Source organism: Nannobrachium achirus (genome assembly GCF_963921795.1).
Source record: "Nannobrachium achirus genome assembly, chromosome: 4".
NCBI classification, from domain to species: Eukaryota; Metazoa; Chordata; class Actinopteri; order Myctophiformes; family Myctophidae; genus Nannobrachium; species Nannobrachium achirus.
The window spans coordinates 28,363,644-28,431,143 of record NC_137813.1 but is presented as its reverse complement, the minus strand read 5'-3'; the positions used below and the strand labels follow the sequence as shown (position 1 = coordinate 28,431,143).

At 42.2% G+C, this 67,500-nt stretch overlaps 4 protein-coding genes across 5 annotated transcripts in view; 3 read left to right on the top strand and 1 right to left on the bottom strand.

Moving 5' to 3' along the window:
* Positions 1-16,176: 16,176 nt before the first annotated feature.
* LOC308282807 (large ribosomal subunit protein mL46-like) lies at positions 16,177-17,244 on the top strand (the record flags this gene model as incomplete). Its single annotated transcript, XM_080723194.1, has 2 exons — positions 16,177-16,204; positions 16,481-17,244. 2 exons carry the CDS (start codon positions 16,177-16,179, stop codon positions 17,242-17,244), a joined length of 792 nt encoding a protein of 263 aa, XP_080579320.1.
* Positions 17,245-34,813: 17,569 nt separating this feature from the next.
* On the bottom strand, positions 34,814-43,329 carry LOC308282806 (cytosolic phospholipase A2 gamma-like; the record flags this gene model as incomplete). The annotated part of the gene is made up of 11 exons (XM_080723193.1): positions 34,814-34,835; positions 35,106-35,265; positions 35,987-36,158; positions 36,275-36,333; positions 36,885-37,019; positions 38,030-38,179; positions 40,064-40,195; positions 40,977-41,152; positions 41,492-41,634; positions 41,806-41,919; positions 43,105-43,329. The coding sequence occupies 11 exons, from the start codon at positions 43,327-43,329 to the stop codon at positions 34,814-34,816; spliced, it is 1,488 nt and encodes a 495-aa protein (XP_080579319.1).
* A 3,051-nt stretch (positions 43,330-46,380) lies between these two features.
* On the top strand, positions 46,381-56,181 carry LOC308283668 (cytosolic phospholipase A2 gamma-like). 2 transcript variants are annotated; one of them, XM_080724136.1, is made up of 14 exons: positions 46,381-46,480; positions 47,216-47,326; positions 48,366-48,508; positions 49,991-50,177; positions 50,391-50,496; positions 50,817-50,957; positions 51,201-51,266; positions 52,033-52,179; positions 52,675-52,821; positions 52,963-53,046; positions 53,800-53,954; positions 54,253-54,424; positions 55,156-55,324; positions 55,520-56,181. In XM_080724136.1, exons 1-14 carry the CDS (start codon positions 46,400-46,402, stop codon positions 55,527-55,529), a joined length of 1,719 nt encoding a protein of 572 aa, XP_080580262.1. In that variant the 5' UTR covers positions 46,381-46,399; the 3' UTR covers positions 55,530-56,181. The 2 variants fall into 2 exon arrangements, with proteins under 2 accessions (XP_080580262.1, XP_080580263.1); XM_080724137.1 differs by having other exon boundaries at positions 55,156-55,335; positions 55,530-56,181.
* A 7,191-nt stretch (positions 56,182-63,372) lies between these two features.
* The window catches only part of LOC308283334 (carbonic anhydrase-related protein 10-like), a gene marked incomplete at both ends in the record, with an annotated part of 123,282 nt that continues 119,154 nt past the window's right edge, over positions 63,373-67,500 (top strand). Inside the window, 2 exons of the mRNA XM_080723751.1 lie at positions 63,373-63,433; positions 63,984-64,064. Coding sequence (XP_080579877.1) covers positions 63,373-63,433; positions 63,984-64,064 — 142 coding nt within the window. The remainder of the gene's footprint in view (positions 63,434-63,983; positions 64,065-67,500) is intronic.

Here is a 67,500-nt window from a genome sequence, read left to right as displayed (position 1 = left end):
AGCAGCACCAGGGTTGGAGCTTGGAGGACGGTAGTGTGTGTGTGTGTGTGTTAGAGGATGACACAGGAGTGGATTTTCACTCCTGTCACGTCCCACTCCCGCAGAATAAATCCTGTCCCATCCCAATCCTGGGCCAGAGTAAAAAAATTAATCCTGTCCTGTCCCACTCCTGTAGATTTTTTCCTGTTCCCATCCCGCTCCTGGTCAAAATCACTCCCGTTCACCTGCCGCTCCCGAAAAAAAAGAAAAAAGAAATGTGCAGGTGTTTTTCCATTTTGATCCATATTATATTTGATATCATGTTTATTATTATATAATGTATAATTTTATAATGTTCGCAGTTCAAAGACCTCACTTTCTTGTGCTTTTTTCCTCCCAAACTGCTAATAAAGTATAGCCTATTATTATGTTTATTTCTGCGGTTTGATGAACTGGTCTGGGATGATTCCCGCTCCTGATCACTCCTGTTGATTTTCATTCCTGTCCCGTCCCGATCACGGCATTAATACAAATTTCACTCCTGTCCTGCGGGAATCCCACGGGACCCACGGGAATTCCTGTCAAATGTCATCCTCTAGTGTGTGTGTGTGTGTGTGTGTGTGTCGCTGTCACGTTTTAGCCCTGTGTACGTATGCATGTGCAGTCTGTATATGCACATCTTCTCTTTCTCCCTATTTGTTTCTCTCTCTGTCCTCCTTTTGGCTTTTACCTACTGTATGTTGTATAGGACCTAACCCTGTTTATATTGCACTATGCTAAATCTTAAATTATTGAATGACTCAGTGAGCACAGTCTTTTGATTGATAAATGGAACACAACCAATACTAATCATTGTATATATCCCTGCACTGTCTGCACGTACTGTAACCTTGATACATGAAAACTGTTTCACTCACTTCAATTGTACATATTCTTTGTTTTGATTGTATTGTATTGTATTATGTACACTTCTGCTTTGGCAAATGTGTTTCATGCCAATAAAGCCCTTTGAATTTAATTGAATTGAGAGAGAGAGAGAGAGAGAGAGAGAGAGAGAGAGAGAGAGAGAGAGAGACACACACACACACACACACACACACACACACACACACACACACACACACACACACACACACACACACACACACACACACACACACACACACAGAGAGAGAGATCGGTGGAGAGATTGAATGGGAAGGGGGGGGGGGGGGGTTCTTCTAGTAAGCTGAACTGAACTTTTACACAACACTTCACCATCACATCAGAGCAAGAGAGGCAGGTTACACAACAGATATTGTACATGTTTCCTGATGGGGCCTGCGAGCTAAACGCTAATGACAGTGACTCTAATGGAGCTAGCCTAGCTGAGGTCATTGTCATGCCATGGTCTGAATGCAGGGACACTGGCAGAGAGAGAGAGAGAGAGAGAGAGAGAGAGAGAGAGAGATTGTGCATGAAAAAAGACGCCTCCAAGACAAAGATTAATCATTTTAAGGATATGAATTTAAGAGAGCGTAAGAGATGAAGGGAAGATGGGATGAATTAATGACAGGGATGGAGGAGAGAGAGACACATCAGAGAAGTTATACAGTAGGTGTTTCTCCGGGGACAGTGACCCACTTCTCTGGATCCATCCATCCCTCTATCCATCCCTCCCTCCATCCATTCATCCATCCCTCCATCCCTCCTTCCATCCATCCATCCATCCATCCCTCCCTCCATCCATCCATGCACCCACCCACCCACCCCTCTGCCTAACGACAGTGACATCATCACTGTTGTGACTCTCACAACACAGACAGAGAGTGAGGGAGGGAGAGAGAGATAGAGAGACATAGAGAAAGAAATTAATATACTAAACGGAGCAGAGTAAAAGGGGTGAAAGAAAGAGTCAAAGAGAAAAACTGAAAATGGAAAGAGAGAGAGAGAGAGAGAGCGAGAGAGAGAGAGAGAGAGAGAGAGAGAGAGAGAGAGAGAGGGTGGGGGGTAATTATCCCTTCATCTAACTCGGCCTGGACCAGCCTAGACTAAAGCTTCACTCACGGAATAGAAAAATACATTAATTTAACATACAAATTACACGATTGCATCAACAGTAACTCACATGCAATCAAAAACAATTATGTATACTATAAATGTTTGATTTGAATTGATTTATTTACCACACATTTTAAAAACAATACAAAAACAGTACACAATATGGAGGGAAAAGTGCCAGGAGTAAAAAATAAAAACACAATAAACATTAGTAGGACATGATTTGCAAACAGTAATTAGCCAACAAAGTTGGCAAGCATGATTGTATAGAATTACAATTTACATGATTCCATCTTAAAAAAATTAGAGATCTCCATACCGGCGTATATGGCCATTCATTAATTAGTTAATATATTTCCCCCTTTGACTTGGATGGGGAATTTTGAAATGGTAAGACGGAATTCATTTGCAAGTGTGACTCCCATCACTTGCAATCATTTATCATGAATGTTTATGCAAGTGTGTCAATGTTTATTTGTATAGGTGAACTAATTATTTGAGTGTGATAGGCTGCAAGTGAATATCCGACAGGATACTGGTGGATATCCAACAGGATACTGGTGAATATCTGGCTTTGTGAAATGGGATTAGATATGAATCAGCAGCTATACGTATGTCGTCAGCAGCCATATGCCTCCACCGGAAGAATCAAAGATCATTAACATGCTTCTAGGAATTTAAAAATGAGCTTTGGCATAAGGGCTTTATGATGTCCTGTAGTATCCTGTTTGGATGCAGAGGGGGGGTTGTGTGTGTGTGTGTGTGTGTGTGTGTGTGTGTGTGTGTGTGTGTGTGTGTGTGTGTGTGTGTGTGTGTGTGTGTGTGTGTGTGTGTGCGTGTGTGCGTGTGTGCGTGTGTGTGTGTGTGAGTGCGCGTGCATGCGTGCGCGTGCGTCTTACGGTGTCCCAGTACACATAGACCCAGATCATAGTGATTACTCAGTCCAGTGTGACTCAGTGGACAAAGGATTGGTTATATTACGCCCTCTGGCATTGTATAAATAAACACACACACACACACACACACACACACACACACACACACACACACACACACACACACACACACACACACACACACACACACAGTGCCATGGTTGTGCATAGGGTTATGCAATCTGATCGTTGCCCCTGAGGGTCCCACAGACACAGAGAGAGATAGGGAGCGAGAGAGAGAGATATGACCTGTATTTGCCCCTATAGATGTAGCAAATGTATGAGATAAAGACGGGGAGGTGAAGAGAGAAAGGGAGAGAATGAGTAAAGAACTGATAGTATGTGCATTAGTTTGATATTTGACATTTTAACAACACAATCGTCAAGCCATGTTATTTTCCCTTTCCATTTGAATTCTCAGTAAATAAAGTGGATATTATTTTGAGGATTATGTGTACACATGCACATACACACGCACACACAGACGTACACACACACACACACACACACACACACACACACACACACACACACACACACACACACACACAGCGAAATTAACCCGAGGCCTTTGAGGTTTATATAACATGAAAATGTCTGTCTCACGGTATTTAAGTCTAATCTCACCCTGAACTACAAGCTCATTACAATGGGCCTCATTCACCAATAAGTTCTTAACTTTCTTCTTAACCTGTTCTTAAATTTCTTCCTAAGTGAATTCCTAAGTGAAGTTGAGTCCGATTCATGAAACGTTCTTAGGAAGGCAAAATTGTTCTTAACTATGTTCTTTTCATGATGAATGCCAGGGGCGTTGCACTTTCAATATTAAGCTGGGTGCTCGTTTTTGACCCCCCCGCCCCCCCCCCCCCCCCCCACCGCTTCCCCCCCCCCCCCCCCACCGCTCCCCCCGCCCCCCCCCCCCCCCCCCCCCGCTCTCTCGGCCAGCCGCTTAGACAAAATGATAATAATGACCATTGCTATGTTTGGCCACTAGAGGGCACTGAAAACCCACAACGCTAATATGTTCCCCATTTTCAGCAGTTTTGTGACACTTTGGTATCATGCCAATAAAGCTCCTTTGAATTTAATTGAAAACCAATGAAACAGAGCAGCCTGAATTCAAAATGCAGACAGGCCTATACTTGAGTAACTGTAAATGTACAAAAGTTTTATTTAGTATCACTTTAGTTAGTATCACTACAATATAGAAATACTCTGTTACAAATATAAGTCCTGAATTAAAAATGCTGGCATGCTTACTTGAGTAAAAGTCCAAAAGTATTGGTATAACATAAAAAGCCTACAAAAAGGAAAAGCTAGGCTTTAGGCTACATCAATTATATTTAATTCAAAGGAGCTTTACTGGCATGATAAAATACTATAATGCCTCATTCACATAGGGAGCAGCAAAGCTAAAGTTTAGCTTGCTTGGTCAATGTTATGTTATCTCAATGGAAACCAGCTTTAAAGCTTCCAAAGCTTTGTTCTGTGTATCTCCTGTATCTTTAAAGCTGGTTTCCATTGAGATAACATTGACCAAGCAAGCAAAACTTTAGCTTTGCTGCTCCCTATGTGAATGAGGCATAACAACAGTTCAGAAGAGGTAGCCTACAAAAAGGAAAGGCATTATCATTATTGTCTTGGTGCAGACGCCTATGTATAGACCTACTGTATATTTGTGTATATATATATTTTTTGGCACTGTGTTGATAAGTAGTTCCTAATGTTTGGATGAATGGACCATTGTAAGTTCTTTGAGTTTGCAATATGCTTAGAAAAGTCACTTAAAATTGCAATCCATTATAGAAACGTTAAGCACTACTATTCTTTGTTGTGTTGTGTTTTTTTTTTCAAACTGTTCTCGACACTCGGCTGTACACAACAGTCCTTTTTATTTTTCTTACTCTCCTGTAACCTTAACTGGGTGACTTAATTTCCCCTTCCCCTTCTTTGTATATACTTACTGTTTGTTTAGACTTACTGTTTTCTCTTTTATTATATATTTTTTTCTCTCTCATTTTCTTTTCTTTACATATCTACTGCATAGTACTGTGTTCTATTCGTCTGTCATTCAATGTTATATGAGATACTTTAATGGTTTCCTGTTGAAATAAGCTTAGTCTTTTCAGGATCTCCTTTTAGTAGACCTTGTACCAGTGAACTGTACCGTCATGAAACTGTACATTTTCCTATGCAAACTTCTAATAAAGCCTTCAATCAATCAAATAGGCTTTAGGCTACATCAATTATATTTAATTCAAAGGAGCTTTACTGGCATGATAAAATACTATAAGAACAGTTCAGTTGAGATGTTTTTTTATTATTTTGGAGGTGGGGGTAGAATACTGTAGGCTACAGTAGAGCTACATAGCCTACATCACACAGAGTAGACATACAGCCAGGATGTGGAGGCGGGCTATGACGCTGGGTGACGCCCTGCTAACATTGAAAGGGACAAAGCCGACGTGTGATATCGGCCGAGTGCCAGGAATGCAGTTTGGCCAGTTTGGGACGAACGACTGAGTGCTAGGAATTGTCGGCGAAAAATCAATGGGCTCTCATAACAGTACGCTCAAGCACTCACGCGCCCCCTATGTTCCCGCCCCTGATGAATGCCAATCCTCGTAACTTGAAGGGGTGTGCCAGCTAATACTAATTATCATAGGTAGACGCCCCACATATCCTAATTTGCATCCCTATTACCATAGGGAGCCACCCACAAATCCCCATATAAGGCACAACTTCTACACTCTCTGCAGTCACACCTGTGTTTGATTGCTGTACACAGAAATCACAAGAAATCACTCACATAAAGTTGAGAGAATGAAGTCAAGAATCCCTAAAGTGTAAAGATGGTGGAACACTAGACTCCAAACATTAAAAAGATATATATCAATACTTCTGTGGAGGTACTTCTGAAGTGAACAGCTAATTATTTGTATTTAATGGATGAATGTATTTTATTATTTCACTATAGACATCAAGGTAAATTTGCTGAAATTAGAATGTTATCCATATTTCATGTTTGGAAATCGTATTATTAGTAGATATAAAACATTGTATTACTGAAAGCTGGTGGGTGGGTATAGAGAGGCTTTAAGTTAGCAGCTGCTTGGTATGTAATGGGGTGAAGTAGGGTAGGGGTGTGGTTGGGATATGGTGCAAGGGGGGCTTTCAGGTAGGAAGGGGACAGGAAAATGGGCGTGTGGCAGCTGTTGGGATATGGGGGTGAGGGTGTAGGCCAGGGAGTTGGGTTATGGGGGGCGGGGGGGGTGAAGGGTTTGGGGGGGGGGGGGGGCATTTTGGGTTGGGATGCAATTTCAGACCTGTTGAAAACTAGTCTAAAGCAGTGGTTCTAAACATTTTCATGTCAAGGACCACCACATTCTGCAGACCCCCACCTGAAAATATTTTCTGCCTGGGAAGATTTTTCAAGATTTATCATAGTGTTTAAAAAATATCCGATCTACAAGCTCAAAATGGGCTGTAATGCTTGGTGATCTTGTAGATCGGCTATTTTCAAACAAAGTTTAAAACTGGGTTAAAATGGTAAAACTCTTCCTCGTTTTACAGTGGACCCCCTGGAACTTGCTAAAGGATCCCTGGGGTCCCCAAACCACACTTTGAGAACCACTGCTCTAAAGATATGATACAAATATTTTGGTGATTTAAATCATATTATTATACAACTGTAGAATTGAAAAAACTTAAAGAATAAATTATTTTTGCACAACATCACACTTAAGAACTAAAAGGCTGCCCTAAGAGTGCTCTACAGTATGCGTAGATTTCTTCTTAACATAAGAACAAATCACAGCTAAGAAAACATTGGTGTATGCCAAATCTTCTTAAAAAACTTCTTAAAAGGGTCTAAGAAGAAATTTCTTCGTAAGAACGTTCGTAAGTAGGTTGGTGAATCGGGCCCAATCTTTAGTATTTACATACCTTACTGACATAACTGTTCTATTTTCAGCACGGCTATAGGTTAAGAAACGGTGTCTTAATCTGTGTCTTAGTCGTTCAATAACAGTCCACGTGAATAGAATGACAGGCAAAGCACTCTGGACTGTTTTCTGGACAGAACGATCAAAAAATTGCCTTTTGTAGTAGTTCTGACCTCTCAAATGCACTTGACAAATGTGCTTGACATTCACCATTCTCTCACATTCACTCACACTTACACCAGAAGTGTTACACAGTCACACACTGACATTGGTGGAAACCTTATCTTCCTGCTTGAGATATTATGACCAACGAAAAAGGAAATGCTCATGGCTATACTGTACATTAACCTATATTCAAACGTAACTTCTACATTTGTTACATTTTACAGGCAGAAAAGAAAAGCTCCTTTGAGAGTAAGGTTCCCTTTAAGCCGCTCAGTTATTTCTCCTGCTGCACTGTGTGTTGCAGCGCAGTTTCATAATGCACAGATTAATGTTACATCTGACCTGAAAGGAAAGCTGATGCAAGAATATTAAATGGTGGAGTATGAGAATCACTGGTGAAAATGCTGGTGTTATAGAAGAAAGCATGTGTGTGGTTATATATAATATAATAAAGATTCAAATAATATACAATAGGTTTTCTACAGAAAGAGAATGCAATAAACATTTGATAAAAACAGATTCAGATGGTATCCTTGTTTCTAACACCACAACTGTTGGATGCTTCTATCTCTCCTCTCTGATAGGAATGTTAATATAACAAGACACTAGGGATGGGACGATAATCGATATTATCGTTTATCGTGATAAAAAACACTCGTATCGTATCGTGGAGATTTAACATATCGTGATATCGTCCTCCGTCAGGCACTGGGATCAATTCACCTTTTATTTGCAGAGCTGCATATCCGGTACCACTTAAACCCTCTATAATTGGTAAAGGGTACTTAGTCTTAGAGTATACATACTTGATACAGTCTTTTTTCACTCTCTATCAAATGTCTTTGCCAAAAAATAGGATAATGGATTTTGATTATCGCGATAATATCGTAAATCGCGATTTCTTTTGCCACAATAATCGTGATATGACATTTTCATATCGTCCCATCCCTACAAGACACTATACATCATGTTTACATCCAGGAGACACAGAAGATGTATAACACAATCAGTCTAATCTCAGGGGCCCCGGCATTTATGCTAATAGGTTTCCAATTAGTGTTTTCTGATTCCATTAGGGAGGAGGCTCCATGGTATGCTGCTCTGTATATAATATTTACTTTCCCAAAGCTTACTGTTTATACGGAGTCTATGGGAATAAAATCAAGTATTCATGGCTTTCGAGAGGAGGGGAGAGGAGTGGAAAGGAGAGGGGAGAGATGAGAAGAGGAGGGGAGAAATAGTCATTAGGTCTATATTAGTCCCCTGAGCTTTTTCTCAAAGGCTCCATTTATAAATGATTAATAACACAGCTATATTGTACTGTATCTCTCTTCGATTTCTCTCCATGCGTGCCGCAAGTGCGCGTGCGCACACACACACACACACACACACACACACACACACACACACACACACACACACACACACACACACACACACACACACACACTTACACACAGTAGTACAGGGAAACAAACACAGAGAGAGAGAGAGAGAGAGCATAATGAGAGAATGAGAAAGAGAGTGGGGAAACAGACTCATTCTACTGATCCTAACAAGGTTTGGCTAAGGTGATTAATGAAGTAATTCATGTTCTCTGGAGTTGATTATGAATTCCATTTAACAGAGGCCAGGCCTGAAGGCGAAGCTTTAATTACAGAAAGAAAGAGACATTTTCTAAAGAGACATTTGCGGTTCAGGAGGTACTGTACGTAGGCACTTCCGTACTAATGAAATACCCAAAACTGTGGTGGCATTAACTGTTGTATGAGGAGAGGAGAGGAGAGGAGAGGAGAGGAGAGGAGAGGAGAGGAGAGGAGACATTACAGCTGAGCTAACTGGATAATGAGTGAAAAAAATATCAGTGTAGAGAGGTTCAATGACATAGAGAACAGTGAGACAATAGTATTGGTGTTGCTGAGGGGGCCATCAGAATAATGAACAATAAAAGATAACACAGTCTGCCATCTGTACTCGCACTTAAAGTATTGTGTGCACACACATGCGCACGCACGCACGCGAGCACACACACACACACACACACACACACACACACACACACACACACACCCACACACACACAAACACACACACACACACACACACACACACACACACACACACACACACACACACACACACACACACACACACACACACACACACACACACACACACGTGTTGTGAGCTTGTAGATCAGATATTTGAATAAAACATGATATATTTTTTATACTATAGCAGCAGTAGTTTCTGTGGCCTTTTGGCTTACAGTGGTTATAAACATTACCAACATATTTGTAAAATAAATTAAACCAGTGTAGGGTGCTTTATGTGCTAAAAACACAAGATGTTTGCATACAATATCCGGAATCAGAGGGATCAGAATATGGATTCAGAAGGTCCACGGTTCACCCACAGGTTCCACCCAGTCTATGTCATGTGTACCTGAGCAAGACCCACACAGAGAGCACATCATGTCATTCCCATCTACAGGGCTGCACTGGAAACTGAGCAGCTTCAGGTCCCACATCTTAGATGGTGGTGGGGGCTTTCTATAGGACCAGGCCAAACTTATTCTCCACATTTAGTTCCAGAGACATAAAGCAGACGAATCCCAGATGACCTGAGAGGTCTGGATTCTTCATGATATTGCACAAGATCAGGACTGTATTTTGGACCTAAAAGCATTCAATGCTTACCAACAGTAATATTATGAAATCACATTACTGTACACTGTACTGTGTGCAAAGTACACCTCCCATGGAGCTTTGGTGGCTCAGAGGGAGGAAGACAATATGTACTGTACTCCCAGCTTCACTGGTTTGAATTCCCCATCATCTCATGTCATTCACATGTACACCACGAAAAACAGAAGAAAAGGTATCCGCTCCTCCCCTTTCCTGTAGCCCCCCGTCTCCCCCTCCACCCCCTGTAAGTTTAATGCTGTAACATAAAAGACATGTGTCCCCCAGCTGTTTGCTCCACTGGGGCTCCTGTGAATAGAAATGAACTAATTACTCTCTACAACATTTACACGGTTGTGGCCCCTGGGCTTCCTAAACTTCTCTCGCATGTAATACATTCAGACTTGGCTCGGGGCCCGGGCTCATTAAAATGTGTTAAAATGGGGGCACTGTGGGGGTTGAGTTGGCATACTGTGAGTTTTCCCTGTTGAGGATTGAGGTCATGTCAGATCTTGATGCTTACCTTTCACGTTGAGAGGGATGGTTTGGCTTAGTGGTCACACTCACTGGAGTGAATCATTTTAGGATGATGTGGCTGCACTGCAGGCAATGTGAGGTGAGGTGCTGTGAAGAGATCCCTCGATTTGAACATTCCCAAGTGAGAATCGGCTGCGTGGCATTATTGCTGACAGCAAGTGCCAGTTGAATATTTCACTAGTCAGGTAGGTTGTATCCTTTAGGGATAAAGTGGCCTTAGTCTGCCTACACATTATAAGTCTACTCGCTGTCATAGATTCGAATGACCAATCATTAAATATTTGGTGTCAGTTGGAGGCTTTTTTTTTCTTCATAATGAACAGTCAATCATATTTTTGAGAAGCTGAGGCCAGAAATACCGGTACGTTATTTGTCACTTTGGATGAGACTACGCCATGTATAAATCTTCATATTCTTATGAGTTTATCCGTTGTGCGAAGCTATAATAAGAGCTGTGTTGTACCCTGGCGACTAAGGACAATCCATTTGGATAATTACCCAAATGTTATGCAGTGTTTTACATCTGGTAACATTCATTGTAGATATACTGTATAGACAGATATACCTTATTGATCACCATTCACCATGGGGAAATTTAGTCAGTGTCAAAGTACCACCGAACAGATGCTGGCAAGAGTCCAGAGATGCTAAGAGATGAACTACATACTGCATGCACTTGTGTTGTGTATGCTTTCCCCTCCCTCTACTGTTTTCTCGCTCTTGAAATCGTTCCATCATCCCTCAACTCCGCCTCAACATCCCATTGGTCCTCTAATCATCAGTCCACCAATCATCTCCTATCACCTAGTCTGGGATCACTTCACTTTTCGGGGTTGTAACCGGACTGAAGTGGAAACCACCACACGTCATGTTGTAGTACTCAAAGGACTACAATTTGCCGGAAAGATCAAACCGGATTCAGTTTTAACCCAAAATATTCCCCTGCGCTCAAGGACATACTTTTAGGGCCTACCTAATAAACTCCTTGATGCGGAGTAGTTTTGCTTTTAAAATAATCGTTTGGTATACATCTTTTAGTCCAACTGTTAGCGTCTGGCAAGACTACACTAGGGTACTCGAGCATTTTAATAGGGATTGGGGAAACAAACGGGGGGAACCAAATCAAAGCGACGCCGCTTCTTCTATCGGTTTCCGCGCTTTAGGCGGAAACCAAACGGCCTGTAGTGAACGAACACCAGGCTTTCCCCCAGAAAGCCTGGTAGGCAAGGTTACCTATCACCACCTGCAATAATTCACCTGTACTCCTGCAATCAGCAGCTGTTTTTTTGTGTTTGTGTTCAGACCTTCAGTTTCTTGTGTCAAATTCAGGCCTGTTAGTTTGTCAGCATTCTGTTCAGTGTTTTCTGTTTCATCAGGGAAACAATAGGTAGGATTTGGGATACCCTCTACATTTTCATCACGTAGGTTATTTTCTGTTCAACACAATAGGTGTGAGTGCCACCCCTTGTGTTTTTGGTTGATTGTTAGTGTAGTAGGGTTTTGTTTCAGAGAAGTGGGTTTGTTCGTTTTATGGTATTTTGATATGGCACTCACCAGTCCTTTTCCCTATTTGTTTTGTTCAGACACCTCACACTGAATTCATTTTATATTTCTCTCTTTTCAATGGATACCGTGTTATTGTCCCTTACATACCTTATACCGCCAGAATAGACGTAACATAACTAAAATAAAATAAAAAGAATAGAAGAGTATTAAGATGAATAGAAAATAGAAGACAAGCACCAGATAGATACTCATCCAACAGACTGGTTGTCGCTCCTGTAGTCTCAGAACAGATGCAAGGGGTTTCACTCAGACACAAGACAACCATTTCTGGCATCCAAAGTTACATAGTTTAAGAAAGTTTTTGTGCTTCCGTCACGGCTCATTACCCTGCCAAACTGCTCCTGAACTTCACTGGGAGATGATGCAGTGCTTTTGATGGTTTCTTTGACAGAGATATCAACTACTGAGCACCATGCAGGGCTAAAGTCTTTCTCATCTGGTGACGTTTCCTTTGGGTCCTGTTGAGTGAGTAATATTGAGTTAACGCTAATTGTCTCTGCCAGGACTATGTGTGCAATGTGTAATTTCAGGGCTCTTCAACATTTTCAGGCCAAGGACTCCTTAGTTGAGAAAGAGAAGTTTTTGTAGATTCCATAGTTTTTCATCGTTTGACAGCACAATCATCAGTGTATTTTGGATTCATGTCAATTTGTGTTTTCAGATATTTAAGCATTTGGACCGTCAACACTTAATAAACTTGACCTATCACTCTGTACTTAGTGTGCTCTTTTTTCCCCTCTACACCAAACCTATTTGCTGAAAATAGCCGATCTACAAGCTCACAACGCCTCGCGCATCTGCTATTTTTGGCTAAAGTTCTCAGAATATGGACGCTAGTGTTCAATTGGTTAATATAAAAAAAGGTTTCTGTCACACAAAGATTTGGAGGACCCCCTGTAGTAACTCTGATGACCCCCTAGGGGTTCTGGACCCCTGTTGAAGACCCCTGGTGTAATGCAATGTCTGTTCAGAAGGAAAAAGAGGCCTTTTGGTGGACCTCTCTCTCTCTCAGTAGTCAGAAGATCAGAGATCTCCGCCTACTGATACATACAGTATGGGTAAATCTAAATTCAACGTAGGGGCTGGAAGAACAGCAGAGAAAACCAAGTAGGCAAGATCTCTGAACGTCAGGCTACGCAAGACTAAACTTTAAATGACCATGCCAATGGTCAGTCATGTTTAGTCTATTCTCTATTGCATACAACTCTCAGCATTCTTGACAGTACGACCAACTATTTTTCAAAATATAGATTTGTTTCATTGGATTAAATTATTCTCAGTTCAGTACGAAAATCAGCTTGCAGAGACCTGAAACTTTCTTGTAGTTCTACACAAAATAGCATTGCATGGGATTGATTGATTGATTGATTGAAGAATTTATTAGAAGTTTGCAATAGAAAAAAGTACAGTTTCATGACAGTACAAATCACTGGTACAAGGTCAACTAAAAGGAGATCCTAGAAAGCCGAGGCTTATTTCCACAGGAACCACACTTTAAGTATCTCATATAACATTGAAAGACAGACGGATAGAACATAGTACTTTATCTAGGATAATATCAGTTTCAAAAGCATAACATCAAATACAAAAGGCAGAATACAAAGAAAAAGGGGGGGGGGAGCATGGGGGCTTAGTCTATTTACAAGTCACGGGTAGCTGCTGTCTGAAGGTGACTTTTCATACCAATTTTGAAGGAGGCTAGGGATTTGCTCTCCTTTAGGGCTTGTGGAAGGGCGTTCCACATGTTGATGGTATAGCAGGAGAACGAGTTAGCGCCTTGTTTAGTGTTAAATCTACGCTGATGATGATTAGTGGAGCTGCCTCTGGTGTTATGATCGTGAACATCCTTGACCTTTAAGAAGTAGTTTGTCAGGTACATGGGAATCTTGGAGGTGTAGTGTATCTTGTACACCAGGCCCATTGCAAGATGCTGTACTCTGTCAGCTACTTTGAGCCACCCCACGCTTTCGTGGTGATGCTCGGTAAGGTGGGTCAGAGGAGGGAGACCAAGCACAACCCTAATTAGTTTGTTTTGGGCTGTTTGGAGCTTTAGCTTTAAGGCAGCTGGGGCGTCGCGATACCAGACAAGGACTCCGTCAATGGGAACTTTTTGTCAATGTTTGTTCAAGCCGCCATATTTCACGAGTTCCAATGGGATGAGTTGGGGTGAGAATGTGATGCCTCAGGCATAATACCATGTAAACTCAGCTCTAAGACCACCGCGAACCAATCATTGTGACTCTCGGGGCCCAGCCTCATTGTCAAGCTGGTGAAAGGGTATCCATAGGATTCAGCATCAGAATCGGATGCCAAAGGCACCTGCAAGTGGCAAAATGTGCGACTTGGGATTGTATCTTGTCACACATCTAACTTAACCATATCAGGTCACCTGTCCTCTTCTGTAAATCAGCCAATAACGTTGGATTGCAATGAAAACCCCCTCTTAAAGTTATACCATGTAACTTTTTTTATAAAACAAATCATAAAATTGTCCTAACTGTTAAATCGCTAAAGTTTTAGAACACCAACTCCGTTAATTTCATCCCCTAAAGCCTTCTGTAAATATGTTTTCTATGATTCTGACCGGGGACCGGATTTCGCGGCAAAATTACGTCATCACACTACCGGCCAATCACAGCGAGGGTTATACACTGCCGGCCAATCACAGCGCATCTTGAAGTGGGGTCGCTATGGCGGCCATATTTATAGTCGCCCGTGTGTCTCTATACTCAAAAGATAATCTCGCCTACCAGGCAGGGTGAAGGAGTCCGTTTCTCCGGAATGCCTGAACGCACAGGAACCAGGGACCCCTCTAAAGATAGCTCTCGGCGAGGTGGAGGCAGACGTGGGGGTGTGAAGGTACGAAAAACGGCCGAAAGACGCGAACGCGGTTTGCTATAGGGCTACTGACCACTAGTTGAGCATCTTACACAGTATAGCTTTAAATCTTAACTCAGCTCGCTGTTCACACATTGCAACGTGTTGTGATCTATAGATGTATTTTTTGTGAAAATGTCCACCTATCATGACCTGCCCAAAATAGGGAAAAACCGTGGTTATAGACACACAGTAACCAACTATAAATTAAGGGAACAGGACCGCAGGAGTGAGAGCGCTTTGTCTTGTCATTTATTTTCGGTGTCCGCAACAAAATAACCAGCCAACACTGCCGTAAAAATAACTTGTGAGGGTTTTGGACATGCTTCTGTGGCGTTTCGCCACATGGCCCTTGAAGTAAGTTTAGTTTGAAAATTCAGCGGAAAACGTTGAAGGACATTTGTGTTGTAGTCGAGCAGTAGACCTTGAAGTGAGGCTTTCAGATCGAGTTTGTAAAATGAAAGGATTTCATAAAACCACTCTGAACCACGGTGAACTCCTCCCACACAAGCACGCACGCACGCACGCACGCACACACACACACACACACACACACACACACACACACACACACACACACACACACACACACACACACACACACACACACACGCACACACACTGTTTCCTCCCTCTTTTCTCTCATTCCTAGTGTATTTGTCCTCTGTCCTTCACTCAGTTCTCTTTTTCTCTCTCGTTCTCACTCTCTCTCTCTCCCCATCTCTTATAATACATATCTTGAAACACGTGCACAGCAGAACGCCCACTCCACCATCGGTAGATGCCCCTCTTGCAGGCGTGCTGGTAGAAGTGGGTCAGGACAGTGGGAAGTATGTCAGAGAGCGCAAGCGTGGGTTGCTCACAGCAAAACACCCTTCACATATACCGTATGATTCTGCTGTAGTAGGTGGGTGTGTGTGCGTGTGTCCCCTCTAACTTTTCCTCACAGCTCTATTCACTGTCCATGTAAGTACTATAGAGATTGCTGTCAGTCCTTGTCCCTTTTATGAAGACACGAAAAGAAGAAGACCATTTATGGGTATAGTGGCATATATGTGGCTCTGGACAACCAGATCTCTGTATCTGTCAGTCCTTTTATGTCCATATATGAAGATCGCTGATGTCATCAGTATATGCCCATATATGGAGCTGACTGATTTGTTTGCGGCTGATGCCATGACGACACATTGATGTTAGACAACACACTCCATACTTGGGTGTAGCTATACTGGGAACTCCTTGGTTATGGTTATTGTTGAGTCAGAGCAAGTCCCCAGAACCGCTAGAATATGGTTGACGGTGGCTACATCTGCATTTGGGAAATTGGGACGCTACTGAGCATGCTTCTATTGACTGAAACACTAATGTTCCTGCTCGTAGACATACTTCCATGTGCTTCATGCGCTTGTGAGCAACATTCATTGAAATGAAAACTCTATGTGAGTGAGTATGACCTCAGAGATCCACTCACCTGCCGGTGAGACTGCATCATATTGATGTCATATTGATGATGTCAGAGTGGAACTATTTGGGAAAAACAGTCTAGGTTTAGGGTTTGGGGCTAAGGTAGGCTATAGTCTAGGGCTAAGGTAGGAGAGGAACAGTAGGAGAACTAAGATGGCTGCACCCTGTGGCAGGGTGGCGAGTAGGTGTTTGCATTCTGTCAATTATTTTGGGAGAACAAGGATCAGTAATACAACACTGACGTTACGCCGGGTTTCAGTATGTTCTGTGTGCCGTGTTTCGTTGAAAGCTAAAGCTAAAATTGAAAGTGTTGCGTCGCAGTGGAAGTTAATGGGTTCGGTTTGCCTCCAGAGACTCCCTGTCATCTCCCAGGACAAGACTCCCATAGAGGAACAGTTTGCACAGCTCATGTATCAGACGGAGCTGGAGAAGAGCCTACTGTCTGACCATGAGCTGCGTCTCCTGGAGGACGCAGAGAGGTTGAGGCGTAAACAATCAGGTGATTACGACTCGGATGAGGAAGAGGAAGATCGCCATGGCGACGACGACATTGTGTTGGCTCAGGACCTGGAGGATGCCTGGGAACAGAAACTCAAGCAGTTTCTGCCCACTGAACCCAGGACCGGAGATAAATCAGATCAGATGTCTTCATTGGAGCGCTGCTTGGCTGACTCCCTGGTTCTGTTGGTGGAGCAAAAGGTTGGAGACCAGAAATATTGGCTGCTTCCTCAGATCGGCTGGGAGATAGGAGAGACCCTGAGACAGACTGCTGAGAGAGCTCTGGCTTCTAGTCTACCAGGGGCTGCCTTGCATGCCACATTCCTGGGCAATACCCCCTGTGGCATCTATAAGCACAAAGTACCCAGAGGCATGCACACTGAGAACTTCGCTGGAGCCAAGATCTTCTTTTTCAAAGCCATCCTGTCCGACAGTGCCAGTCTCTCCCCATCTTCCGAAACTCCTCCTTTTGTGTGGGTGAAAAAGAGTGAACTGCAGGACTACCTCAAACCAGCATACCTGGAGAAGGTCAGCCGCTTTGTCCTCAACCTGTGACTAAGAAACAGAGAGAACCTACTTGAAGTATCCCCCTATCAGAGTCGGTACCACGGTGAAGAGCTATCCACCACGGTGTAGTCTTTTTGAGTCATAAAACTACAACGTTATGTAATTACTCGCGGTGAAGAGCTTTCCACCGCGAGTCCCAACACATCTCTCTGTTTTTACTATCAGACAGATCGGCCCTTCACCCCGTTCACTGATTGGTCGATCTAGACCAGTCAGTCACAGTTATATGACTTCACCGTGGCTGACTATGATGGCTTCCACTTAATTTCTGACTTGAGGTGGAAAGCTTTCCACCTAAAATTTGCGGTGAATAGCTCTTCACCTTGGACTCTGATAGAGGCTTTAGACTGCACCGTGGAATCCCCTGTGTTCGAATTGACCACATGAATCTTAATGTCCCTAATCTGGAGAAAACATTCTTTGAATGTTTTCTTTTCTTCATTGTATTCACAATGATGACATAATTGCCCAAATATGGAGTTCTATGTCAGCCCAAGTCATTTGTGTGTTGATAGAGCTCTCACCTTTGGACCACAAGGTCATGGGTTAAGCATAATGAGTAGCATGGTTTGGGTGCGTCAAGCCAAGCGGTAAGTACTGGGAGCTGATGGTAGCTGTGGCTCTCCACCTCAGCACTCCATCTCCCAGGGGTCTAGCGCATTGAAACACGTTTTCGGCTGCCACTGACAAAAATCCCTGCAGCCTACTTATTAACAAGTGGAAGTGGACAAATATAAAGGACTTTGGATAAAGGCGCTATAATAAATGAACCATTTACCATTTATGCCCCATTTATGAAGAGCCTAACCTCTAATCTGACCTCATATGAGGATTTGCTGATTTATCTATATTTATTCACACCATATGCACCGTACTCCCCCGGATCTCCCCCGGATCCTCAGCAATACACATGCCGAGTTTGAAGTTGATCAGTCAGGTTCTAAAGATACGTGAAGGACTGTATAGCTTTGCATAATTTATTGAAGGATGTGTATTGATTAATATGATTTGGATAAAATCTGTAGGAGTAGCTAAAAAATCAAACCTCGGTTCGAAGTGAAGCGGTGAATTTTCATTCCAAGTGTTCTAGAGCTATGAAATCTGTGTTCTAGATCTATACATTCTGTGTTCTAGATCTATACTTTCTATGTGTTTTAGTTCTATATTTTTATGAATTCTTAAAGGTGATACACCATGCATTTAAAAAATATTTATGTCATATTGTTTATGTCCCAAAAACGTTTTTCAAAAGGTTTGAGGCTAAATTACCACTCCTGAAGAGAGAGCCTCTCTCATTTTTGAATGGCTCTCAGAGCATTTCAGCTGCAGTACCACCTTTGGCCTGAACTGCGCAACCCCCCACGTCACAATCGGCAGCAAATCTGGATAGCCTGTTTTGAGAACCCGTGGGATACTTTTAACCTTCGCCTTCTCAAAACCAGAGAAAGACACAACGGTCAGAAATGGGACTTTGTGAGGATAGAAGGTGCTAGTGGGACCCCAAAAAAAGGTTTTAAAATAGGAAAAGTGAAATTTCATGGTGTATCACCTTTAATTGTGGGCTCGCCTGTAAGGCGAGCACACTTTAGATATTGTCATTGTGTGCTTGCCTGTAAGGCGAGCACACTTTAGATATTGTCATTATTGTGGGCTTGCTGTAAGGCGAGCACACTTTAGATATTGTCATTATTGTGGGCTCGCCTGAAAGGCGAGCACACTTTAGATATTGTCATTATTTATCTATCATACCAAGTTCTCCTCAAAAACGTTGGTATCGTACTATCGTTCGGAAACCCGCACCGGGTGTGTGCTCAGTGTAGTGAGTGCAGTGGGTGTGACGTTGGAGAGTGCGTTCAGTGTGGCTTGTTCACGAAGGACCAGTTAAGAGGCAGCTGTGCGCTTTTTCACTCTGAACTCTGAAGGTAAACTTTCTGAAAAGCAGCAGTTGCTAACATAACGTTGATATTGAAAGGAGATGTAATTCATAACATTGGTAAACCTGCTGTTAGTTTACACGTTGATGCGTGTGAAAGTGAAACTATCAAGCCCAAACGACCAACGAAGCAGCAAATGCTGCATTTTGCGGTCATTTCCTCCATTGTTCACAGCTGAGAAGCACTCGAGACATGGCCATGAAAACGAACCAATCAAAACACCGCACTGACGCACCACACCGTCAAACCCCATCTTCTGAGTAGGGTCGCTCAGTGCGTGCACTCAGCACACCGGTGCGCCGCGCACTGGATTTCCGAACGACAACGCACCAAGTGCACTGAATAAACGAACGACAACATGGCACACCAGTGCGTTGAGTGCGCTTTTCCGAACGCACTATGTTGTAACCAACATACATAGAACTTTTGAGGTCCAACCACCTTCACTTAACCGAAGTGGTGTCGCTGTCACAATTGTTGGCGTGAATTTTTAGGCGCTGTGTCTCTATAAAGCCACAGGGGGCCGTCACAGAGCATATTATGTTAATACAATAATTGCAGCTTTTAATATGCACTAAAGACATTACCTAGCCTACAGTACCTATTAGCCTACCTAATAAGATATAGGCCTACTGTATAGCCTATAGTTAAACTTAAATCACCCTTACCGTGCTGTGTGTGCAGCATAACTTGTTGAGATCTGCCATGGCTTCAGGCTGTTTCTACTAAAATGAAACGTACACATCAACCTTTCTGAATATTTTATATATTAAATCATTATTTCAAGTAGCCTAACAGCACCAACAGGCGATTACAAGTAGTCTTACCTGTGGTGGTTTGCCAAATAGAACCAGCAGGAATCAAATAAATGGTGCATTTACAGTATATTTCATGAAGCCTTTATTATTACGCATTCACCCATTCATGCACCGATGGTGGAGGAAACTATGCAAGGCACCAACCTGCTTATTGGGAGCAACTGGGAGCAACAAGGGGTTCAGATTCTTGCTCAAGGACACTTCGACACTAAGCCTGGGGGAGCCCGGGACCGAACTGGGAACCCTTCCAGAACCCTCTGTGTTCAGAGCCTCTGCTGCCCCAAATGTCATTCAAAGTTAAAGGAGGAATAACTGAAATTCAAAAGTGAAAGTAAAATGTTGGTGGGTGTTTTCAAGCAGTGACAATCACGCACAGACAGGGGTACTGTAGGCCTTCAAAGTTACAACCACCCTGTCCTGTTTAGAGACAGTCAGACAGTGTGTGTACAGTAGCCTACTACTGTCATCTGTCAACATGTCCAGTAGAACTCTCCTTGTGGAGGGTCTGCCTGACCAACTGGACAAAAAAAGTCTGGAGAGAAAAAAAAAATAGAACTCTACTTCAACAACAAAAGGCATTCTGGTGGCGAGATGTCAGAATTAAACTTGCTGCTCACACACTAATGTATCCCCGTGCAGACCTATTCAACCTTTCTGTCTACCTGCTCATTTCCATCAATATGGAAATGTGGTAGAGTTACTCCCATTTTTAAAAATGGAGACCCATCCATCCCAATAACTATCTTTCCATTTCTATAATCTAAAATCTAACTAATCTTAAATCAGTTCTCACAGTATTTGAGTCTCTTCAACATCTTATCCCCAGTCCAATCAGGTTTTAGACAACATTTTCCACCACCACAGCCTTATTAAAATTCACCAATGATGAATGAATGAATGATATCCTCTGGCAAAGGCCTTCTCACTGGAGCAATTTGTATAGACTTGTCCAAGGCCTTTGATGTAGTTGACCACTACCTACTCCTTGATAAGCTCCATTCCATTGAAATTCCCTTCTCTGGTTCAATGCCTACCTTCAGAATAGGTGTGTTGCCTTGCACGGTACTCCGTCTGACTACCTGGTTGTCAAGAAACGTGTCCCACAATTGGTTCCACCTTGGGTCCACTCCTTTTTTCTATATTTATTAACCCATTTACACCCAGTGCCAATTGCCTATGTAATCCTGGGCTCCGCCCTCCCTCTGCCGCGCCTGGGGAGACGACTGACCTCATGCTTCCTTCCCTGCATGAGTAGGACAAGTTGCTTCTTTTCACCTGACAGTGGGGATTTCCCCGGTTTTGACATAGCGTGGGAAGGAACACGTTATTCCAACCAGTTCCTTTCCCCTCCATCAGGCATCCCGGCTGGCCAGGGGGAGGTATTATAGAGACCAGGATTACTGCATGTTTTTTGTGAGGGTATCTCTCTAGGAGACACGGGGAGAACATGCAAACTCCACACAGAAAGGCCCTATCGACAACCCCACCTAGGTGGGCGCTGAGGGAACAGGCCTCCAGCGCCCACAGCGTCGATCGAACCCAGGCAGAAGCCTTTTTTTAAGTGAAATATCCCTTCAACTGGGACTAAACTGACTTTACCTGTATGGATTTACACAATGATGTATTTGTATTGTGCCCCTATCTCCCTTCTATCAGCTGATGGTGGGGTGGTTGGTGGGGTGGGTGGGAGAGGGTGAGCAAGCTATCTGTGTATGAATGTATCTGTATTCTTGTCTTGTACGTATTTGTCTAATGTTCATGTTCTTTTGTTTTTCATGTTTTTATGGGTCCCTCTTGAAAATGAGATGCTGCATCTCAAGAGGCTATTCCTTCAATAAAAATCTGAAAATCTGAAATCTGCCTGACATGCATTATGCTGACACTCAGCTTAGCTTTGACCGTTCATTGACTGAACACTCGGCTGTTACAGATGTAAGGATGGAAGACATAATTGCATTCTTGTTTCATTCGTCAATTTAAGGGACTAGGGAACTACAGCACATGTGACAAAACGTTTTGTTTTATATGATCGTGGGACCCAGGTGGGGGTGTGATGCATGCAGCGTTGGGTTAGCAAAAAGCAATTTCCACCTGCCCACAAGTTGTATTTACATGCCACTGGCAGCCAGTGTCAACCCCCATATAAAACAGCTTTAATAATTGATTATGTCACATTGCTGTATAGATTCAGAATTGTGCATGGCTGAATCGCGATGCATCAGTTTACAGTTTACAGTTTAGGCATTTAGCAGACGCTTTTAATCCAAAGCGACTTACAATAAGCAGATAAAAAACATCACAATAATAAACAAGATAATATGTCAGTACATTAATAGCAATATAACAATGTAAATGGATATCTATCTAGAGAAAAAAACAATATAATCAAAGTTCTAAAAAACCTAAAAAACAAAAAACAAATGCTAACTAGCTTCATGTATGGTCATTGATTTTACTGTAGTGCTAAGGGTTTAGGTGGAGTCTGAAAAGGTGAGTCTTCAGTCCACGGCGAAAGCTAGCGAGTGAGTCCGTTGTTCTAAGTGCGACAGGGAGTTTATTCCACAACTTGGGAGCCAGGAGGGCAAACTGTCTCGGACGAGTGGATTTTTGCCCTGGAGTTTTTAACGAGGGTTCTGTCAGCATCCCTGTGTTGGCTGATCTAAGTGAACGGGTGGGGGTGTAGGGGTTCATCAGGTTTTGGAGGTATGGAGGAGCCATACTTTTGGTTGCTTTGAAGGTCAGCATCAGTGTTTTGTATTCGGTGCGGGCCGCAACCGGGAGCCAGTGGAGGCTGCGGAGAAGGGGAGAGACATGTGAGAACTTAGGCTGGTTGAAGACCAGTCGTGCCGCGGCATTTTGGATCAGTTGGAGAGGTTTAAGTGCACATGCCGGGAGACCAGTGAGGAGAGAGTTACAATAGTCAAGTTTTGATATGACAGATGTCTGAATGAGGAGCTGCGTTGCCTCCTGGGTGAGGAACGGTCGGATTTTACGGATGTTGTAGAGTGTGAACCTACAGGACCGGGTGACTGATGCAATGTGTGCCTTGAATGATAGCTGGCTGTCCAGGACCACACCAAGGTTTCTAGCAGTAGGAACTGAAGTCACCAATGCATTATCTACGGAAATAGTGAGATCTTGCATGGTTGAATCGATTATTGTTGACACCATGAGTGCACAATGTGCAAGTTGGCTCCTTGACAGAGTGCAGTCTAGTTCATTATTTTGTTTATTCATTCATTTATATTTTGAACATGGTGTGTTCATCAAGGACACGTTTGGTCAGCAGTCACATGTGATAAATGTCCATCTCATACATCCTCCATTTTGTCACCTGCAGACTTCAGTGTTCCTCCATTTTGATGCATATGTGCTCCTCTGTCGTATGTAGGGCAGGTTGTGGTTTCCTGTCATCAAGAACACTGGGACTTTCCAGCGAAACCATGTGATGATCCACATATAGGCCTATGGCTACACGTGCACAAGACACAAGTTGGCACCTCGACAGAGTGCAGTCTAGTTCAATATTTCATTTATTCATTCATTTATATTTTGATTGTGGTATGCTCATCAGCAGTCATTTGGTGTGATAAACGTCCATCTCACACATCCTCCATTTTGTCACCTGCCTATATGTGCTCCTCTGTCGTATGTAGGGCAGGTTGTGGTTCAGCTTCCTGTCATCAAGAACGCTGCAACTTTCCAGCGAAACCATGTGATGATCAGATAAGGAGAGCAGACATGTCACACATAAAGACACTGATGACAGCGAGCCTCGATCAGTGCTGTTCAGGACATCAAGTGTTGATCAGCGCAGTTCAGTTCAGGACATCAAGTGTTGATCAGCGCAGTTCAGTTCAGGACATCAAGTGTTGATCAGTTCAGTTCCAGTTGAGAATCCAGTGTGAGTGAATCCAGACATGGATAAAACAGGGATAATATTCCTGCTGTTCTGGAGTTCAGGTAAGACTCTGTTTTCATGACACTTGTTGGTTGATGATGTGAAACACACTGAGGAAGACGAGCCAAGACAGGCGCTTATAGCTTTATTCCAACGTTCGATAGTACAACGTTCCATTGGTCCGATGCTGGTGAATGCTAACCTGGTGAAATGCTAACCTGCCAGCGTTGGTGAATGCTAACCTGATGAATGCTACTATGCCTAAACCTAACCCTAAAACCTAACCCTAACCTTAAACCTTAGACGGACTAATGGGATGTCGAAATATCGAGATTCTCCCAGCCAAGACAACCATGATGCTTAAACACAGCGCCGATGGATGCTTTTACTGTGTGTGTGTGTGTGTGTGTGTGTGTGTGTGTGTGTGTGTGTGTGTGTGTGTGTGTGTGTGTGTGTGTGTGTGTGTGTGTGTGTGTGTGTGTGTGTGTGTGTTGAAAACCAGGACAGTGTGCACATTTCAGACAGGAGGTCCCCGACCACAGAAAACAGTTTGAGCCATAACCGTTACGGTGTAACTTTTTGTCACAGGCATGACTGTTAAGGCCCTCAAAAGATTCAGATGAAACAACCTGTCCTAGCTACTCTGTCCACTCATTATATGTGAACTGATGCTCACCACTAAAAACTATATGAATTGTGAGTTTTAAGGTAACAGCCGTGTGGAATTCAGATACTCACAGAGGGCTTCTTACTTTAAAGAAAACCTAATCTATTTATCGTTACAGCAATATTTCAGAAAATGAGGCGTTGTTTGAAAAGCTCACCTTTATTTTGCTCTGTTCATAGTGGGATTACAAATATGTATTTAACAATACAAATGCAAATACAAGAAGAATAGAAATAAAATCCATTAAGATTTACCAATGCTTTAATTTAGGCTATAGTTCTAAAATAATTATTCAAAACCCCAAACGGAAACATTCTTTTTAAATAATTCAATGAATATTGCAGTTTTATGCAAATTATTCTTCTGCCTCTAAAACAAAGGCCCAAGAACATGTGGCACCCTTTTCACATTGGCCTATTATAGCACCACCAGGAGGGCAAAACAAATAACCTACCTGTCCTGCCGGAGCCCTGTTCTCTGAAGAACAATGCTTATAGTTTTTCTTTGATTTCTTTTCCCACTTTTCTTGCTTTTCCTGCTTTTTTCCTTTCCTACTGTTTCCTGGCATGGCCACTTTAGCGCTGCTTGCAGCAATTTTTTAATTTTTTATTTAATTGTCCATACCGTTAAGTTCATGTAATTACACTGCTTGTCTGCATTGTAGTTCTATTACCACTTTATGTCAGTAACGTCAAAGAGAGCATTGCCTACGATCTTGACATTTTGTACTTTTATAGCCATTGTTTTTTGGCTTGAAGCGAGCCCACAATTGTTTCGAAGGAACAATATTTTCTAGTAGATATTGTCATTATTGTGGGCTCGCCTGTAAGGCGAGCACACTTTAGATATCATATTGTCATTATTAGTGTGGTTGCCCTAACAGGGCAACACACTAATAGTTCTAGGGAGACTTTATTGTGGGCTCGCCTGTAAGGCGAGCACACTTTAGATATTGTCAATATTTATCTATCAGTCAGACATATCAAGTTCTCCTCAAAACTTCGGTTCCTTTCTACTCCTACATACTCAGACAGAAAATGAAAATAAAAACATCAATGTGTTACAGCTTACAGTGGCGAAGTGTGCTATTATTTTTTACAGCAATCGGCCAAATGGTGGCGCTGTAGGAAGCCTTCGAAAGTGCGAACTTTGAACAGGTAGAGCTCATGCTCTGTTTGAGGTACAGCCATGAAACCCATATACACGTATGCGTCTCCTCATGCCGAACAACTTTTACGCTCTGACTTTTAACCTTTGACCTTTAGATCCCCCAGAATTTTGAATTATATGAAAAACAGTAAAAATCTATCTCCTTCTTCGGCCTCTAAATCATACATGCAAAGTTACACGTTCATGGCATTTGGCAAAGATGTAGAGGGTTAGTCAAAATATCACTGAAATCAATCTTATTCCAACCGGCCAAAGGGAGGCACTATACAAAGCGTTTGAAAATTCAAACTTCAAACGGAGCTTAAGTCATGACTCGTTTCGTTTTAAGACATGCAACTTGCTTACACGCGTGCTTTGACTCGAGCGGAAGACATCTGTGTCATTGTTATGTAAGCTCCGCCCTTAGAGATTTTCCGCCATTTTGAGCAGTTTGTAAAACGCTTAAACCCGCTTTTATTCTGGAATTTTCGCGTTACGTGCACAATTGTTTCGAAGGAACAATATTTTCTAGTGAATGAATGATTTTGTCTGGAGGGCCCCAATCCTCAATACTGCATGCACGGGACATGACACGGACACAGGACTCCTTGGAAGCCTTTGGGACAGACTGTACGGGACAGACAAAGCCACTCCTTGGAAGCGGCTTTCACTGCTTCAAAAATAGTGAGTTTTGAAGAAAATGATAAATGTGGATAAGGTGGAAATGGGCATAGCCTACAGTATGGGGGAGCTATAGTAGGTCATCATGGTTGATAGTCAGTGATGGTATTGAAAAAGAGATGCATTCTTCCTCTCAGATGTGTGTGGATTATTTCTGGACATTGTAGTCATCTTTCAATTGCTTGCTGGCAAAGATCAGCCTTTGCTGGTCATGGTGGAAGGTGGAAGATTGTATGACACATGTTTCAACAGTTAAAACATGAAGCAGACTGATGTAGTGCCACCATGAGACCAATTTGGGGTGGGGTGGTCTTCTGGCTGCGTGCACGAAAAGTTTGACACTGATCGATCCAAAGATTAGCTGCACACAGCAGACAGAAAGACAGACAGACGAGAAAAATGGAAGTGAGACGAGAAGAGAGTTCTACTCCATTAGGCACACAAATGGCACCAGCATCATGTTTACTGAGAGCACAGACACACACACACACACACACACACACACACACACACACACACACACACACACACACACACACACACACACACACACACACACACACACACACACACACACACACACACACACACACACACACACACAAACACACACACTCACACGCACGCACACACACACACACAACTGTGGGAGGAGTAGCACGTACGGCAAACAAAAGTGTATCCGGAAAGATGGAAAGAATAAAGTTGGACAAGTAGTCTGGTTGCCAATCACAGTATTCAAATAACTGCTGATAGGATAGGATAGGTTAGGATGCACCTTTATTGATCTCACGAGGGAAAGTCAGTCACCATGGCAATTCCAGCAACAAAAACTAAAAACTAAAACAGACAATACATACAGTACATAGCAAATAGGAAAGATAGCCAGCCAGATAAAACAGATAAAAGGAGAATGATAAGGAGAGCAAAAGAAAAACAAGGCACAAAAGAAGAGAAATAATTCATAGCGTGAGCAAGAGTCACATAGATCATTAGTCACAACACATATTGTTTTGTGATAATAGAGCACAGCGTAACTTTATGGACAGTATTCAGTATGGCAGATTTGTCAGGTTTCCAGGCAGACAGTGCAGTATAGGTCAGAAACTCTATGCTCTTTTCATACCGTACCTCAATAAATGTTTCTATTGTTGAAGTTTTCCAGTACCAAGCCCAGCTGATAGGGAATAGGGATGTGCATGTCCTTTGTCATCGTTTTGACGCCCTTTTCACATTGAAAAGCAAGACATCAGAAAAAATGTGTGATATGTTTTCGTTTTTTACTTCTTCATTATTTAACAAAGGTCACAATCTGATACAGTACCTTATGCCAAGGTACAGATCTCATCTATCTGTCTGTCTGTCTGTCTGTCTGTCTGTCTGTCTGTCTGTCTGTCTGTCTACAGTATCTATCTATACACACACACACACACACACACACACACACACACACACACACACACACACACACACACACACGCGCGCGCGCGCGTAAGCACATGCGCACACATATTTACATCTGTGCTGAAATGCCTGAAAACTTTGTTCAAGGCCTTGTAGGAAACTAGAGACTATTCATTGAATAATTGATGTGCTTCATTCCTTAGTGAATCGACAAACACACACAAACGCACATGCGCGTGCGCACGCACGCACACACACACACACACACACACACACACACACACACACACACACACACACACACACACACACACACACACATGCACGCAAGTACACTTAACAGCGACAAAATGATTTCATTGTTTTCTTGATGACCTCAGTCATTTACCGGTGCCTAATAGTCTGTGTCATATGTTCTATTCCAGTGCATGTGTCCAGTTCATCGACCTAGCACACACACACACACACACACACATACACACACACACACACACACACACACACACACACACACACACACACACACACACACACACACACACACACACACACACATGTACTGTACAGGCGTGCATACAGCGCGCGCACACTCACAATCAATCTGGGAACCCATTCGGTTAAAAAAAAATCTTTTTTGAGAACATACACTCTCACCTGAGCATTAAATCACATATGCACAATTATATTGGTGTACTGTTCAACATGTAGACACATTGACACAAATTTAAATTTGTAAGGGCATATAAATATACGGTAGGGCACACTTACACGCGTGTGCACACACACACACACACACACACACACACACACACACACACACACGCAGTCCTAGGAGCAAGTTGCTGGTTAATGATTTCCACTCAGCAGGAGTCTGTGTGCGTGTGTGCGTTACAGAAGTAACACAACAAAAAAAGTAGGGCGCCTAGTATATACCCCTGGGGAACACCGGTCAAGGAAACACAGTGGTTTAAATGGTTATACTACCAATAGGATGTGGATAATTAGAAATGTAATTTTCCAGTTTATGTTGTGATGCTCTAGTGTAGCTTATTAATAAACACAAGACAGAAGACTCATCGTCATATTGATTGAGGCCTGTGGCCGCGCATGCTCAGTAACTCTGCAGAAATCACAAAAACGCTAATAAACAACGTATATTTTGGGAAAGTGAAAAACACGCGTTGTGGTTGTGTGCATAATATGCAATTGGTCATGAGGAGAAGCATGCAGGACAGAGAGTGTGACAGCGCCTTTATCCAAAGTCCTTTATATTTGGCCACTTCCACTTTCCGTCTGTAAGTAATCATCCTGCCTGGACTCCCATTATGAGATTATCAGCATCTCAGGAGATTTTCCACTTCCTTTTTGTCAAACCTTTTTTTCCCCTTCTCTATAAACTCCTATCCATCTTGGACCCTCCAATGACCTCAGATTGGAGGCTGGAGAAGTGTGTGTGCATGTGCGTGCGTGTGCGCGCTTGTGTGTGTGTGTGTGTGTGTGTGTGTGTGTGTGTGTGTGTGTTGTGTGTGTGTGTGTGTGTGTGTGTGTGTGTGTGTGTGTGTGCGTGCGTGCGTGCGTGCGTGCGTGCGTGCGTGCGTGCGTGCGTGCGTGCGTGCGTGCGTGCGTGCGTGCGTGCGTGCGTGAGAGAGAGAGAGCGTGTGCGTGCATATGCATGTTTTGGGGAAGAGAGTGCATTGTATCAACCACATTACATCACCACTACCGCTGTTGGAGCTGAAAGCTGATGTCATCATTATGAGACCCAGCTGTGGTTAAAACCCTACTGTGATTACCTCTGAGCCAATCAAGTTAATAACTGCATAATCAATAGCAGGTCATATTGGATGACAACATCTTTTTACAAAACACTGGTACCTGTTATTTCACAAAGCTCATTGCAGTTGACCTTTTACAAAAACTGTATTTTGACTGTAAAATCACTGCTTTTTCCATTTCAGAATCAGCTTTATTGTCACAGATTTACAGAAGTAAAGAAGTGGGCGAAATTAGTTTTTGTGCATCCTTCCCACTAGATCATTATTTTCCATAGAAGAAAGAAAGGGAGGAAAGGAGATCAAACAAGAAAAGCTAAATACAAAATATACAATATATATCTACACATTTACATACCTGAGATAAGATAAAAGCATAGCAGCAGATGTATACCAGTAAGACTCCCTAATCGGGAGATAAGCGACCGTAGGTCACTTATCTCCACAAATAGGGCAACATTTTGTTTTTCCAGGATCTTCCTGATCCATGTTGATGACATGAGTGTAGACATACTGTGTAGTGATTTTTGTGATTTTAGGGCAAAATCTGTAGGAGCAGTGTCCAAAAATGTGTTTTTAAAAATCAGCCTGAAGGTGGCGCTATATGGGACAGATTCATGTTGATGGGATGAGTGTAGACATACTGTGTAGCGATTTGCGTGATTTTAGGGCAAAAACTGTAGGAGCAGTGTCCAAAAATGTGTTTTAAAAATCGGCCTGAAGGTGGCGCTAGAAGAGGGCCATGTGAGAATTGATTGGTGGGGTCTCCGCGTTGCCTTGGCGGACGAATAGGTACCGGCCCCGGCTCTCCCGGACGCTCCTAGCCCGAGTTACGGCATTTTATGTGAGCTGCAGTGGAGGGGGTCCTCCACTGGGGGCGCCGCCACTTTTGCATCCGTTCTGGAGCACCAGGAGTGGGTGGTCCCCAGGAATTCCCCGTGAGCAGCCCCGTTGGGGTGGTCATTTGGTCATTTTTGCACATTTGGTCATTTTTTACACCTGGGGGTCCCCCAGGGACCTGGGGGTCCCTGAAGCTCCGGGGGTCCTTGGAGGTTGTAGTTTGGCAGGTAAGGAGTGTGTGTGCAAAATTTGGCATGGATGGGGGCAACGGTTGTGGAGATATGAGCAGGGCAAAAGTGTGACGTGTGACGTGTGGCGTGTGACGGAGAGACAGACAGACAGACAGACAGACAGACAGACAGACAGCCGGTGGAGGTTTTGGTGGTAAATGCGACCTACGGTCGCAACTAACAGAATCCATATATGACCAAGACAGATGGCCAAGACAGCCCATATCTGTGTGGCTGGTTCTACAGACAGGGATCTCCATATATGGGCATAAAAGGGATTGTATGATCAGATGTCATATACATCATAGGACTTTAACATAACGAATAACTGAGTAAGCATGTTTGGGATCTCATAGCATATCTCCATATACATGGATCTCCATATATGGGTATCAGGGGTCTCCATTTATGGGTAACAGGTCCGATATACATCACTGGCCAGATGGCAAATACATGGCGCTTTTCGACCTTAGGCTTCTTACTGGTATAAATGAAACTACGGTATATAACGTATCTCTTAGCAAAATGCATGTCTCGATGAAGCCGGTCGATTTGACCACACTAATTATCATTATAAATATTTCCTTACAGACCTTGAGAATATAAAGCAGCATCTGGCATCCCTTTCAGTGTTCCCCCTGGGCTCTAACCATGGCCCCTTTTCCACTCTACACCACATCTCTTTACCACAAATAGCCAGTCTTCAAGCTCAATAGACCGTTTGTCAGCCTTCTGATTGGTCCCTGAGACTCCCTGACTGGCCAACCAGAAAAAAACATTCACTTTTTGCTATCGGGGGTGGAGTTTGTGCAGTGGAGAATGTTGCTTCAGCCTTTCAAAAACTGTCCGCAGTGCGCGACACGGAGATCGGCCGGTACGGTGATAGCGACGGCAAGCGTCAAGCGATCTCGCTCATCATAACGAATGAGCTTCAGCAAACTAGTTCACATGTACCTTATCAATGGTCTAAGAGTCACGATTGGGTACATATAATTTAAATCGGCAGAATTACGAAAAGCCAGCCTATTATGTGAGGAGAAACATTCTCTCTGTCCTCTTCCTAGTACCCAAGATGCAATGCGCTTCTCTTTCTATCTCTGATCCAGAGGATTAAACTAATTAAAACATTTATTTTTCGGGGGAAAACTACTGTTTTGCTATGTAATTACTGTACCTTTTTCTTCCCTTTTTATTAATATCACGTAGATGTGTTTTTTGTGGTACTTTATATAGCTGTAATGAGGCTATGAAGGGAAAAAAATCGCATCCACTACCACTATAAAAGAATCTGCAAAGAGGATTCTGTCCCACTGGGATTAAACAAATTAAAACATATATTTTCGGGTAAATCCCCTGTTTTGCAATGTAACTACTGTACCTTTGTCTTCCCTTTTTATTAATATCACCTAGGTGTTTTTCCTTTGGTACTTTATATAGCTGTAATGAGGCTTTGAAGGGAAAAAAAATCCCATCCACCTCCACTATAAAAGCAATCTGCCCAGGGTTAATGTCCCATCATAGTAACAGGGCAGAATGGGGCGGGATTTGCAAAAGGGTTTATTGCATTGCGATGCACTTGTAGATTTGCTATTTTCACTGAATGTCCCCAAATAGACTTTAGGTTTCATGAGGTTAGATGGGGTCATTGATGTAAAACTATGTGATGTGAATATACACTGGGTGAATGCAGATGAAAAAAACATTACTCTGTTTCAGCCCAGAATTACAATCCGCTAGGAAGTCATTTGGAATCTGTATTAAATTATATAATAGAAATAGCCCTCTTGAAGTTAATGAGCTGTGGGAATGTAATCAACGTACATTCTCCATAATCAATGAGTCAGCAGCCACTCACTGATAAATAGGAAAACGATACTGCACCACTGATCAATAATAACCTTTGAATTAGCAATGGGTTGTCATCGAGTAGATTGATCTACAGTCATTAAAATGAATGGTATGACCTCATCTATTGGTGTCCACACTCACATGCATGAACGCACACACACACACACACACACACACACACACACACACACACACACACACACACACACACACACACATGCATAATTCCTCAAATTACTGTAATACTGTATGTTTGCTTGTTCACAAATGTTGTTATTTACAGTATGTATTTTCTTTACTTGTTCACACAAGACACAAATGTAAAATATAGCTGCTAGTAGCTGTAGCTGTCCCGACAATAGGTGGCTAGGTAATTTATTTGATTTATTGTTGGGTTTACTCGAAATATGTGAAGTGCAAAATTTATGTTTTATTTGGGTGACCTTTTGTGTATTTTTGTGGGTGACAGTATTGAGGCCATCTGGTGTTTGGTTGTTGCCATGGTATGGGCATGGTCACATGATGTCAATCAGAGCTGAGTTAGTATATGAGGTGCACCTGCCAAGGTTCAGGGAATCAGAAGTGAAGAACAGAAACACACTGAGGCTGTGTGTAGAGAGGTGCCCTGTCTATGTGAGAAGGGTCTCTTAGGCCGGCTACAGACCTAAAGGCACAAAAACGAGTGCGTGTCGTGTGGGGGAGGCGGGGGGCAGGCACAGCGCAATGCATTCCGGATGGGAGTCGAGTGGTTTGAAGTCGAGTGCGAGTCGTGTGGTGTTGTGTGGTTGCGTCCAACTTGCTCACGACTCGCACTAGACTTCAAACCACTCGACTTCCATCCGCAATGCATTGTGCTGTCTCTGCCCCCCGCCTCCCCCACACAACTCTCACTCAACTTGTGCGTTCCAGTCTGATTGCAGTGTAAAACAAAGATTAAGGCAGAGCCAATAAGGGTATCTACAAGATGAAAAATATAAGAAGAAAGTAACTTAACTCTCCTAAACATATTCAGAGCACTTTTATTGTTTGTTTCTCATTGTTTCTTTGTTTTTGTTTTATTGTTTTTCATCTCATTGCATTGCCCTTTATTGTTGTATAGTTGGTTATTGCATTATTGGTGAAACTATCTTGAATATGTTTCTAATTTATCATGGCTAAAAATGGTTTAGGAGCAGTTACAGTAGCAATATGGGGGGGGGGCGAGGGGCAGATTACACTGTGACATGAGCTTCAGACTGTTTCAGACCGTTTTCAGAGAAGCTCATGTAAGCAATGCAATACAATATGCAAAAAGTAATTTGCCCCCTAATAAAGGAAACTGTAGCACCGTATTTTGAAAGAACACACACAGAAGGTCTGTGTGAGAGGCTAAATGGTTGTACAGACTACAGCCATGGTTTCTAGGAGCTTCCTGGAAGAAGCTAAGCTCCAACAGTTGGCTTTGTCAGGGACCTTTGTCCGGGTCCGGACAAAGGGTCCCGAAGCAGCGAAGCTTACATCTTGGCACAAAACGCTCAAAGTTTGCGCCCAGGGTCACATTGGCCTTCGCGGGACGCTTTATGAAAATGACTAATTGCACCGCTCACTTCACACTAGGTGTGATTTTTATTTTATTTTTATTATTATTGTCAAGTACCACTACTTCTCATGCCTTATTTGTAACTGTACAGTAATTTGCCAGTGTCACAATTAAGGAAATTAGAGAAGACACAAGTCTCTAGACATGTGGGGAATAAGGCACAACTCCCAGCTCTGGGTCCAATGACTTTGATTCAGTCCAGGTGTGACTGCAAAAATCAGCCATCACCAACCCTAGGCTGCAGTCTGTAATCCTGGTCCTCATAACGAAACATCCTGCAACCTGTCAGCTACAGTAGAGCAGGCCTTACTGGAAATACTGTGGACATTGAGGGACCTCTAGTGGCTATGCTTGTGTACCGCATTCAATTCAGTCTGAGGATTGTTTTGGCATTGTAGCTATTTAGTGTGAGGCTAAACCTTTTTCATCTTTCCATTCATGAAGCAAACATCTTTCATATTACAGTATCACATGATTCCCTAGAGATGTACAGGAAAGTACTTTTCTTTCTCATTATCTCAGCCACGCCTGATCAACGACCCGTGGATAAACCCACCTTGATGAATGATTAGTGACAGATTGTTATACCTGGTCTCAGGACAGATTAGATTTACACACGGATTAACATAACATTTTATTAATGTTTTCACATGTACTGTATGTGCGTTTGATATTTATCGATGTTACATTACACATCTCTAACATTTTGAGTCTTGGCATTTTGGCTGTCCAACTCAGTTGGCTGCTGCAGACTTCCTGAAATGTAGAAGAGAAGTAAAGTTTTATATTTTCGTCTATCAAGTTTTATATTTTCATCCATTCTTTCATCTACTATCTCTCACATAAAGCACACATACCGGTATACAAATACACACATGTGCACATACATAATTAGGCCTATGTTCTTTTCAGTGACGTCCTACACCATTGTGCTGCAAAAGCAAAAAAAAAGAATTACACACACACACACACACACACACACACACACACACACACACACACACACACACACACACGCACACACACCCTTTTCGTTGCACAATCCCTTGAAGCTCTTCCAGTATGGTGTTTTTGTTGTTCTTCATGTTGGTTGCAGCTGTCTCCATCAGGAACTCCACCTGCTCTCGAGTATAAGGTAAGGAGATAGCAGAGTACTCCTCCATCCTCTCTTTAATCTCCTCTGCATCTAGATGGGATTAACCAAGACATAATATTAGGGCTGGGACTTTAACTGATTAATTTCTAATAATTCATTACAGAAAAAATAACACCAAAGAACCTTTCTCACTGGATGAGTTTCAGGCGTACCGATCAAACAACAAACCCCAGTGCGCGCAGTGGGAGAAGAAGCCGATCAGGCCGCTTTGCTTGGTCCAGTGAATGGGAAATGTATATATATTTATATATACCAAAATGCATTTTTTTGGTATATATATTTTTTTTGACTTTTTATGCCTTTATTTGATAGGACAGTAGACTGACAGGAAACAGGGAGAGAGATGGGGGATGACGTGGCAAAGGTTGTCTGGATCAGGAATCGAACCGGCGACGCCAGCAGGCATCAAAGCCCAGTATGTGGTATGCGCCTTGACCACCAGGCCAGCGGGCGCCCCACCAAAATGCGTTTTAATAAGAAAGGTCAAATATTTATATGCGATTAAACATGATGTATTTTTTTAATCGAGTCCCAGCCCTACAAAATCCTTTTTTTTTTAAATTATATTTAATTCAACATTGGAGTCCCTATCTTGGGCATGTCTAGTTAGATGGAGTGTTATAGTTCACTTCCCTTTCAGCCAAACATCTGGTCAGTGTCCATGACCATGAACAAAAACATGGACAGCCTAACTGCCATACTGCCAAACATGATGAATGTTTGCCTTCGATATGAATGTAAAGCATCACACCTTTACAATTCTTTCTGTTGAAGAGAGGCATGTAGATGATGGTGGGTTGGTCTTGTTCTCCCCGTAAGACATAGTAGTCATTGGGCCAGTCTTTTTCCTCCAGGATCCAGCTTTTTATCTCTGGGAAAGGTTTCTTCAGCTTGGCAGCGTAGTCTCTGGCCTCAGTCAGGCTCTGGCGGGACAGTGGAACAATGTTAAAGAACTCGGAAATCAGTCACAATCATGGCCATAAAAAGCAGTAAGTTAACAACGACTGTAAGCAACCGATCTCACACAAACACTCCTCACCCTGAAGGCTTCACCAGAGCAGTAGTCCATTGCAATGATGAGGTCAACGTGTCTCTTGTCTCCCAGGAAAGGAGGGTAAGGCATGCAAAGCATCGAGGAAGCATCCATCAGATGGATGTGCTTTTTAGACCTGAGACAGGATGGCACTGCAAAATCTGCCCTTCTTTCTTCTGATTGAAGTAAATTGAAATGAAATTGAATTAACCATTGGAGTACAATTACATCATGTTAATACAGTAGCCTAAACCTTAGTGGGAGGGTTATGAAACTCACCTGGGTATCTGTACAGGAAGTTTTCAGTTGTTCCCCACTCCCATTTTCCAATCACAGGGAAGAGTTTTTTGACTGACCAATTGACTGAAAAAAGAAAAAAGAAAAGACCTGTTGTACTGTCATGATTAGCATCACTGTAAGCGTTAGTATTAGCTGTACACTGTGATACAATGGTTCTCAAAATGGATTTCATGGAGTCTCAGGGGTCTAAATTGACCCTCACAAGTCTGTAACTTTGACAGTGTACAAATGGAACCCCGTTTGGTTCCATTTGTACACTGTCAAAGTCGAGAATTTCAAATGTCAAAGTTTGAGAACGACTGCTGTGGACACTGACCCAAGTCTTTGAATGGTCCTTCCTCCAGGCCCTGGCTCCAGTCTTCAATGGGTTGGATTATTGCTGCGCTCCAGCTATCAAATAGTTTCTTCCTCTGTTGTGGGCTCCTCTTCCCAAACTGGATGGAAACACGGTCTAAGGAAGACATGGAACTTGTGAGTCACAGTAAGGGAGAGGAAACTGCAGATGAGGAGAACCTTTTCCCAGAGTTGGAACTCGGAAAGCCTAATTGATATAAGACTGTGTCAACACATTGACTTGTAGGCTACTGTTCTGTTAATGACAAGCTGTTGTACAAGGGTTGTGTCAAGGGACGGGCTGGGTGTGGAGGAGGACTTTAGAGATGAAATTCAGAGGCATCATTTTAATGCCTGAACCCTCCGTATTAATTGGATGTTTATCTTTTCTAGAATGTGGGAGGATTGATCTCATTTAATTGTGAAATGTAAAATAGTTTTTTACGGAAAAGTGCCCCTGCATGGAGCATTTTTATTTTATTTTTTTATTGATATGCTCTATGTGAGAATATTATGTTTATTGTGACCGCCAGGTCGCATTTACTATCAAAACCTCCACCGGCTGTCCGTCCGTCAGTCAGTCAGTCAGTCAATCAGTCACACGTCACACGTCACACTTTTGCCCTGCTCATATCTCCGCAACCGTTGCCCCGATCCATGCCAAATTTTGCACACACACTCCTTGCCTGCCAAACCACAACCATCAATTCTCACATGGCCCTCTTCTAGCGCCACCATGAGGCCGATTCTTGCAAAACACATTTTTGGACACTGCTCCTACAATTTTTGCCCTAAAATCACGCAAATTGGTACACAGTATGTCTACACTCATTTCATCAACATGGATCTGTCCCATATAGCGCCACCATCAGGCCGATTTTTTCAAGCACATTTTTGGACACTGCTCCTACACATTTTGGCCTAAAATCACGCTGCGACCTGACGGTCGCTTATCTCCCGATTAGGGAGTCTTACTGGTTATTATATTATGTATTTGTGGCAATATAGGCCTATAAACATTAAAAGCACATTTTTTTTCCTAAAATCTTTATTATTATTATTATTATTGTTTTAAATAGATCTGCAAGCACATGCTGTGAGCTTGTAGGTCAACATCATCATCAGTACCTTTGAATGTTTCCTCCGAGCTGTCCAGTTTGGACTGAACGGTGGGATCAACCATCTTCTTTTCTCTCATAATGTGCGTCAGTTTAGCCACAGTGTATTGCACACGCAGGAACAAATTAGTGGCCTCTGACGCGATGTCCTTATTTGCCGCTGAAATTTGAAAAATACAAATACTCAAGCAACACACGGTAGAGAGAGGCCCAAATACTATACTCATAAACATACACAGATTACACACACCGTATAACCACATGCCATCATCTATTTTGTTAATAGTGTTAGTATATCTACTGTACTATCAGTAGTAGCAGATTCTATACTTGTAGTAGTAGTAGCAGTAGTAATAGTTATAGTAGTTGTAGAAGTACCATCCATCCAGAGAAGTGCCAGGTCCAGTAAGTTATCATCATCAGTCAACGTCCAGCCCACTGCATCTACACACACACACACACACACACACACACACACACACACACACACACACACACACACACACACACACACACACACACACATACACACACACACACACACACACACACACACACACACACACACACACACACACACACACACACACATTTAATCATAGTGCACAGTCAGAAACCATGCTGTTTATACAGTAAATATATTCAAACCTTCTTTTTAGGAGCGGACAGGAGAGGAGAGAGCACACACAGTGGTGTAAAACTTCTTACCTTTAAGTTCTTCCGGCATTTTACTGATCAAGTTTTGTTTGTCAGCCAAAACACTTCCCATAATACCTGCTCAAGAAAAGAAAACACAAGAGGTTTATTGTATACTGAGAATAAGAGCTGTTCCCTGCATTGTAATTTTTTGTGCTGACAGCTTTGCATCCAGAACAACACTGTTGTGTTTACAGGACAAGGAGCTCCAGAGCGGAGCAGAGGGTCATTTAACAGAGACCCAGCAGAAGCTAGGTGATTGTAGGCAGGTGCGCCTGGTGTACATCTTGGTTTTGTTCTTTTGGAAATTGCCCACTTGTCACCTATTGAACGCCTGTCCACACACATACTGTAAGGGGGTCCCTTCTTTTGTGATCCTTCCTGAATTATTTTCCTCTTCTTTCCCCTTCAAGTTTTTTACTTGGGACTTGGGGTTTTTTACTTTCTTTTGTTAAATGTATCTCTGTAAAGCCTGTTGAGATTTGACATCTTTGGTGGTGATAAGTGGGGCCAATGGGGTTATCTGTTGTTCTCTGTCCACATGTCTCTGTCCACTCCTCTAACCTCTACTTCTACAGTATAGGTATTTATCAGGGGCCTGTGAAGTTTCATCCATGACGCTTACAATGAGGTGAGCAGGTACTGTATAGGGAGGTTTAGCGTGCCCGCATTGTGTATCAGGAGGACACATGACTGCAGCAACCTCTCTGTTGGGACAGTCACTGTAAACACTATAGGCTGGAGCTGTCACCACAAGCCTGGGTTGCTCTTAACGCATTCGTAAACAGTGATACCACCATACTGACGGAGCTCCACAGGCTGTGCAGGGAAAAATATACAAGTGTGAAGATAAGAGGTACATTGCGACTGACTCTGTGTGTGTGCGTGTGTGTGCGTGTGTGTGTGTGTGTGTGTGTGTGTGTGTGTGTGTGTGTGTGTGTGTGTGTGTGTGTGTGTGTGTGTGTGTGTGTGCGCGCGCGCGTCAGGGTCAGGGCTTTTGCATTGTGCTGATTAGAGAAAGACAGTGGGTCAGCGAGATGCCAATGGGCTCAGGCTGACAATGGCTCTCTGGTTGATGTGTGCACTGCAGTTCAGTGATTGGTGGCAATGGAACAGAGTATATGCAGGCGTTTTTGTGGTTTTGGTGTTGCTTTTTGCTGGGCTTGTGTGTTTGTTTCAGCATAGTGTCCCATTTTCTTCTTTTTTAAGCCATTTCACAACAGTGGGGACGCAGCCAGAGAGGTTATGGCAATATTTGGAGGTCCTTGGCATGCGAGCGCAGTACCCTGAGCCTCCAGTCAGAGCGCTGTTCCTCTACTATACTGGACTGCCACGTTTGAACACGTACCTTGTAACCTGACCATGTCCATCTCTGTTGTTTGATTGCGCTCATGAAGCCTGGAGCCCAGATTAGATGTGTTGACAAACAGATCTAAATCTGTGAATCCAGACTCATGGGGAGTGAACTCAAACCACCTAGCTGTGTGTGAGAGAGAGAGAGAGAGAGAGAGAGAGAGAGAGAGAGAGAGAGAGAGAATGAGTGAGTTATGGATTCAAAAGTTAAGTTAATTAGAATTTCTATGTGCATAAGTGTGGCGGAGAGAGTTGCAGCCCCAGCCTGAAGCCTCAAAAGTCTAGTATCTGCCCTCGTTCCATAGGGATATCCCTTTGGAGTAATGGTTAAGATATTGGACTTTCACACGGGAGACCCGGGTTCGAAGCCGGGTGGGGAGGTTCGGATCACCTCTGTTACATATACTGTAACTGTATTTTACATGTATAGCTGTGTGCGTGTACCTTTCAAAGGACCATAGTTGTTGCAGTTTTTGTCTATTGCGTTGTATACAGGGTAGGGATTGACAGCGGGTCTTTCTGCCTCCTTGGAAAGGAACCGCACATCCATCTAAAAGGTTGTAGAATACATATTTCTTAATTGTACTGACTAAAAATTGCTTTGTTGCATACATACATGCGTACTGTAAATATATTTCATACTGCATGCAAGCTTGCATAATATGCATACATTACATACTGTGTATGCATACAGTAGGCCCACATACGTACATACATACTGTACGTATATATACCGGTACATATAGATGGACAGACAGACAGACAGACAGACAGACAGACAGACAGACAGACTGACTGACTGACTGACTGACTGACTGACTGACTGACTGACTGACTGACTGACTGACTGACTGACTGACTGACTGACTGACTGACTGACTGTCTGTCTGTTACCTTTTTCATGATACCAACAGAGGTCATGACCGCCCAGATATCTGTGAGAGAGAAGTCTTCCTCCTGGGCCCTCTTTGCCAGCCAGGATATAGCCTCTTCTGAGCCCACCAGAGTAGCCCACAGACTAGACACTGTGCTGTACTTGTTCCTACTACTCCACATGGGATCACTGTACAGAGACGCCATCGACCTTGGAGGCAGAGGGACAGGACGGACAGGCAGACAGACATGGGGAGAGGGAGGGGGAGAGAGACAAAAACATGATGCTACTGTAGATGTTACAGAAACATAGGGTCTAAAATCCTTCATTATATGGTGTCACTCGCCGGAAATGAGTTACAAATTTACAAGACTTACAGTACTGTAGAAAGCGCCAGATTTTAAAGTGCAGGTGCTGTGTTGAATTCAAATATCCTGTGTCAGGTTTTGTGTGTTATTATATTTCAACTTTAGGAGTTGAGTTTACACCAAGATCGGGTAATGCATAGCTCAGGTTTATTAAAAGTTTATTAGTGCGTTATATTCTCACCAGCTGGACCCACACTGTCCACCCAGGTAGAGCAGCGTGTCCAGCAAACCGTCTGTCTTCATCTGACTGAGAGAACCCATCAGAGACACTGCTGCTCTCTCAAAGCCTGCTGACCCCAGCAGAGCTACATGAGGGACAGAATCCTAGACAGACAGACAATGAGTAACGAAGACGGAGTTACAAAGATAGCAAAACAGAGATACAGGCAAAGACAAAGACAGATAGTGGGAGAGAGATAGAGATATTTACTGTGACAGCTATGGTTCTTTTGTCTATGATGATGACTATAAACTATTCACTGTATTGATTCATACCAGTGTGCAGTTGATATCCAGCAGGTTGTTGAGAGCCTCCAGAACTATCTCTTTTCTCTCCACAATATACTGCTGTTCTCCAACAGACAGAGCCTTAGAGCGCCGCACCTGGTTCTGTGAAACACACGCAATATATGTACATTATAGACTATCCATTTATATCACAATTTAGCCACTTAAACCATCTAGTCTTAGTAAAACTGACTTGTCCTCATACATGTACATACATTACATTTTTGATCAATCTAAATCTAAAACATAATTATTACTGAATCCTTCATTTTCAACTTCAACTTTGGCTTTATTGTCATTTAACTTTTTCTCTGCCATTTTAAACATAGCTGTAGTAAGCAGCTGCCAAATTGTCGTTACCTTTTAGCGTGGGCACGCGCACGCATCGTGCACAATCTGTGCGCGACTCATCTAGTAGACGTGTAGACTCGGTGACAAGCTTTCGAATACAAAAAACCCCATTGAAAAAGACATATCCGTTGCCACGCTGTATCTCTGCTTATCAGCCAGTGTTTACATGAAAAAGCATTGAAAAAAGCCAACTGTGCGCTATGGTAACACGTGGACACGTTCGCGCACAAAACGCACGATATGTGCGGGGATCATAATCCAGGCGTGTAGAGACTGGATCAAAGTTTCCAAACGCAAAAATCCGATTGAAAAACGAGCGTTCCGTCGCCGAGTAGCTTTCTCTTTTGTTACACAGTAAACCAATGGAGGCGGGACTATGGCCCAGGCTCAGACTGGATACGGAAAGCTGGATCCGGTCCAGACCGGAAATGACCGGATACAGTTAGGGGGGCGGGCCTAAAGAGCCAGAATCAGCGAAAATCTGCGCTAATACTTTTAATCCTTTCATACTGATTAAAGCTAATTAAACTTTACGGGCTCTACGGGCATGGCAGCGCGGTACAGCGGGAAATCTACGGTCTCTACGGGGATCGCGAGGGTTAACAAAGGAGTGGTTGAAATTAATTGGTGCAAGCTTCCTATGATTGCAGTTACAGTACATTGTCAAATTAAGAATAAAAACTAAAGAGTAGCGAGTATAAAGTAAATATAATAATAAAGGCAAAAGAATGGTGATATTTATGTGGTCAAATATATAGTGTTCCACCTCAGGCTATAAAAATATTGTGCAAAATATCAATACAAATGTACCTGTGGGTGCAACACAGTGCAGGTAAAAAGAAAACAGAAGAGAACAGGATACAGTGAAAAGTGCAGCAGGTAAGAATCCGTTGCTGCTTTTGCATGAGAATCCCTCTTCACTCTTGCGTCTCTCACCTTGCGAGTGGTTGCTGAAATCCTCCTGGGGTCTCTTGATGTCTTCTCCACTGGCGTGTGAGAGCTCAAAGACGTCCTGTCAATCTTCACAGCAAGTGTTGAAGTCTCTTTCATTTCAGCAGCCACAGGACGTGTTGAATCCTCCAGTAAGACTGCCTCTGTCGCTGGAGTGAATTCTAGCGTCCCCTCTATGGGCACCGTGATCTGTCCCAGAAGTCCTGTCATCAGAAGACAAAGAATCGCCAACCTGATCACCCAGCTGCTACTCCTGCAATGCATTGTTATGGATGATGGAACAACTCAGAGAAGTTTGCAGTTATTGCAAGAAAAACTAGTTAAATTAGTTTACACGACCAACTCAGAGTTTAACTTGGTTTATTTCATCCATACGGCTCTTTCAGTGTTTGCTGGATAACACATATACCTTCTCTTTTATACACAACACCAGTAGTTGGATTAACAATGACGTGATACATAAAGTAGATAGTGATATGTCAGAGTGTAGTTGGTACAGTACAGTACAGTACAGTACATCTTTCCTCAGTACGTGTGTGAATGCCTGTGATATAATTTGTTGGTGATATTAGTTATCTACACAGCTAAGTACGGTTGTAGCCTACTGTCAACAGTGTGCTTTTGGGAATGCAATCATATCCTTTTGACCCTGGAGTTACCAGCAAGCATGGTCAAAGCAGTGCTTGGAATCAAACTGGCAACTCTGTCACTCTCCAGATGTCTCTTGGAATTTGATGTTGGCCAAAGGTCAATGTCACAATGCAAGTTCAATGTTTTGCGCTATGTTTGGGGTCAATATTTTGAATGACCTTAACAGAGATTGTAAAGCATCCTGACTTGAGTAGAGTGCAATAGATTTGTGCACAATAAAATCCTCAGTGATATAGTTTAACTCTGACTGTGTAAAAAATTACCCAGATTTGAGAATAAAGACTGACCCATATGGACCAGTAAGGTCCTTTGAACCTCAGGATTTTGAACTGCATTAAGTGCCTGTAAAGTTTACTGGCACTTACTTAAGGGGAGACATGGCAGGTGAAAACATGTAAAAAATCAAAATGTAAAAAAATGAGATTTTTTACTATTTTGCTTCCTAAACATGCCTTCTTTCAAACAAATGCAAAATTAACGTTCAAAATACACATATAGATGTTCATTTCATACGTGAAAGTGCCGAGTTAACAGCATTTGTTTTCATACATATTTTACAAAATATAGATATATATAGACAATAAAAAATAAATAAAAGATGAATCAAAGAAACATGGCCCCCTCACGTATTAGGAGGACAGTATGAGTCACCAGAACCGAGGACAGGTGTTTTTGAGGAATCTAACATGATTAAAATGGAGTTTGTATAGGATGGGGGTGTGTCCAATCTTTAAAGGCCGTTTCCCAAAATGTGTTTTTCCTCCTACTTAGGTACATAAATCTCCACTTCAGTTGCACCCACATACACCAAACCTTCCAGTTTTATTCTTATCTATATCCTGAAGATATTTACAGAGGGGTTTGTTGATATATCATTCATAGCCTGATTTACATCACATTTTATCACTAAAAACATGGCGAAAATGTTTTTTTTATGACTGTTGACACTATTTTATGATTTATGGAGTGATAAAAAGAGATATCTAAAATCCCCTCTGTAATTTGTTTTGTCTCTAATATGTCAAGAAAGGGAAACATTAGTTTTGAACCTGGCATTATCCAATCTTCAGATTTATGTACCTGAAAAGTATGCAAATTGGGCATTATTAGCGCATATAGTGCCTCATTTGCATATCTAAACATATCGTTTCAGAAAACTTGTAATTCAAAAATTCTTAGTCTTGATGTAAGTAATCAACTGGAAAAGTTTCATTGTTGTAGCTATTAGTTATTTTTTTTACCCTATTCACCTGTAGTGTCTCGCCTTAATGCAGTTCAAAAAGTAAAGGATGTTTGTCCTGACTTGTCACACTGACTGAGAAGGGAGTTTTTTTACAGTTTGAATCTTAGGTAATCCCATTGAGCAACATCGTGTACTCGATGTTTCCAACAGGAAGTTACCATTACTCAAACATACAGTATGTTTGGCTTCTGCACAGAATATTGAATTACAGTACTGAATTATTTTAGAATACAGAGGTTCGGGGACTGTGTGATGATATTTAGCCTATGATTGATAGAGTGATTGATTGGTTGCCGTGTCTGTTATATTGTGTATCTAATCAAATGATTGTTAGATAAGTGCAATGCAAACAAGCCGTCCTCCTCAAATGTCAGAAAACTGGTCCACCCACAACTCGTGATGCATGTGGTAAAAATGTGAGAAAGGGAGGGAAGGTCTGTGGTGTGTGTGTGTGTGTGTGTGTGTGTGTGTGTGTGTGTGTGTGTGTGTGTGTGTGTGTGTGTGTGTGTGTGTGTGTGTGTGTGTGTGTGTGTGTGTGTGTGTGTGTGTGTGTGTGTGTGCGCGCGCCTGACTACCTGTATGGGTGTGGCCAAATGGATAAAACATGAGTTAAGTGCAGGGTATTTAGCTGTTTGCTGGCTGAGGTTGATTCTATCACAGTCCTACCCTGAGGTCCTTATCAGTCAGACTGAAAACCTGCTCACATCTGGTATGTATTTGGAGTTTCTTCAGCGGCCTGCAGATGGTACAAATCATCCATTTGTTCTATGGTGTGCGTGTGTGCGTGCGTGCCTTTGTGTGCATGCCTGTGTGTGTGTGCGCGCGCTGTGCATGCATTCCATGTATTAATAGGATTGCCACATCTAAGAAGATCGGACCCTTTGGATAATGATTGAGAACACATTGTGTGCATGTTTGTGCCAGCTTTTGCATGTTTGTGTTCAAGAATTTCTTGTTAAATCTGAATGCAAATAAAGATAAATATGTTAAATGTTAAATGTGTGTGTGTGTGTGTGTGTGTGTGTGTGTGCGTGTGTGTGTGTGTGTGTGTGTGTGTGTGTGTGTGTGTGTGTGTGTGTGTGTGTGTGTGTGTGTGTGTGTGTGTGTGTGTGTGTTTGTGCGTGCGTGCGTGCGTGTGTGTGTGTGTGTGTGCATAACGTGCACAACGTAACCATGAACTGAATGAACTGAACTTTGAATGACCACAACCAGAAAGCTTTGCCCCCAACCACTAGGAACTTTTACATCCCACAGAGGAAGTGAGCGAGTGAGGAAGTGGCAGAATCGTTCAACGGACAAAGAGAGGAGTTATTTAACTTCCCACATCCACTGTCCATTCGGCCTGCTGCTCTGAGCTGTTCCATCATGCGGTGCAGAATTATACTGATGTTTCTTTGTGTGGTTTTGTTGACAGTATCCTCAGGTCAGACAGAAGACAACAACACGACGACAACAGCAGATCCCATGGTGAGACCTTTACAGTGGTGTTACTAATAGGACTTTTACTCAATTACTGTACTTGAGTGCAATTTTGAGGTATTTTGACTTTACTGGAGTATTTCTAATGTTCTATGCTTTTACTTCTACTGCACTCAGAGGCAAATATTGTACTTTTACTCCACTGCAATTATTTGAAAACTTTAGTTTCTAGTTATTTTGTAGATTTTGATTATTATTACAAAACACCACATCAGCTCTGTATACATTTCGGCCGTTTGAAAGTAGCAGATCTACAGGCCCACAATGTGTCACAACGCATTGTGAGCTTGTAGATCTGCTATTTTCAAAGGATTTTTAGACATTTTAGAACCTCTGCCTAATGAGTACTTCCTACCTTTGGTACTTTAAGCACATAGATACCAATACCTTTGTACTTTTTACTCAAGTAAATGTTTAATTTCCGAATTTCTACATTGCAGTATTGATATCCTACTTTTACTAAGTAAAACATGTGAATGCTTTTTCCACCACTGGACCTTTACACTTTGTATGAGTACATACCAAAGAATTAAGCTTAATTTAAATAATTTGCTTCTTGGCAAGAAGGCAATACAGAGGGTTCTGTCGGCTACCATGGTAACAAGTAATATCTTGGGTTTTGTGAGGGACAATAATGTGCAATTACATCACCAATCTAAAAGAACAGTCTGTTTTCCTCGTCATAATCACATTGAGATAAACTCCTGTTGTTGTGTCCTTCAGCAGTACATCCGTCACTCCCAGGATCTGTGTGCTGGAGAGCAGCAGTACGTCCAGGACAGGAAGCACGTCGTCCTGGAGGCTTTCAACAGACTGGGAATCAACTGTACACTGGTACTGTACTGTAGTGTAGGGCAGTGCTTCTCAACCTGTGGGTCAGGACCCTAAATACGTTTGGGGGGTCCCCAGATTATTAATTTAATGTGAAACATTGTTTTCTCACTCAACAGTAAACAAACCAACACAAAGTTTAAGTGTATAGACAGTATTATGCACACTTCAAAACTGACCATTTTAGGGCTTTTTAATACCTCTAAAATGACAAATTAAACATTGGCCAAATTGTCAAATATTAGAGGCAGAAAGTGTGAAAATAGCCGATCTACATGCTCACAACGTTGTGAGCATGTCGATCTGCTATTTTCACAATTTCACAATAGAACCGTGTAATACAGAATGTAATGCCTCAACTCTTAGTGCTCGTCGGGGGGGTCCGAGTTAAAATATGATTATTTTGGGGTCCCCAGTTAAAATATGATTATTTTGGGGTCCCCATGATTATTTTGGGGTCCCCAGTTAAAATATGATTATTTTGGTGGTCGCGGCCTGAAAAGGTTGAGAACCACTGGTGTAGGACAGTGCTTCTCAAAGCTTTTCATGTCAAGGACTCCCAAATTGATATGTAAAAAGGTTGAGCTTATAGGTCGCCTATAACAGGTTGAATAACCTAAGTATAAAATATGGTGTTTTTCTTTTTATTATTGTGATGCTACAGTATATTAACTAATTTAGCTGAGGACCCCCTGGAACCCCACCCCAAGGACCAGTGGGGTCCGGGACCCCACTGAGAACCACTGCGTGTTTCTTTCTTTCTTTCTTTCTTTTGTTGTCAGTTACTCACAGATTTTTTCAATAATAATGTATGGTGCTGTATCTCTTTTTTTACAGTTTGAATCTTAGGTAATCCCATTGAGCAACATCTTACGTAAGTGTGTGTGCTACTGCCCCCCCTACCCCCCCCCCCTCTCTAACTCTGTCTATCTGTCTGTCTCTCCCTCTCTCTCTCTCCCTCTCTCTCTCCCTCTCTATCTCTCTCTCTCACCCTCTCTCTCTCTCTCTCTCTCTCTCTCTCTCTCTCTCTCTCTCTCTCCAGGAGTGTGTTCCTCATATAGCTCTGTTGGCATCAGGGGGAGGTCAGAGGGCAGCAGTGTCTCTAGTGGGTTCTGTCAGTCAGATGGCAGCAGATGATCTGTTGGACACTCTGCTCTACCTGGGGGGAGTGTCTGGATCTACATGGTGATTACACACACACACACACATACACATCCACACGCACGAATGCTCGCACCCCACACACGTACGCTCACACCCACACACGCATGCACGTATAGGAAACGCATGCACGTAGGAATACTTCTCAAGGAAGTCTTTGTGAAAACTCTCAAAGTAATTGAAGTTGTGGACAAAAGTATTGGCACCCTTGTATTTGTTTAAAAAAACACGACTTGGAGCCTTCAGTTTGTCCATGTTTGGCTGCAATTTGAACTCTGACCTCCTGACAATTCTTTCCTTTTTTGTTTGGTCCATGCTCAGTATGTGACACAGCAGAATGAGGAATTTAATCAATTTCAACTGAGTGGATTAGTGATTACTAAAGATTGAAGTCAACTTGGACTCACCACAGGTGAGTTCCAGGTGAATAGCCTGCTTGAAATTCAAGTACAGTGTATTTAAGTATTTATGCACATTTCTGTGTAGAATGAGCTAGGATTCTGTATTTATTCCAGTTTTATGTTGTTCCTCTGCAATGATGGAAGATTATTCCTGAAGATTATTATTTGTTTCTGTTTTACAAATGCAAGGGTGTCAATACTTTTGTCCACAACTGATATATCATCATAATGAAAACACGCTAATCTGCTTTTTGAAGAAAATAATAATAATAATAATAATAATAAATAAATAAATAGATAAATATACGTTGCTCTGTTCTTGAGTTCTTGATGACCAAGTACTGACTGTTATCAAGAATTGAGAGTGTTACCCAGATGTTAAAGGTAGGGTAAGTGATTTTCTTTGGTTAAAATAAGTGTTAAATATCTCAATAGACATTAAAAACAAAACAATAAAACAAAACAAACATGAAATCATGAGTATAGGCTGACTCTCCATTGTTTACGCAGCCTGGATGAGAACCGGAGACAGCTCTTCACAGGATTGACTATATCCTCCATTATACTGTACTGCTCATCCAGGCGAGACATGAAACCATACATAGAATGCCTTAAGAGAGCCTCACGTTACAAACAAGTGACTGGCACTATGCCATCTAGGAACCTTAAGTAGAATCCTCAGAGCATCATAGGCCACTTTAAGCCTCCTCATGCTACCTTTCTTGTTCAGTATGTGCATTGGGCACCATAAGAAAGCTGTATACCTGGGAGTGCAGAATGTTTAGAGATATCTCTATCATCATGGAGATTATCTGTGAAAATAAGGCCAAGGTACTTGATTTCCTGGTATACAGAGAGACGACTGAAACGCTGGGAAGGCCAATTTCTTGTCCTTGTGGCTTCTCACTATCATGACACGGATTAGGCCATCATTTGAGCACACGTTCAATAGCTGCTGTAACCCTCCACTGCATGGAACGACCAGTTCATCAGCATACGTACTGTACATAATGCCTCTGTGTAGGTTGCCATTCAAATGAATTCCCTGTCAACCAAAGGTTTCTGTATTTGTTTCTGCCTGTCCTCCCTCCCTCGGCCTGTCCAGGTCCATGGCATCTCTGTACAGTGATCCCATGTGGAGTAGGGACACCATGAGCACAGTGGCTGGTATGCAGGGTTCTGGAGTGCCCTTGGCAGAGGTTGTGTCCTGGCTGGAAAAGAGGGCACAGGAGGAAAACTTCTCTCTCACTGATATCTGGGCAGTTATCACCGCTGCTGGCATCATGAAACAGGTATATACCTTATATATACTGTATCTTGAACCCTATAGTATAGCATCCATATTCTGTTGCTAACATATCTGTAGACCCCTTGGGGTCCCAAGGCAATGATGTATACCGTAGGCTTACAAGTGTGTACATTGGTACATTGGATTCTATCTATACGTACCACATGAATGAATCCACATGTTTGACCATGTTGACATGTTTCATTGTGTTGAGCAGATGGATGTGAGGTGTTTATCAGAGGAGGCCAGTAGAAACACCACCAACCCTTATCCTGTCTACAGCGCTATAGAAAAACACTGCTTCTCTCAAGGACTTACCAACGGTACACAGTACACACACACACACACACACACACACACACACACACACACACACACACACACACACACACACACACACACACACACACACACACACACAGAAGTGGGTTTCTCTCCCATTAGAAAGCCTCTTCTTATGTCATTGTGGTCCTTCATCCTCACACATTCTCTCTGTTCCTTGCTGTTTCTGTCCTCTCTGTCTGTCTGTCTGTCTGTCTGTCTGTCTGTCTGTCTGTCTGTCTGTCTGTCTGTCTGTCTGTCTGTCTGTCTGTCTGTCTGTCTGTCTGTCTGTCTGTCCCTCTCTTTCTCTCTCTTTCTACAGGCTCATGGTTCGAGTTGACTCCTCATGAGGCTGGTTTCACAGAGTTGGGTCTCTTTGTTGAAACGTCTCATCTGGGTAGCAGCTTCCAGGGTGGGGAGCTGAAGCAGAGGAAGCCTGAGATGGACATGGTCAAACTACAAGGTGTGTGTGTGTGTGTGTGTGTGTGTGTGTGTGTGTGTGTGTGTGTGTGTGTGTGTGTGTGTGTGTGTGTGTGTGTGTGTGTGTGTGTGTGTGTGTGTGTGTGTGTGTGTGTGTGTGTGTGTGTGTGTGTGTGCGTGGGCAGTTTTACTGCGTCTTTGTGTGCATTTTAAGTGCATACAGTCTTCTGCCATTGAATAAAAGTGTTTGCGTGCGTGCGTGTGTGTCTGTGTTCATTTTGTTCAGGCATTCTGGGTTCTGCAGTGGCTGATGAGGCTGTGCTCAGAGGCCTGCTACCTCCATGGATGAATGGTAATAATAAAAACAATGGGCCTGATTCATTAATCTGGCTGTAAATAACGTGTAAATAAACTAAATAGACTAAATCAGGTGTATATTCTCTAAGCAAATGCCGGTACGTTCAAAATATGGGCGTCGTAAAGTGCTTGATGAATTGGGCCCAATGAATGAATTCAAAGGTTTATATCCTTGTTGTCGGGTGGAAACCTATACAGTAAGTCCAAAACCGTTCGTTTTGTATTTATCATTTTAAAAAGGATTTAAACTAGTGAAACACCTCGTTTCACTAGTTTAAATCCTAAAGTTTTGTGCGACAGCCTTGTGTGATGAAGTAGCTACAGTAGGACTATACGAAAAAACATACAAATTTGAAACTTGGAGATACAAGGTTTCTGCCTGACAGTGACAAAATGTTATTACAGATTACCATGGCTTTTCATGTTGCATTCTGTTTCAGAAACTGCATCACCAGCAAACGTACAAGTGTTAATTGAATGTAAAGATGTTAAGATAATTAACACTCAGGACGTATCTACGCTATGAGTTTTGCATTTCCAACAGTTCATTGAAGTGTGTGTGTGTGTGTGTGTGTGTGTGTGTGTGTGTGTGTGTGTGTGTGTGTGTGTGTGTGTGTGTGTGTGTGTGTGTGTGTGTGTGTGTGTGTGCATGCGTGCGTACATCTGTGTGTGTGTGTGTGTGTGTGTGTGTGTGTGTGTGTGTGTGTGTGTGTGTGTGTGTGTGTGTGTGTGTGTGTGTGTGTGTGTGTGTGTGCTTTCAGAGCTTTCTGATGACAGTAGTAACAGTACTGCATACGAGTACATCCGTGTGTATCTCATTGTGGACAAACTCGTGTCCTTGATGAGGAATCGAATCCAAGATCCTGTTCTTCTATCTAACTTGGATGACCTGCAGGAAGCACTGAAAGGTACTGATGACAAGATGAGATACAGTCAGATAAGAAAAGATTTTAAGCTATAAGATTAAAGACTAATATTTTTTTTTCACCGCACACACTGAAAATGCATCCCTAAAGAGCTATATGGCGAGACCCTGGTTACTAAACAAACACTATAGAATATAGAGCTAACTAATACTTTTAACTAAAATAAATAAAATCACTTACTACACCTTAAGCCCCAACAAGAGAAGATTCCTTTGAATCCATTTGGCCTTCTCTCAAATAAGTTAGCTTTTAGTGAGCTCTGAATATAATTTACATTATTTCAGAATATACAGAATCGTTACATTTCACATCAGAGTCAGAATGTAGACTAAAGCTTAATTTATACATCAGCACACAACAAAGTGTAAATAAGGCTTTGGTTTAACATACAGTATAAATGGCCACAGGATCTCCATTTGTTACACTCTCTGAGCTAAACCAACACTTCTCTGATTGCTACCGGTACCTTTCTTCCAGCCAAGGTCAACTATAATGAGTCAGCACTGCTGAAGTCAAAGAGTCCAGAGGAGAAGAATAAGATGTTCCAGAACCGCACTTTAGAGCTAATCAGGATCTTAGAGGTGTGGTGCCAAGGCTTGCCGGACGGACCATTCAAAATCTATGGTCAGTGTGCCATGATTGATTCATTTGAATTCATGGATAGATGTATACTTACAATTGTGATAGATCATACGACTTATTGATTGATGCATTTATAAATGTATCCTTCCATTCTTCTAAGTAATGTTTTTTTTTTTTTCCTAGTCTCTTGGATGGTCAAACATGTTCTTCCTCTGATTGTGAAATGGGAGTGGGGAACTATCTCTAACTTCCTCTACCAGCACCCAGGTGAGATTGAAGAAACTACCAGACTACTTTCTTTTTTATATAATGGCTTTGTCATGCTGTAAACACTGGCAAAAACCATGACACTTGATAGCTTAGCCATTTAGGGTCTGTGTGTGTGTGTGTGTGTGTGTGTGTGTGTGTGTGTGTGTGTGTGTGTGTGTGTGTGTGTGTGCGTGTGTGCGTGTGTGCGTGTGTGCATGAGTGCTAATCCCACAAACTGCTGGACTGATTTGTATATTGTAACTGCAGACATATGCACACTTCCGGTAGGCCAAAGAAGAACTCCACTACTTTTTGTTTTATACTTTCTCAAAGATGGGTTAGTTACTTCCTGCCCCCGACTCGATGTCGCTGCGTGCAACAAGTTTGAAGTCGGTCGGTCCCATATACATTGTATGCACATGATCATGTAAGAGTATAGCAGGCTAATACAGTACCGGTATGTGGCTCTGGACACCTGGGTCTCTGTATCTTTAGGTTGTACCTTTTGTTTATACAATGGGTTTGTATAGGTAGGGTTGTAATACAATGAATATCTAAAATATCTAAATACTGAAACAAGCAACTTACAGTCTGGCCTCAAGAGATTTATTTAAAGCTTGGCTCTGGGAACCAACACTCTTGTTCTTCTTCTTTCGTGTATCATCGTCTTTGATAAAACAGGCCTTTCTACACATGGGTAATCTAATTATGTAGGCTACTGTAGGACTCAAGTGATAAACGTAAAGTGAGATCCTTGTCTTTATGGAACAGATCCTGCCGTTCCATCTTGTCTTCATTCTAAAGAGAGAATCAACCTGATGGATGCTGGACTGCTGGTCAATGTGGGTTACCCTCCATTCCTGGGAGACAAGAGAGACATAGACCTCATCATAGCACCAGAGTACAGTGCTGGGGACATCTTTGAGGTACTGTGTGTGTGTGTGTGTGTGTGTGTGTGTGTGTGTGTGTGTGTGTGTGTGTGTGTGTGTGTGTGTGTGTGTGTGTGTGTGTGTGTGTGTGTGTGTGTGTGTGTGTGTGTGTGCGCGCGCGCGTGCGTGCGTGCGTGCGTGTGCGTGTGTGTGCGCATGCGCGGTGCGGTGCGGTTTGTATTAAAAAGGGGGACTGGTGGGAATAACTGTGGCTTTTTGGAGAGCTGTGAGTGTGATAATACCCAAGGTTATACCTCAGATCCTATCAAACTCACAGCTCCTCTACCTTCCCCAGACACTGACCCTGGCGAGAGACTACGCACACAAGGTGAAGAAACCTTTCCCAGAGATAGACAACAAGATCCTGGAGGAGAAAGATTGGCCGAAAGACTGCTATGTTTTCCAGGGAGAACAAGACCAACCCACCATCATCTACATGCCTCTCTTCAACAGAAAGAATTGTAAAGGTCTGTTGTGTATGGGAACACCTACTCTTTCTATGAAATAATAAGTACGACCAGGTGGGGGAGAAAAGAGCTTTGATTCTGTATTGATCCCACACCTTTTAAATTCACCTCACACACGATGTAGAGATACAAAGCTGGATTTTCTATTCACAATGGAGACATTCCTTTTCTCAGAACTGGAGCAACGCAGCAATTATTAAGTGCTCATGATAAACATACTCTTAAGGGCTATTCAGACCAAGTTTGTGATGCGTGTATGAACGCATGCATCCCATTCATTTCCAAAGGAGGCTTGCGAGACTTATAGTGCAATACGGAAAACTTCACGCTGATGGACTGACAAGGACAGACCTAATTTGAACTTCATCTCAACCGACTTCATTCAAATCTTGTCCGTGCGTGAGCTCGTGAAGCCAATGAAAGCAGCAGTGTTCTGCGTGTAGGTGTGGCTGTGGGAAATGACAGGGAAGTGATCCAACGGAGTGCCTGTCAAACAACAACAGCCGTCGCGGACTGTAGGCGCACAGAATTGCGTTCTTTGCTCTTAGAGACTCTGTGTCCACAGAGTTGGTCTGAATAGCACTTTACACACACACACACGCACGCACGCACGCACGCACGCACACACACACACACACACACACACACACACGCACGCACACATACTGGAGTGGATTGGAGAGGATACAGTACGTTAATTTTTTTTTTCCTTTCTTTCTTTTTTCTTCTAGATGCAGAAGAGGTCAAGGCCAGGATGGAGGAGTTCTCCACATTCCAGAAAAGTTTCAGTCAAGAGGAGATGCACTTCCTGTTAAAGACTGCTGGAATCAACATGGAGAACAACAGGGACACTATCCTGACGGAGCTCAAAAAGGCTGTTCAACGAAGACAGGATAAGAGGTAGGCTGTAGGTAGACTGTGTGTGTGTGTGTGTGTGTGTGTGTGTGTGTGTGTGTGTGTGTGTGTGTGTGTGTGTGTGTGTGTGTGTGTGTGTGTGTGTGTGTGTGTGTGTGTGAAAGAGAATTCATGAATTCATGAATGAATGAATGACAAGTAGGCACTAAAAAAATGTTTTCTCTCTATTCTTTTCTCTAGAAACTCTTAGAACTCAAGCCGTTGAAGACACCATTACCTGCAATCATTCTCTCTACAGACAGCCAGACTGAATTGACTGCATCATCACCGCACTAGAGCTCTCATCACCGTCTTCACTGAATATATTTACACTGATTCTGCTAAACTAACCCTAGTGTGGAGTTTAAAAGTGGAGTTATGCACACCAAGGCCCGCCCCCACTCGATCATGATTGGAGGAAGGCCGTCACCTACAGGGAAAACTGAAACGGCTTTTTTCTCCTCACAGGGGAGAGGGCGGAAGTCCTTATATGGACCAAACACTCTATAGTAACTTCTATCAGAACATAGACCCATTTTGTTATTATTTGAATTAAATTAAATCACTTATGCTACCTTTAACATATTATTACAATGACATTTTAAAATAATTTGGTTTGGTTTTAATCATGGCTAGATTGTGGGGGTGTTTCATTTGTCTTCTATTCATTTGAGGGAGTGACTTAACACTTAAACTCTATACTTGACTGGGGTGTGGGGTCCCCCCAGGGCCCATGCGTCCCCTCTTTTTTTTCCTCTTTGCTGAACATAGCCGGCAATATCTACAAGCGTTGTGAGCTTATAGATCTGCTATTGTTTACCAAATGTTTGCCTCATAATAGGGACTCTAGGGTTCAATTAACTGTCTCGCTTAATTTTGGTGAACTTCAGCTAAACATTTTGTATTGTGTAAGGCCGTGTAAAGCATGTTCATTATTATATTATTTTACTTTTCATACACAAAGGCAATTATAGGTGTATGTCATGAGGATAAATAGACATTTAAAAGCATAAAAATACAGAAATAAAACCTAATAAAAAAGTATACGTGTACCTTAAAATGCTTGAATGGTACAAAAGTCAGATCAACAGTTCAACGGTGTACAATGTACAAACACCAAACATTTCAAACATGGTGGCAGTAAAGCCACCATGACAGTAGACCCAGCAACATTGTGATTGTATATTGCAGGACCTAAATATCACATACTATTTGGAATATCAAATAAAGCACTGTGAAAACCACATTTAGTGTTCAAAAATAGTTATTTGGGGTTAACAAAAGAGGGTAGGGTAGGGTGATAAAAGAAAGACAAAAAGTTCTGTGACTAGGCCTGAGGTATCACTGTCTGTTAATTACATTTCCTGGAAGGAGACAACAACAAGAAAGCATGCAGGCTCTGCCCCGCTAATCAGAAGTCCTTTATTTGTTTAAATGGTCTTAAGTATTTTCTGTCAGGCCTACTGGTCCAGGCGCATACCACATTGGCATTGCCACATAGGCATGGATGCCTGGCGGCGGCGCTGGTTCAATTCCCGACCCGGACGACCTTTGCCGCATGTCACTCCCCGTCTCTCCCCCCATTTCCTGTCAGTCTACTGTCCTATCCAATAAAGGCATAAAAGCCCAAAAACAAATATTAAAAAAGAAAAATTATTCTCCCATTGTAGTCTTTATGCCATGTACATGTAGTCCCTGTCACTGCCAACCCCTACTGTTGGTCTTGGCGAGGGAGTAGACAACCATGTCCCCTCTGACACACTTTGAGTCTCCAGCCACTTCTTTTCACCTGACAGTGAGGAGTTTCACCGCGAGGGAATGAAGCCTGATGTATACTGTGAGAGACACCCCCGTGAGACAGATTTTCTGCCTCATTGATGTGATTCGGAACACTTCACAGACTGAGAGCCATTTGGCTCATGCCTCCTGAAATTCTTATAGCGGCTCACACCATGCCATCAATGTCACACAGCTTTGATTTGTTGACTGACCTGGGGATACACGCAAGCCAAGTTTTTAAGTATGAATGCCCAGAGCTATGAGCCACAAGTGATGGCTTGTCTCACACTGGAACTGCTACCTGACCCAGTTCTTCTCCCTGCTGTGCAGGCATCCAAACCAACCTGTAGGAGCTGCTGGTGCAGTGACAGAGATTGCTTTTCTTTGCAAGCTTCCCTCTCCCACAAACATGGCCAGTTGTGAATGCCCGGCCAAACTGGAGGCACCGTAGAGGATTGAGTCTCGAAGGTGGTTGGCAGGAACTTCTCAAAATGTTTGCTTAATATTTTGTATGAGGGGAGGGAATAGTGGTCTCAACCTCTGGCACTTCTTTACAAGGAGACTCACAGCTTTTATAGCTGGGGAGCTGGCTGACACTAGGCATGCATTCATACTGTAGCTGTAGCCCATTCCCCAGTGATTGAAGAAACACCCCTCCAGCAACTTATTGAGCGAAGAGCTTCGGCTGCTGTCCATGGTGCTGAAGCCTCGCTCTCGTCTTCTCCTCGTGGCAGCTCGTATGGAGGGTCAGGCCCATATAGAGATACTCCACAATGCCCAAGGCAATCCCAAATGCATGGAAAAAAACTTTATTTAGGAAAGTTGAGTTGTTTAAAGACTTAATTAATCTTAATATTATTATTTGTTTTGCAATGTCAGCCAATAATCATTCTGATAAGAATATTGTCTTGTTGCTGCAGAGCAGAATTCTCTGCAGATTCGTGAAAGAACTTGAGTGGGCCTATTTGAATTCCCTGGTTGGTATATTTCCACTGAAATCTTTTGAAATAGTGACATTTTATAATGGACTGCACATGTCAAGCGCCAAAGAGAAATACAACTATGCTAAATACTGTCAAATAGCCGGTGTGAATTCTCCACATAATAGTTATCCATTTTATTGTTATAAAATCCACCAGTAAATGTAGCTTTTAATGCCTGGATTTCTTTTTTCTGAGAATCTGAAGATGTGAGGTCAGAGTCCACAGTACCTGTAAGATGTATTCGCATATAGACACTGTGAGTGATGATGCCCACAGCAGATAAATTGTATTATGTAATGATCACAGAGAACAGATTTGAAACGCTGAAATAAACTAATAATGCAACGCTGTGTCAGCCACCTACACTAGCTAATATGATAGCTAAACACAAAATGGTGACCTACAGTAATTCATCATGCAATTTGGCTGCAATCCACAATTAGCCTCTGTCAAAACTGATGTACCACAAATTAGCGGATAGGATGATAACAACGAAGAGTGAGAACCATGTCCCCTTGATGAGGCTTGTTTCATACATTAACCACTTAAAGCCTATGGTGTTATGCAGCAAAAATAGCCGCTCAATCTACAAGCTCATTCACGTGTTGTGACATGCTATTTAAAAAATAAAACTTTCAGAAATCTATAATCATCTATAACAAAATGCCCAGAATAGGGGGGCAAGGGCCGGGTGAAGTGGTTACATTTTCTCAGTTACAAACTGTGCACAAAACAATGAGAGCTAAATAGTATGGATATTAAACATGCGTTTATACCAGCCATTGTGTTGATAATGATAGTGCCAACACACCATATTTGCTGTTTTGGGAGTGAGAGTGTGTGTGATAGTGCAGTCTACTGTTTGTGTCAATCATTGTAAGTAATTTACAAGCAGGAACCCACAAAAGCTGTAACTAATGTCTATCTATACTATAATTTTGCGAATGTCTGAGTGAGTGAGTGAGTGTCTGTCTGTATGAAACAGCGTTTCTCCTCGGTGGCTGGAGCAATTGACATGAAATCGCATCACCATCAGCATATGAACACACCTGACATAACTGTGAAGCCCGTTTGTCACTTTCACAAATCGTATGCTGTATATTAGCATTTTTATGGTGTATCTACTATCTGTTCTGCATCTAGCTTGAGGCATGTCTATTCTGCATCTAGCATGAGGCAACATGTTTAACCAGCTGTGTGTGTCTGTGTGTGTGTGTGTGTGTGTGTGTGCAGGCAGGCGGGTGTGTGTGCAGGCGGGTGGGCGGGCGGGCTGGGGGGGGGGGGGACAGTATCTCTGTAGCCATTAAACGAAACGGGTTTCTTACATTGATGCTCCTACATATTATCATGCAAGCACCAGTTAAAGTTACTTTCCATCCCTCATATACTGTGTGCACCCCATAACCCACACACTGCACATCATTTTGGAGCTCATATCTTTGAACGGGTAAGGGCTAGTGTAGAATAGTTTGAAGCTATGTTTTCTTTTACTCAGCAAGGGTTTGGTTAAGGAAAATTATTGAACTGCTAAATTAAATTGGCACAGTGTCAGTTTTTATTTAATGAGTTCACTCCAAGGGAGCAAGTGATGAAATATATTCATTGCTCTTGACACAAATAGGTTTTCCAAACTTTTGCAAACTCTACCAGCTGTATTCCTGAGCAAAGTCAGGGTGATGTTAACAGTACAGCCTGCTGACAGCTAACTTGAGACAGTTTTCAACACTTTGGCTGCCATCTTGCAGGGCAGGTAAGTCTGCTGAAAGTGGACAGGCCCATGGCAGAAAAACCTTCGACTAAAGGACCTCAATAGCCATAACGAAGAGTGAGAACCATGTCCCCTTGATGAGGCTTGTTTCATACATTAACCACTTAAAGCCTATGGTGTTATGCAGCAAAAATAGCCGCTCAATCTACAAGCTCATTCACGTGTTGTGACATGCTATTTAAAAAATAAAACTTTCAGAAATCTATAATCATCTATAACAAAATGCCCAGAATAGGGGGGCAAGGGCCGGGTGAAGTGGTTACATTTTCTCAGTTACAAACTGTGCACAAAACAATGAGAGCTAAATAGTATGGATATTAAACATGCGTTTATACCAGCCATTGTGTTGATAATGATAGTGCCAACACACCATATTTGCTGTTTTGGGAGTGAGAGTGTGTGTGATAGTGCAGTCTACTGTTTGTGTCAATCATTGTAAGTAATTTACAAGCAGGAACCCACAAAAGCTGTAACTAATGTCTATCTATACTATAATTTTGCGAATGTCTGAGTGAGTGAGTGAGTGTCTGTCTGTATGAAACAGCGTTTCTCCTCGGTGGCTGGAGCAATTGACATGAAATCGCATCACCATCAGCATATGAACACACCTGACATAACTGTGAAGCCCGTTTGTCACTTTCACAAATCGTATGCTGTATATTAGCATTTTTATGGTGTATCTACTATCTGTTCTGCATCTAGCTTGAGGCATGTCTATTCTGCATCTAGCATGAGGCAACATGTTTAACCAGCTGTGTGTGTCTGTGTGTGTGTGTGTGTGTGTGTGTGCAGGCAGGCGGGTGTGTGTGCAGGCGGGTGGGCGGGCGGGCTGGGGGGGGGGGGGGACAGTATCTCTGTAGCCATTAAACGAAACGGGTTTCTTACATTGATGCTCCTACATATTATCATGCAAGCACCAGTTAAAGTTACTTTCCATCCCTCATATACTGTGTGCACCCCATAACCCACACACTGCACATCATTTTGGAGCTCATATCTTTGAACGGGTAAGGGCTAGTGTAGAATAGTTTGAAGCTATGTTTTCTTTTACTCAGCAAGGGTTTGGTTAAGGAAAATTATTGAACTGCTAAATTAAATTGGCACAGTGTCAGTTTTTATTTAATGAGTTCACTCCAAGGGAGCAAGTGATGAAATATATTCATTGCTCTTGACACAAATAGGTTTTCCAAACTTTTGCAAACTCTACCAGCTGTATTCCTGAGCAAAGTCAGGGTGATGTTAACAGTACAGCCTGCTGACAGCTAACTTGAGACAGTTTTCAACACTTTGGCTGCCATCTTGCAGGGCAGGTAAGTCTGCTGAAAGTGGACAGGCCCATGGCAGAAAAACCCTTCGACTAAAGGACCTCAATAGCCATCCATTATTTTACCAGCCAAAAGCTCAACAAACCAAACCAAAAATACAAACAGTAGCAGGCAAACCAGACCCACTCAAAATGCACCACGGCTCTTATGGCTAATTTATGGTTTGCCATAGACTTGCTGAAAATAAAAAGATTTTCAGTCTGGGCTGAAAATTGGCTGACGTAGAGGAAAGCAATCATCTTGACCTTGTTCAATAGAATTCCTCTGTTTGACAGACAGACTTCTTTTTTATTTATTTCATGGAAGAGTTGAAGTGCTCTTATACGGTAGACAAAAGCAGTCATATCGTCAGCACAATAAGGTGCTGTTCCCTCTTTAAGAAGTTCAAAACATGACTAATAACCTTGTATACCTGACTGAGCAGTCACAGAACTGGATCCTGCATACATCATCATTTTGACTCTTTTGGGTGTTCATGTTTTATGGACAGTTTCCCTTCTTCAGGGATTCACTTTTTTATGATGTAAATTTGTTTTGTAGTAAAGCTTCTTCAAACATTTTTGGTTAGATTTTTATGGGACGAGCTCGAGTGTAGCATTGAAAATTCTTAAAATCTTGGTGACAGTCTGGCAAAAAAATACATTTCCCTAGAACTTAGTTATATAACGAAATTCTAATTATACTTTCTGCCTTCAAGGTAATTTTACAGAAGCCTGCAGCTGCTAATTGCATTTTATGGCACCCTTGTATGACTGTAATTCACTATGATTTTTGTACTTTTGCTAAAGTGTACTGTATCTCGTATCTGTATATTTTAGAGGTGTCCTGTGAATTATTTATGTAAGACAATGCTGTGGGGGAAAGTCTGAATGAACAATTATGGTGTGATATATTAAAACACTAGCCTCTATTGGTCCAATTTTACACTTTAACTGACACTCTGCTGTCTTTTCTGGGTTAGGGTTCTAGGATGTGAAATTGAATTTCTCAGTGGTTCTTCAAATTATAAGTGTCATGCTTTCCAGCCAGGTAAATTATAACATTTGAATATAAAGCCTGCACAGTCCAGTCAATAAATCATGTCTCATTTTGAAATTACATATTATGGTCATAGCCCAATGACTATTTAAAAAAAATCGAACATATTACCTGCAGGTGTAACCACAATGTTTGTATTTTCATGTCAAAACAGCTTCTGTCTAAATACAAATCAGGACCTCGGGTATTGTCAAATACAACTGAATTATCAAAATAATCACCTGATCTGGCTATACAATATAGCTACAACAATATGTAGTAAATACGGCATACGCTGACACAGTTCAGTCATTTGGAGTAAAAGCCCAGTGAAAACGCTAGAGGTCACACGACGTCCATACACTGTAAAGTTACAGGCAGCATGATGTCTATAAGGTCCACTGCAAATAGGTGTAGGGCAGGCTATGGCTAGATATGACAGATCCCATTTAAAAAATAAAAATAAACATTGTTTTATGATTATTGCTGAATGATAATAATGGAGACAGTAACTACGGTGTCTTTTTTTTTGTTGGAATCTACCCAAGCCCATCATCTCTAAATTTTGAAACTGCTTTCGTAGGCTATACTGCAGATAGCATCTGATAGCTCATCTTTCCCCTTAAAACTGGTCAACGAGACTCCTTTTGCACATAATAGCCTACAGGCACATACTTTACTATAGCCTGGTTGACGATTATGAGTATGACGTCGCTATGATATAATTTAAGCCATATTATTTGAGACTGGAGATATTCCTCTCTCTCTCTCTCTCTCTCTCTCTCTCTCTCTCTCTCTCTCTCTCTATCTCTCTCTCTCTCCTCAGCCTCAGCTGCGTTCCTCCAACGAGCGCTCTGCATCGCTGGGACGGGAAGTTGTGCGCGAAAATATTTTCATAACATTGATAGAAAGGATATCTCATTTCTCATATCGCATTCATGGGCAGTCTATAACTATTGGACGCAAGTCTATTAAAAAAATCAACAATGTGTCGCTAAATCAACGGAACGGGAGCAGGGCGCAGTGACAGCTTTGAAGTCTCCAACGCAGAGAGGACAGTGCATCGGTGGAAGGAGGAAGATGACTGCTCAAAGTTTTGCGTCTGTCGTCCTGGAGTGCGACTTGACCGATCACCTCTGTGCACAAGCTTGAGCAAAGAACTGAGCATGAAATGAACGAAGAATGCATATCGTTTGGGACATATCTCTGATTTTTCAAGCATATTTCATCTGCACATCATCAGGTAAGCAGAGTGCGTCATCTATTACAGGAGGCTAAACAGTGATTTTGACAGGATTTCAACTGAATTGATTCAAATAATGTTGGCCTATATCTATTCTACACCACACTAATTTGGGCACAAAAAGTTGTCATGCAGAGATTATGGCCTATCTGAAATTGGTTATTTAGTCACACACACACACACACACACACACACACACACACACACACACACACACACACACACACACACACACACACACACACACACACACACACACACACACACACTGCAGACTTAACCTCTCTGTCAGTGTCATCAATCCCTTCCAGGAAAGGGACTATAGCCTACATCATGCACTTTTTGGACAATAGGCCTAATCTCTTTCGTCTTTCCATCAACTGTCACCCAGTAGCTGTCTGTCATTATTATGCTGCCTTTTCTCTTAATAACTACAATACAATACAATACAATACAATACAATACAATAATAATTCCACATACTTTGCAGGCATTTTATTGGCACAACAAAAACTGTACTGTAATGATTTCTTCTCTTTCTCCTGCACAGCTCAGAGTCAGACTATCACATCCAAGCTTCATGAGGGTTGGTGGGCGTATAAAGATGTTGTCCAGGGAAGCTTTGTTCCAGGTATGGTAAACACCGTCACCATCCAGAAAACACACCTCAGCCCATTTTCCTTACCTGCCGGACGCAGGGACACAGGGTAGACTGAAGCAGTGGTTCTCAACCTTTTCAGGATGCGACCCCCAAAATAATTATATTTTAACTGGGGAAGAGTTGAGGCATTATATTTTGTATAACACAGTTCTATTGTGAAAATAACAGATCTACATGCTCACAACACCTCGCTATTTTCAAAATTTCTGCCTCTATAATATTTGACAATTTGACCAATGTTTAATTTGTCATTTTAGAGGTATTAAAAAGTCCTTAAATTGTCACTTTAGAAATGTGCAGATACCCTCTATAGGCCTAGTCTATACACTTAAACCTTATGCTGGTTTTACTGTTGAGTGAGAAAACAATGTTGCACATTACGTTAATCATCTGGGGACACCCCAAAATGATTGGGGACCCCCCTGGGGGTCCCGACCCACAGGTTGAGAACCAGTGATATATAGCATCGCAGTGGGCGTGGTTTACTGGTGCTACTAAAAAATCTCCTGTTCATTCCTCATAGACTTTCACTAAAATATTTATAACAATTATGTTAAGCCTAGAACCAAGCCATCCAGGATGTCAGTGAATCATGATCATGAAACCTTTGTTTCTGTGAAAAGAAAATTTAAAATAGCTAAATGCAGTATATCAAATAATTAAATATTCAAATATGTTTTTATATATGATCAAAGGTTTTATGGTCATGATTCACTGAGATCCTGGATGGCTTGGTTTTTGGCTTAACATAATTGTTAAAAATATTTTTGTAAAAGTCTATGGGGAAAATGAATGGGAGATTTTTAGTGGCACCAGTAAACCACTTCCGCTGCGATTCCCTGTAGCAGCATCAGTGTTAAAGAGAAACCTCTCCATCATTTAACGACCTCTCGATCATTTTAACGAGCCAATTGAGTTATTATTTTTAGACCTTTCTTTTTTCTGATGCACGATTGATCTTGCATCAGAACAATGAGATTTAGGTTTAAAATCAAAGTTTCCCCTGTTTTACTCTTTTTTTGGTCACCTTTTACACTCTCAGAGAGACATAAGCTTTTACAACAAAGATAGACAATGCTGACCATATCTACTGTATGGGAAATTGACCTGAATTGCACAAATTAGACAACAGTAGAGAACTACTTGCTGTGACATGAGGCCAACAAATGTTATTCAATCCAACCCAGTGTGTTATTTCACACACTGACTGTGAGACGCACACACACACACACACACACACACACACACACACACGCACACAACGCACGCACGCACGGCACGCACGCACGCACGCACGCACGCACACAAAACACTATCATACCAGACATTTGTTGACTAGCAATTCTGAAGGTAAATGATATGATGCCACTCGAAGTAGAGTAGAGGCTTAAAAAGTGGCTTAGAAAGTTGTTGATTGAAATCCCCAATACAGAGCTGGTGGTGTGAAAGCTGGTCATGGAATAGAAAGACATGTACAAGAAATGTCTCAGCTGATGTCAATGTGCCCTTGCAGCAAGCATATAACCCCTAGTGTGTCCAGTAGCAGTGTTGTCTGTCTGTCCAGTAGGGTGCTTAAAGGCCAACAACAGTAGTGTGGTTGCAGCTATGAATGTGTTATGGGTGCAGCATACTTGAAATGAAGTTCAGCACGGTCATAAGAACAAAATGATGTAATTGTGGAGAAAACGAACAAACACATTCCAATGCCAAAGTTCTTTTCAGCTCTTCCTGCACTTCATTATGTTTCTAATTAGCCTGTCACTGTGTGCGATTGGTCAGAAATTCAACTGAATTCTGTTGGTTTTGATTTATTATTTTATTTTCCACAATCTGCCACCAACGTACCAATGGACAGTTTGGAAGAAAGGCTGGATGTTGGGAGGAACAAACATAAGTAGTCTCTCTCTGAGGGACCAGATGGCTATTAATGAATGGAGAGAGAATAGCTTACACTTTATCCACCCAGACAAATACAATATGGCACAGTGTATCAGAGGGTGATGAAAGCAAACAGTGGAGATCCAGGTGGCAAAAAAACTACCGTAGCATCCATCTATCTAAGTGTATCTATCTAAAAAAAGACTCGGGTTTTGGCATCAAAGATCTGCTCTTTCTCTACACACCTGGGGTCCTGGTCACACACATCTAATGAGCCTTTGCAATCAGGCGGCAGGCCTCGTTAACCATCTTAAAAATGATGTACACAAATCGACTTGCATGCTCTGTCTGTTCTGTAATCACAGTGATTTAACCATGTCAACCCTGGTGTCCCTACACTGGGCATGTCATTATAGGTGAAAATTGAGAGAGAGAGATACACAGTAAAATGATTTGTATTAAATAAACACTTAAGTGTTTGCTGTGTGCTTTATTTGGTCTTGTGGGCCCTTGATAAATCATATCAAGGAGGACCATTATTGATTCGGCATTCAAGCCACAGACCACCATTTGATGAGATTTAGCCTCAGACACAAAGCGTAGATTTTTTTTTTTTCTTTTTCAATGATTTCGTCCACAATTCCATGATATGGTAACAGGCAAAACGTTGATCAAATTAACGATTCTTCTACATTCTGTACTGTAATTGTGTAGACTTCTTGTAAATTATGCAGATGTTTAACAATAATTTATTGGTCTATTTGGTTTCATTTTACACCTCTCAAGAGTTAAAGGACAACTTGTAATTAGAGAAAAGAAAAGATGAGTGTTAAAATGTTTTCATTTACGGCTTTCTATAGTTTTAGCGATTTTAGATTTCAGTATACGTGGGGCATGCGTACAAGAGGCTAAATATGTATTTTTAGACACAATAAGCTCATTCCCAAGATGTACAGCAATCTTAGATGTGGCAGATGTGGGCTAGTAGTGTTACTGTAAATAGTAACAAAGAAATCACTGGCTTATTGTGTCTAAAAAGACACATTTAGCCACTTGTACGCATGCCCCCACCCACTGAAATCAAAAATAGCTAAAACAATAGAAAAGAAGTAAATTAAAACATTGTAACACTCATCTTTAATATGAACCCTTCTTGTAAAAAAAAACAAAGTTGTCCTTTAAAAGATCTATACGGATCCATTTGGTTACCAACTCTCCATCATTTTAGCTGGGGACCACCTGGAACCCCCGTAGATTTTTCTTCTGTTGTTTTGGTGTTCCCTCACTGCTCTGTGTGAACATTTGCTCGCATATGAGATTTGGAACCAGGACCTTTGCCAGAAATTATGGGCACCTGAAGACATACTGACTGGTTCTTTTACTGTTTTACCAAGCATTATGGCTGCTCAGTTGGCTCACATGAGTGCATGATGAGGAGAAGCAGCTCGGGGTTTAAGTCACCCCCAAAATGACTCTTTTTTTCCCCCTATCAATTACTCACCCCACCATGGAGACTTGAGTTCAATAA

Bases quoted from the DNA above. Each gene is read 5' to 3' on its own strand.
- LOC308283668 (XM_080724136.1), top strand. From the start codon at position 46,400: ATGTTTCTTTGTGTGGTTTTGTTGACAGTATCCTCAGGTCAGACAGAA. The intron at 48,509-49,990 runs GTGATTACACAC...CGGCCTGTCCAG, and splicing joins GGAGTGTCTGGATCTACATG to GTCCATGGCATCTCTGTACA. The intron at 53,047-53,799 runs GTGAGATTGAAG...TTTATGGAACAG, and splicing joins CTTCCTCTACCAGCACCCAG to ATCCTGCCGTTCCATCTTGT.